This window comes from Acomys minous (assembly GCF_964271855.1).
Source record: "Acomys minous genome assembly, chromosome: 5".
Taxonomy (NCBI): domain Eukaryota; kingdom Metazoa; phylum Chordata; class Mammalia; order Rodentia; family Muridae; genus Acomys; species Acomys minous.
The window spans coordinates 14,005,143-14,077,019 of record NC_140494.1 but is presented as its reverse complement, the minus strand read 5'-3'; the positions used below and the strand labels follow the sequence as shown (position 1 = coordinate 14,077,019).

At 44.9% G+C, this 71,877-nt stretch overlaps 2 protein-coding genes across 13 annotated transcripts in view; one reads left to right on the top strand and one right to left on the bottom strand.

The window, feature by feature from the left end:
* FRMD4A (FERM domain containing 4A) overlaps window positions 1–27,255 on the top strand; it is a 586,135-nt gene extending 558,880 nt beyond the window's left edge. For 7 of the 11 annotated variants that reach the window (XM_084781777.1, XM_084781778.1, XM_084781775.1 and 4 more), the window contains 8 exons: window positions 4,047–4,169; window positions 8,201–8,429; window positions 10,630–10,686; window positions 13,752–13,992; window positions 14,728–14,892; window positions 16,285–17,159; window positions 18,660–18,756; window positions 24,066–27,255. In XM_084781777.1, the coding sequence (XP_084637903.1) occupies window positions 4,047–4,169; window positions 8,201–8,429; window positions 10,630–10,686; window positions 13,752–13,992; window positions 14,728–14,892; window positions 16,285–17,159; window positions 18,660–18,756; window positions 24,066–24,168 (1,890 nt within the window). In that variant the 3' untranslated portion in view covers window positions 24,169–27,255. Of the gene's footprint in view, window positions 1–4,046; window positions 4,170–8,200; window positions 8,430–10,629; window positions 10,687–13,751; window positions 13,993–14,727; window positions 14,893–16,284; window positions 17,160–18,659; window positions 18,757–20,615; window positions 20,688–24,065 lie in introns of all 11 variants that reach the window. The other 4 variants (XM_084781779.1, XM_084781776.1, XM_084781774.1 and 1 more) reach the window with 2 other exon arrangements.
* A 7,701-nt stretch (window positions 27,256–34,956) lies between these two features.
* Window positions 34,957–64,132, bottom strand: PRPF18 (pre-mRNA processing factor 18). 2 transcript variants are annotated; one of them, XM_084781797.1, is made up of 11 exons: window positions 63,949–64,132; window positions 61,871–61,948; window positions 61,730–61,756; window positions 59,285–59,389; window positions 55,739–55,852; window positions 53,029–53,175; window positions 51,195–51,263; window positions 49,771–49,911; window positions 49,572–49,643; window positions 47,359–47,514; window positions 34,957–36,275 (listed from the first exon to the last, which is right to left on the bottom strand). In XM_084781797.1, exons 1-11 carry the CDS (start codon window positions 64,012–64,014, stop codon window positions 36,195–36,197), a joined length of 1,056 nt encoding a protein of 351 aa, XP_084637923.1. In that variant the 5' UTR covers window positions 64,015–64,132; the 3' UTR covers window positions 34,957–36,194. The 2 variants fall into 2 exon arrangements, with proteins under 2 accessions (XP_084637923.1, XP_084637924.1); XM_084781798.1 differs by lacking the exon at window positions 61,730–61,756 and having other exon boundaries at window positions 35,679–36,275; window positions 63,949–64,131.
* Window positions 64,133–71,877: the final 7,745 nt, after the last annotated feature.

The following is a 71,877-nucleotide window of genomic DNA, read 5'->3' as shown; positions in this document are numbered from 1 at the left end:
CCTGAGGCTAAGTGGCAAGTCACTTTAACAGTCCCCAAACCATGCATGGCATACCACAGTGTATAGACATGTCCTCACATGACACTGCCTCATTCTCAATCCTACCACTGTCTTGCTTCCTGGGAGCATATGCCTGTTCATGCTGGGAAAGCTTTCACTTCTTCTAGGTTTGTCTCTGCATACAATGTAGCAGCACTGGAGGCCAACAAGAACACAAAGATGTCACTTGAAAGATACAGTAATCCCTTTAAGCCAGCTGATCTGCTGTTTCTTTAGCTCTTTCTTTTTGAAAATGGAATCTTCTCCTAGTTTGGTGGTGGTGGTAGTTTGTCGGGTTTTTGTTATTGTTGTTGCTTTCGCTTCTGTGCTACTGGGGGATTGAACCTATGGCCTCATGCATGCCAGGCTAGTGTTCTTCCATGGAGCTACATACCCAGCATAGTGACTCATTTAAGTTTCATGTAAAGCAACCTTGTGTTGGGCTGGAGAGATGGTTTAATGGATAAAGCACTTGCTTTGCAAGTGTGGAGACCTGAGTTGAATCCCAAGGACCTAGATAAAAGCCTGGTGGAGGTGAACATGCCTGTAATCTCTACAGTGTGATGGGAGGCAGTGGTCCAGCTAGCCTAGCAACTTGGTGACAAGAAACAAAAGAGACCTTGTCTCAAACAAGGCTGTAGGTGAAAGCTAACATGCAAGGATGGTCCTGTGACCGCCACATACGGCCACAAGTGTACACGGGCCACACCATTCCCACAGACAATGTCGCCTTCAGCCTGTTTTAGTGCTGGTCCCCATTTCGATAAGTATGTAAAGTCTCCCCCAATCCACTTTGACATCTATTGAAATATCCATTCATCTCTTCTTCTGTTTATCCCACGGCTTTGTTAGAAGTTTACTTCTTTTTTTTTTTTTTTTAAAGATTTATTTATTTTATTTATTGCATATGAGTGCTTTATCTGCAGAAGAGGGTACCAGATTACATTATAGATGGTTGTGAGCCACCATGTGGTTGCTGGGAATTGAACTCAGGACCTCTAGAAAAACAGGCAGCACTCTTAACCACTGAGCCATCTCTCCAGCCCCTAGAAGTTTACTTCTTAATGTAACACAGTCATGTGCCTGTGTGTATTGTGTGTGTGTACACACACACACACACACGTGCTCACATGAGCACAATGTGGGGTTGCTCTCCTGAGACAGGTTGTGCTCCACAGACCATGACCGTGGGTAAACAGGTCCGAATGGGAAGCATAAGGAAGGTCCCTAACTCAATCCAGGAGATGAATTTCCCCTCCCCTCCCCACCCCACAAATAATAATGCCTTGCAGGAAGAACGAAACAGTGGGCCTGAGAGTGAGATCATATTACATTTCAACTTGGCTTAATTACGTCTGGATTGATTTAAACCGGAGCTCGCTCAAGGCAGAAACCACATTAGCACAAATCCATTGCAAATCAGGAAAGCCATGGGCCTGGCTGGGGTGGGGGATGGGGGTGAGGGTGAGGGTTGGGGGAGCAGATGTGCTATGTGATACTGTAAATATTAGCATCATTTTTTTTTATAAAGCTTATACTTGAAGGAGAGAAAAGAAAATAGGAGCTTTGGTGTCTGCCTCTCATAATTTGTAAAGCCTTGTTTTGTGTTTAATAAAGAAGCCCCTAAAGCAAGCAAAGAATATACATCACGGCATGTAAGAAGTATGTCAAGGCGAGGCCAGCATGTGCCATAAAAGTTTCACAAACGCAGTATACGGAAAACAAAAGCTCCCACTTCCTCTAACTTTGAGAATAGAAAATATAGCTTAGGTAGAAACAACCCGAAAGCCAGCCCTTTGTCCACGTATGTTTATTTCCACCAGAGTCTCTTGACATGAGTGAGATTAAGGGACCTAGGAGCCTCCCTGCTAGCTCCTGCTCACAGATCTCCAGACTCAAGTAGCAGGAAAACACACTGTTTGACCCCTTGGGAAGAGAGCAGCCAGGGTGAGGTAGTGTGTGTGCAAGCTCTGGGTGTTGTACAGCAAGAGGGCCCACTGCTATGCGTTAAATTCCTTCCCCACCATGCGGCTCTGGTTACCTGTGAAATCAGATTAAATATCTGGAGAATCCAGACCTTGACCTGGGTTCTTTGAAGCAGACGGTGGAAAATCAGTAGCCTCGTTTTAAAAACATAAAGCAAAACCACAGACACGTTAAGAGTTACAAATCCATGGCAATATTAGCAGCCTCTCCTTCCTTTTATGAGGTTTGGAAAAGGATCCTGACAGTTGGCTACTTATATATATTAAAATAAGAATCATAACAGGTTGCTATTTGTAGAAGGCTTAAGAGGGGAGTAGGTACAAAGTCACAGAATAAACAGGCAACCATCTGACAGACACTTTTTAAAGAGGGAATACTACAGAGACAGTCATCAAACAGTGGGCCATCCTGCTCTAACAGTCTAAAATGCCTACATAAAGAACAAAGATCCCAGGAGTTATTTCCAGTGCTAGGAACACAGAGGCAAAGAGGCTCAGGAGGGGGCACTTGTACACACACACTCTACGTAGACACATACCCGTGTAATGAGCCTACCACAGGGTGGACAGAAGGACTCTGGGGGTCCCTTCCTGTGATTTCACTTTGCCTGCTGTGGGCACTCAGGCCAGGACTGCCCTGCTGAACGCACTGAGAGGTGCTGCCAGCCTTTCTGGTGTTGCAGAGTGACTTCTTGCAGTCGTGTCTGGCTCCCACCGTGTGGGGCAGCTGCAGACCTAAACGGAGCCTCATTCTGCCCAGATGTAACATACTCATTCAAGGCCTTCTAATGCAGTCAGTTCCTCAGCTCCTCAGATCGTCCATGCTGGCCCAGAGTCACTGTGGAATCTGTCATCTACTCACTGTTACTGTGGCCATAACACTTAGACCTCTCCCTCTCCCTCCCTCTCTCCCTCCCTCTCCCTGTCCCCCCATCCCTCCCTCTCTCTCTCCTCTGTGTATGTGTGTGTCTTCTGTTCTTGTCTAGTTTTGTGTATGTGTGTGTGTCTTCTGTTCTTGTCTAGTTGTGTGTGTGTGTCTTCTGTTCTTGTTTACTTTTTAACTAAAACTCTCACATGGAAGTTAGTGTCTTTTTAAGAGAGGGTCTCATTATATAGCCAAGGCTGGCCTTGGACTTGTGGTCCTGCCACTGAATATTGGGGGTATAGGCTGCCCCAGCGTACTCAGTCTTCTCGGTCAGCCTGCTGCTGTCGAGTATGGGGCCAGAGTTGCATGATGACCAGCGCATCCATTCCTTCCTAGTAGTGCAGGTCCCTGACATTCACCAAACGACAAGAAAACTCATTTGGAAAAAGATAAACAAAACAAACAAACAAAAAAAACCTTAAGTTTCCAAGTGGGAATAACGGATGCAAGTACAAAGGACAAATTGTGTTGATTGCCGCTTACCGGCTGTGTGGCCTTTCCTCACATGCAGAGGGCTCACAGGAAATGCTCGCTAGATGAGCAAATGAATGAAAGTGGACTACTGTAAAGTCCAAAAGAGAAGTTCTATTTTCTCCACAAAAATTTATTTGGGGAGGTTAAAAACCACCAAAACATAGGTCATCTATTCTGTAAAGAACAGAGTGCTGCCATTCTTTTTTTTTTTTTTTTTTTTTTTTTTGGTAGAGGTAAAATTTTATAATATGAACTCTTCCTCCTGTCCCCCACCAGCGCTGAGGATTGAACTCAGGGCTTCCTGTATACTGGACAAGCACACTGCCACCGAACTATGTCTGCAAATCTTTTTTAGGAGGATTGTTTTCCAGGGTCTTCTGAGACAGGGTTTCACTAGTTAGCCAACCTGGCTTTAAATTTGGGATCTTCTTACCCCAGCCTCCTGAGTAGCTGGGTTGTGGGTCCGTACCTTAGGGTCCAGCTATTTCATGAACTCTTATTTAGGCTTAGTGCTAACGGGCCTTCCATGTGCATCGGATCTGTGCACGGGACTGTGTGTCCTAGAGCAAAGACAGGCACACCATCCCCGATTTACATGCTCCAATGCTCCTCTGCACACACAGGAACTCACAGGCAAACTGCCAGTTGAGTATCCCTTGGACCCAGGAGAGGAGCCGCCTATTGTCCGGAGAAGAATTGGGACAGCCTTCAAGCTGGACGAACAGAAGATTCTGCCTAAAGGAGAGGTACGTTCCCCTGGCACTGGAGTCTTTCCCGGTACCCCGCTTTGCATTATCCTCCTTTGCCTCACTTCTGGGGCTACCAGGTCCTCTGTAATTCCTTCATTGTCTCCATATGCTTTCCTGTTCCCCCTTTCTTGGGTGATCCGGTTAGTGGCTACCTGGTTTTCCTTGATAGGCTGGGCTCGTTTGCCTCAGTGCACATAGCTGGGTCTCTGTTGGGGTTGCTTATTTGACACTGTAGACCATTTGTAAGCGGCCAATTAAGGTTGGGGAGAACATTCCAGTAACATCCAAATATATGTCTAACGGTCTTCCAGCCCTCAGTTACTCTTGGTCTTGCCTGATGCCTGATCTGTGGAAGAAAAGACAGCCCTCATTGGCTGGGGAACGACCCAAAGGGCCCACCCTCTACTATCTTAAGTCACATGGCTGCTAAAATCACTGCATGGACATGCATCCTATACTTGTTCCATCATGGTCTCAGTTGTCTGTATTCAGAAAAGCTGTATTTCAACATGATTTAAAAAAAAAATCTCTGGATGGAATTCTGATGAGAGCTGAGACTGGGGAAGTCATACTGGAGGCTGATCAGAGCTCAGCCAGGCATGGTGGCACACATCTTTAATTCCAGCACTTGAGAGGCAGAGGCAGGCAAATATTTGTGTTTCAGGCTAGCCTGGTCTACAGAGTGAGTTCCAGGACAGCGAGAGCTATATAGTGAGACACTATCTCAAAAAAATAAAAATAAAAAACCAAGTATCCAGCCCCCAAAAGACAGATTTACCTTTCAGGCCTCAAGGTCTCCCCAAATTTGTTCTTGCTAGAGTTACTCATTAATGTCCTAGTAAATAGAAGACTCAAGAACAGGTCAGAGCTCAAAGCCTGGCACAGTAGTTATTCCTGCTGCTGGGACAGAGTGTCCTGACAGAAGAGGAGGAAAAGGAGGGAGGCGGGAGGCTGGTTTGCCTTGCCTCACAGTTGGAGGATACAGTCACCACAGGGAAGGCATGGCAGCCAGTGCATGGGGTAGCTGGTCACACTGCATCTGCAGCCAGGAAGCAGGAGAGGTGAGCTTATCACACTTCCTCCCTCTTATGGAATGGGGTCATCTACATTAGGAAGGGTCTTCCCACAGCAGTTAACTTAGTCTAGAAAATCCCTTGTAGACATTTGACAATTAAGAGTAACCACCAAGGGCTGGAGAGATGGCTCAGAGGTTAAGAGCACTGTCTATCTTTCCAAAGGTCCTGAGTTCTGGTGGGCAGGAAGAATACTGTTTAAATAACAAATAAACAAATCTTTTTTAAAAAAGAAAGAGAGAGTGTACGTAACCACCAAGCCAGGCATGGTGGTGTACACCTTTAATCCCAGGCAGAAACAGGTGGATCTCTGTGAGTCTGAGACAAGCCTGGTCTACAGAGTCCAGGACAGGACAGCTAAGGCTACACAGAGAAACCCTGTCTTAGGGGGGGAAAAAAAGTAACCACCACAAAGGGAAAGGAAAGCACGGTACTTTTAGCCTTTTAAGCAACTTGGAGAAAGACATTTTCCTAAAGTAAGGCTAAAGGGAAGTGGAGGGCGTGCTCAGGCCCGTGCCTGAGGCCTGCAGTCACAGATCCCTGCTTGGCAGGCTGCTGGGCACACCAGAGAGTACCTCTTCCCTTCCATACGTTCATATTCTTAGTGCTGACCCCCCTCAGTCAAATAGGATGCAATGAACTAGAGGAATGGTGCACTGGAACTTAACACATCCCCGATGCTTAGCAAACAACTAACTGCTAGAAGCAGAGATGAGATGTCAGAGGAGCCCCATGTTGTCAGGTGTTATCACAACCTAAGCTTTCAAGAGTACCCCATGTTTAGTGAGTGCCTTTCCATGCCCAGGTGATTAGCCCAGTGTTGTATATCATAGCTTCCCACCCCCCCCCGCCCCCCACTGTTCAAGAAGGCCAACTCTAGGGCTCTGAAAGTTCCTTGCCCGCCCCTGTGCGTCTTTCTAAACTCCACAAAAGGAAGCAGATAGAAATCTGCAGCACTTCCTCCTGACGGGAAGACCTCACTTTTGTTCCATGCCGCTTCAGCTCTCCTGAATACCAGCTTTGCTTTCCTAGCCACGTGACTCTTTCCACAGACAAGGCAGCTAGTCTCAGCCTTGACTCAGTCGGAGTGTCAAAACTTGTTCCAGACACATGCAAATCTCAGGGCCAGCGTCCTGGACCAAAGCTGTCATAACGTCCCAGGAACAGCTGCTTCAGCGAGCCCAAATTCACAGACGGGGCTTTGTCCCTGTCTCAAGGCTCTGGGCAGGAATCCACGTTGATATCCTTCTTCCTCTGAGACAACACGTGTGGCCAGCACTGGAAAGATTTCGCAGGAGTTTATTGTCTTTCTAAGTGGCTCCTTTTAGCCCTTGCTTTTCCCTCCCACTCCTGGTTCCTGCCTCCTCTAGACTTGAAGTGCCCAGAAGTCAATGAAATCATGCAGAGAGTATTTTTCTTAGCAGACCCCAGCCCCCATCCTCCATCCCGATCCTGGCCTGCATCTTATTGAGCCACCATAATAGGAAGACATGTGGAATCCAGGAAACACAGCAGTCTCCTCCTCCTTAGTTTGGTCAATCCCTGCCAAACTTTAATGTAATCTCCTAGCGCATGATATGTGGTCTTCAGTGGCCTTGTGTGGGGACTAGGGAAAGAGAAGCCACTGTGTGCTCATCGGAAATTTATGTAGTGCAGGCTTTATTGGAATCTGTATCTCCTATGAGTTCCCAGAATGTGCCCAGGTTGCTAGCCCTTGCTCCTACCAGACAGTCAAACTCTGTAGGAACTTTTGATGCTTAGAGCTAGCCTCGATAAAGTGGTCGCACCAGGAAGTCAGTTTCCTTTCTTGTTACGATGACAAAAACAAACAAACAAAAAACACCGAAACAACACCACCTGAAAAAAAGAAACTTGAGTGACAAAGGTTTTATTCTGGCTCCTGCTTTCAAGGACTACCATTTCATCACTGAGGAGAGGCTAGGGCTTGTGTTGAGGCTTGTTAAATCTTGGCATCAGACAGGAACAGAGAGCTTGGGCAGGGGGGTGAGTTACCCCCCCCCAACTCCTCCCACCAGGACACATTCCCAGCCATCTGCTTCTTCTAGCTAGGACTTACTTCCTAAAGTAACTTCCAAAACCAGGGCCAGCAGCTGGTAGCCAAACACCAGGGATAGTTCACATCCGAGGCCTAAAAACCAGGAAGAGAAGAAACAAAGAAACTGAGAGCTGCTTGAGACTTAAGGCGCTTCCTCATTCATCCTCGACCCTATCACACATGCATGACCTGCCTCCACCCCTAGCATCACCTGGTGTGTGTACATCTATCTGCACAGGAAACATCTGGACAGTAGGCCAGCAGCAAATGCTCCTTCCAGGGTACTATCTTCTGGGTCTCTGCGGCCTATCTGGCATCTATAGCCTCATTTCTCCCAGGCCCAGAACTCAGGGGAGACTCGTCTTGGTTAAAGGGCCAAAGGAGGTGATAGAGACAGGAGAGAGGTACACAAGGAGGAGAGGAGGGGGAGGGGCAAAACTGGTCCTACTACCCACCCCCATACCATTTACCTCCTAGAGGGCCCCAGAAGGGCTTTTATGAGCACACAAGTGTGAAAAGATCAGTTAGGGCCTGCGGAAAGAGCTGCCAGAAGACACATAGGTGTGTGGGCATGCGTCCTAACATGCGACACACAAAGATGTATGACGAGACAGGGATATGTAGGATGATCAGGATATGTACACATATGAACAAAGCCCAGAGGACAGTGACAGAAGGCTGATCCAGAAATCATGTTGAGTCTTTTGCCCCAAGTAAAAAGAAAATGGCAGCAATGGGTTCTGAATTTCCTCGAAGGCTTGATCTTCGACAGACCTTGGTAGAGAAAGAAAAGTCCAGAAAAATCTGAGGACTAGGTCTGGGCTAGAGGTGGGCTAGATGGGGTCTCCTTGGGCAGCAGCCGCTCCAGAAGGTATAAGCCTGGATTTTCCCTCCCACAGGAAGCTGAGCTGGAACGCTTAGAACGAGAGTTTGCCATTCAGTCCCAGATCACCGAGGCTGCCCGCCGCCTAGCCAGTGACCCCAACGTCAGCAAGAAACTGAAGAAGCAAAGGAAAACCTCTTATCTGAACGCACTGAAGAAGCTGCAGGAGATTGAAAACGCAATCAATGAGAACCGCATCAAGTCAGGGAAGAAACCTACCCAGAGGGCGTCCCTGGTCATAGACGGTCAGTGCTACCCACAATCCCGCTCTGCCCCGCTCCCACACAATCCGTGCAGGATCTATATAGCCTTTTACCCACATACCTTATTGTCCATCCTAAAAGGGAACAGCTGTAAGCCCGGTTGTCCCATTCTAATAATCTGTGCGTGTGGACAGGGACCAGACACAGAACCTCAACGTCACTTAAGACATGTCTCTGGGGAAGCTGGGATGAGCCGGCCAACTCTCATCCTTGGATGTCACCAGGAACTAAGGAGGTTCCTGTGATAGCCCAGCCTGGCCTCAAGATAGCGGACGCTTTCTAGTCCTCTATCTTCCTTTCCTCAGACTGAAAGCCAAGTGTGATAGCTACAGCACTGGAGCGAGTCCTGCAGGCCATCACCCCGTCCCATTCTACTACCAGGGGCTTCTTATCCCAAGAACTGTGGCTTGAAGGATTGGACTGTCCATCATGGATTGTCTGGAGCATATGTTTGGCTCCCAGCTTGGGAGCTTTGGCGATGATGGTAAACTGGGAGAGATGGGCGCAAATCCACCAACGAGCATCGAGTCTCTCCCACTGTTACCATCTTTTCTTTTCTTTTTCTCTAAGTCACTGAAGTCTTGAGAATATGTTAGTATTCTCCCATAGGGTATGCATAGTTCTAAGAAGACAGAAACTGATGTAGGGTTTCTGGGGTGTGTGTGTGTGTGTGTGTGTGTGTGTGTGTGTGTGTGTGTGTGTGTGTTGTGTATTTCATAATGGGTGCTGGGGTTCAGTTTGGGGAAATGAAAGCCCTATCCAAGCAGAAGACCGGTGGCATGGATGTACTTAAGACCCTCGAACACTTAAAAGGATGACAGTGCTGACTGATGTTGTATGTATTATAAAATACAGAAATCTCCTAAAAATATGGGTATACTAAAGAAGCAGCAGAGGATTGGATACCAAGTTACCAAAGTCAGACCCTCTGTCTCCTTGGTTCATCTACCAAATAATGAAGAGAAGGTGACTTTGTAGTTGGGAGGGACAGGGCTGACCATAAAAGCCATCCTTTTGCTCTCAGAACTCAGAAGTATCCATCTTTCTGTATCTTATTCCATTGTCCTTTGCCATAAAAGTGGAACTTTACCCTACTTCCTGACAGGGCCACAGTGAGTCAGTCAGTCCTTTGTCATGGCCTCCTTAAGGGCCTCCTCGAAGGCATTTGAACTTCCCTGCTCTGTGGAAAAGAATCGTCAGCACTATGTCTGGGAAGAGAGGCCTGGGGAAGGTGTCTGGCTCACCAGGTGGCCTCAGGGAGCCCGTTTTGAGGCCTGCCAGAGTGAAGGCTATTCTCTTGGGTCTGCTGGCAGCACTAGCTTCTAAATCCTGACTAGCGCCAGCTCCCAATTCCTGCCATGCAAACCTCCAGCCATCTCTGTTAACTGCTCGAGAGTCCGTCTGTTTACCCGGCTTCACTGCCCCAGTGAAATAATGCTCTCATCGCACAGAGGCCCATCTGCATTAGGAGCAGCAAGCTCCTTAGCACCTCGGCATGTGTTTCATCTCAAGATGAAACCCTAAGCTCCAAAGCTGAAGACTTTGGACCTTTGCTAACATTTCCCAGTGAGCAGAGTCAATCCAGACAAGCCCCTCTTTCCTGGGAGTACCTCAGTTTCCCCAGTGGGAGGGAGGATTGTTTTCCTGTCTCCCTCTCAGGCATGTTCCTCGTTGAATGGTGACTATAAAAGTAAGCTTTAGAGAGACGGCGGCTGTATTTAACGTGTTTGTTTTCTCTCCTAATAACTGTAGCTCACTGTGAAACCATTTATTGCCATGCGAGCAAAACTAAGTTCGCCCTCCTAGTTTCGTATCTGTTGAATAGCAGCTGCTCACTTCTCTGGTTCGGCTGGCACTTGCGCTGAGTTTGCTCTAGGACAGTGGCGTGGCTTAACCAGGCCCCCCCACCTTTCCCTGACATGCTAAGCCACACAATCTGATGAATAAGAGCCTAAGCACACAAAGACTAGGGCCCATTGCAGAGCAGAGGTGGGGAGGATGGGCTACATTCGCCACCGGGACTGTCAGAGGGAGCACCCAACAGCATCTTTATGGGAGGGTGCTGCAAGGAATGGGGTGGGGCTGGGGGCGGGGAGGCAAGTGTTGGACTGTTCTTTGCTACGCACAGGGCTTTGTTTCCAGAATGAGCTAACCCTGTCAACTTTCCCTTTTTGTCCTCTAGATGGAAACATAGCCAGTGAAGACAGCTCTCTCTCCGATGCCCTTGTTCTCGAGGACGGTAGGCTTTTCCATTCCTTGCTCTTAAAAGTGGACTCTAGATTAAACCGGAGAGTGCTCTGCCTAGAGCCTGGGCGTGGCCTTACAGACAGGAGCGAGGCAGGCTGACACAGTGCCTGGACTCCTTGCAGGCTTTCCTTCCCCCCTCTGAGTTCACAGTGGTGCTGCATGGACACTTGTTTTCCAGCGCCACCCAATCTGCAGCCCTGTGTTCCAATAGCCTAGGAAAGGAACGTGTGCTTGCCCTGATAACCCGTGGGCGTGGGTGATATTCATGAAGTGGTATTTTTGTTTTCTAACAGCCAAAGCACACTTTTGGCTGGCGTGGTAGCTTTAACCCTGTAATGCCAGCACATGACAGGTGGAAACAGAGGCGGGAAGATCAAAAGTTCAAGGCCAAGCTGAGCTATATATATAGCAAGACCTTGTGTCGAAAACAAACAAGGGGCTGGGAGTACAGTTCAGTGCTAGAACACTTGTTGAGCATATGCAATGCCCCAAGTTCCACCCTCAGGACAAAACAAAAACAAAAACAAAAACAAAAAACCCAAACAACTCAGGCAGGGGGAACAATAAGTAGAGCTTTTCTAGGCAAATAGCCTGCATTGTTACATATCTTCTTTTGGGCAGCCCTGACTTACACAGAAAGAGGCAGACACTGATTTGAGGTACACAACTTACAAGCTCAGGACCTCCTGGAGAGTCTGAGCCACAGGAAGGGCTTGGCCTATCTTCTGCCCCTCTCCGACACAGCAGTGGGAATGTCCCTTTAGTGGCACGGACAACCTTGGAAACTGTCGGCTGATTTCCTGTTGAATTCCCAAACCTGGCAATGGCCAGGATTATTTTCTTGGCTGAGTCTTAGAGAAATGGTTGAAAGCCCCTCCCGCCCCACAGCCGAAGCAAGCATTCTAGACTTAGACTATTTCTGAACCTATTTCTATGGTCGCTACACCAAAACATTGGAAGATGAGGGCACTAATTATATGGAAATCTATTAGCTGGCAGTTAATTTTTTTTGCCCTCTAGGAAAACCTCAGGCAGCCAGTGGTAAATGGCTATTCCAACAGAAAACATAAAAGGCCTACCCGAGTCACAGTAATAATGATAATTGTTCTAATAATAACAATTGCTCTTGATGTGGGGAAGCCTGCAGAGCTCGTTACTCAGTTGTCTTGGCCTTGCTATTAGAAATCAGACTGTCGACTTTTACTGTCTGCTGCATTCAGTGGGTGGGGAAGGCGAGATGTTCCATGAGGAGACAGAAGCCTGTTTGGAATATGAGACACCCCACCCCACCCCCCAAGTCCCACCATTGCTCTCTAGCCCTCCCTCCAGTCTGCTGAGGAAGGGACAGGACGATGAAGTTCCTCCACGTAGTCGTTAGCTCACTTTGAGACATAATGCTTCTAGGCTTCCTGGGAGCTGTTATGGCCTCCTCTCATGCCCCGTGCATGCTCCCACTTTGGGCTCTCGCGTGCTAGGGACTCCTCTAGTCTGACTTGAAGGCCAAGCAGAAGTAGCCCAGAGCAGATCCATCTGGCCTTCAGATTTTGGTGCCTGAGAAGTAGGCCTTGAAAAACCAAAGAGTTGAAAGTGGTTATAAGACCCGTGAATGGCTGGTGAGATGTCCCTCTAGCCCAGCCCCCTCCTTCCCTGTGAGCACTGAGCATTCCTTTTCCTCAAAAGCCCCCCCATCCCAGCTTCCCAGCGCCAGATTTCTTCAGAAACCCCCCTAGTCTCTCCTGCTGGTTTCCCCAGGGTCAAAACTGCCAAAACAATAATAGTTCTAAAGCAGGATTTTCACCCTGACTCATCTATGCTTTAGAAAGGTTTCTTGTAGCTGTCCAGCCAAATCTCAACTCCTTGCCTGGAACTGAAGGGCCCATGCTATCTAGGCTCACTCAGAATTCCTCCCTCCCTCCTCCTGCCTTCTCCTCAGCTGAGTAGAGCCTCCTGCTTAAACCCCTCCCCCTCCTCACCCCTCCACACTTTCACTCAGCTCCCTTCCTTCTCTGCCCCATAGCTCATTTCCTTCCAGACAGCAGCTTTGGAGTTTGGTTTGGGATTGTTGTGTCGTATTTTGTTTAAAATTGGACCAGGTCCTAGGTAACACAGAACAGCACTGAATTCACTGTAAATTCAGTGGCTTTGAACTGCTGATCTGCCTGCCTCTATCGACCAAGTGCTGGAATTACAGGCAAGAGTCATCATGCCTGGTGAGATGCTGGCTTCTTTGGCTACTGGGGTTTGCTTTCTTTGGAAGTCACCCTGAGTACAGATGTGCTCAGTTGCACTCCAGAGGTGGCAGGGGTAGAGTGTAATTGGGACTGGGACCCTCTTCCTCTAAAACACCTTGGTCAGAGCTGAGGCTATAGCTCCGTGGAGAGCCTAGCATGCAAGAGGCCCTGAGCGCCATGATTCCGACATCATGGAATCAAATATGCCAGAACGGATTACAGAGGATTTGAGCAGCTTGTGAGGGAGGCATGGGTGGTAGAAAACCAGACCTGCCAGCACTTAATTATACTTCACAGATTGACTTCACATTCTTTTTTTTCTCCAACCAATATTTATTGAGTACCTACTGGGTGCCAGCTGTCCTTCTAACCCTGAGGACATAGTGATTAACAGAGCAGATAAAACCCTCAAGAAGGTTAACTCCTCTCCAAAGAAATGGGATGTGTTTAGTGTCTTTTCAAATATAAGTTATGGCATAGCTCCATGCTAGAGTATTTGCTTGGCACCGCACACACCAGAAAATAAAAAGGGAAATAAAAATAAATAATACATCTGCCTTCTGGTGATCACTTATTGGTACACTAAATCTAATTTAGACTCTATTCATACTTAACCAAAAGTGATAATATTGTAGTTAAGTCTGTAGTTTGGGCTCTGCCTTGACCTGGATTGACCCCTAGTGGGGGCAGGGTCACAGGGTCACAGGGTCACAGGGTCACTGGGCAAATTCAATGTGTAGCTCCAGAGCGCTGGTGTGGTGTGTTGGGGCAAAGGCTCCATCTCTGGGTTTGTGGAAACAATGACCTCCTCTTTCTTTCTACACAGAAGACTCTCAGGTTACCAGCACAATATCCCCTTTACAGTCTCCACACAAGGGACTCCCTCCTCGGCCACCATCCTCGCACAACAGGCCTCCTCCCCCGCAATCCCTGGAGGGACTCAGGCAGATGCACTATCACCGCACCGACTATGACAAGTCACCCTTAAAGCCCAAAATGTGGAGCGAGTCCTCTTTAGACGAGCCTTATGAGAAGGTGAAGAAACGCCCCTCCCACAGTCATTCCAGGTGAGCCGCGCATGCGCATCGGGACGCCCAAAAGAGGTCAAAGGCTCGCGCCACACACATCACAGGATTCCCAGAGGATTTCCTTCCTGGAACTTAAGAGTTCAGCCTTGCTCATAAAGCCCTCTACTGTCAACCTCATAGAAGTGCAGATTTGTCATCCAAAGAGTAAAAAAAGGAACCAAGGTTTTGGCTCGCAATCAACCTGTTGGCAGATGGCTTTAATGCCGTTAAAGTCCACAGGAATTAATTAGGAAATTGTAGCCAGCAGTATTCCGGAATGGCAAAGGGGAGCCCAGCCCAAGGATCCCCCAGGTGGTGTAGAACCCTACACTACCTTCCAACTGATTTCTGGAGCCCAGCAGCTGTAATGCGAGCTGCACATTATCAGCTCATTACTCGGTTAATATCAACATTGTACAGATGATTTGGAAGACATTTTAGGTCCACTTCTGTTTTCCTCATTTTCCTTAATTATACAGCTCCAAGAGGGGGTCCTAGCAGGTACTTTGTTTCTTGGAAAACAATACTTGGTAAAGATGAGACCGTCACAGAATATTCACCCAGTGCTTACTGCAGCGGTAGGGGGGACAAGGCCCCCTCCTGTGGCTGGAGGTGTGGGATAGTGTGAGTTGGAGTCCTCAGCAAGCTTTCCTTACCAAGCTAGTCAGCCCCTCCCACCGAGGAAAGGTGCCACATTGTATCACTGTGACCAGCGTGGCTTCTCTCTGCTTGCAGCAGCCACAAGCGCTTCCCCAGCTCCGGAAGCTGTACTGAGGCGGGAGTAAGCAGCTCCTTGCAGAACAGCCCCATCCGAGGCCTCCCACACTGGAACTCCCAGTCTAGCATGCCATCCACCCCAGACCTGCGCGTCCGAAGTCCCCACTATGTTCACTCTACGAGGTGAGTCTGCTCGGCCTTCAGGCCCCCCTGCCCTTCTGGGCCAGACCTTGGAACATTGAGACATCATTGGCTCCAGCCTAGCAAGAGTTAACAGGTGAGCTACAGGCGCTGTCCATATCCAGGGACGTCTGGGGAGCCAGAGAGCCCCAATCTCCTGGAGACAGCAGCTAACAAGGATCCTAGTGGGAGTGGAGGCAGGAAAATTAGCTCAGTTAACATGGGAGGTGCTGCAGCCATGTACACCCCAGGCTAATCTTTGTTCCCCGTTCCTCATAGATCTTTCTCATGAGGTCTAAATCTATTCTAAACTTATTTTAATGCCTCAAGGTATACATTATAATGATCAAAAGAAATGAACAGAAAAAATAGGCTTCCCTGAATCATATTCGTTTTTTAAAAAGAAGTAAAGTTGGGTCACAGAAATGGGTGGTAAGGGTTTTATAGTATATTTCTACCTGTATGTAGCAACCAAGAGTCACTATGAATTTGCATTAAAAAGTCCTAGCATTTGTGCCATTATCTATCTCTGGTTGATGCTGATGGATCAGAGGCAAAGTCCTGGCACTAAGGGAATGCATTTGTATGGGGTTCATGTTTAGGGGTCCTGTGTTCCATCACTCCTGCAGTTTAGACTCATCAGAGGAAACAGCCACTGGCGTTCACTTCTGAGTATTTGGTTCAATCATGAGAGAGCTTCTGTTAGGTTTTTATTACTTTTTGTTGTTTTGAGGTTTTTGTTTGTTTGTTCGGGGGGATTTGGGAGTTTTGTTTACCTTCAGCCAACATCTTAAAGGGATTAATGTAATACTTAGAATGTAGTAAATTGGTTCCCTATCTATAGCATCATTTCTGATTGTTTTGGGGGGGTGTTGTTTCTGTTTTTGTTTTTTGTTTTGTTTTGTTTTGTTGGTGTGTGGTTTTTGTTTTTAGAGACAGGGTTTCTCTGTGTAGCCTTGGCTGTCCTTGACTCACTTTGTAGACCAGGCTGGCCTTGAACTCAGAGATCCCCTTGCCTCTGCTTCCCTGAGTGTTGGGATTACAGGAGTATGCTACAGTGCCTGGCAAGAACCAATCTCAGGGAGGCAGGGGCAAGTGCTGGGATTAAAGGTGTGTGCCACCACACCCAGCCTGTAGCATCAGTTCTTAAGAAGCACAAACACTCTGGATATTGGTCAGCACTTTCCAGAGAAAATCCTGTGCATATCCTAGATGCACTTCCACTTCCCTGGCTCCACCTCCAGAGACTCTTAGCTCCCTTCCTTTCCCCAGACCTGGGTTTCCCGGACAACCTTTCCGGGCTCTCCCATTGGTAGAGCCCCCGAGCCTGGCCTATGGTTTTCATGGGACCCTTTGATCCAGAACCCGAAAACCAATCCTACATCTCCCCAACAGGTCAGTGGACATCAGCCCCACGAGACTGCATAGCCTCGCACTGCACTTTAGGCATAGGAGCTCCAGTTTGGAGTCCCAGGGCAAGCTCCTGGGCTCGGAGAACGACACCGGAAGCCCAGACTTCTACACCCCGAGGACTCGTAGCAGCAATGGCTCAGACCCCATGGATGACTGCTCGTCATGCACCAGTCACTCGAGCTCAGAGCACTATTACCCAGCACAGATGAACGCCAACTACTCAACGCTGGCTGAGGACTCGCCATCCAAGGCGCGGCAGCGGCAGAGGCAGAGGCAGCGGGCAGCAGGCGCACTGGGCTCCGCGAGCTCCGGCAGCATGCCCAACCTGGCGGCACGCAGCGGGGCTGTGGGAGCGGGCGGCGGTGTGTACCTGCACAGCCAGAGCCAGCCGAGCTCTCAGTACCGCATCAAGGAGTACCCACTGTATATCGAGGGCAGCGCCACACCCGTGGTGGTGCGCAGCCTGGAGAGCGACCAGGAGGGCCATTACAGCGTCAAAGCGCAATTCAAGACCTCCAACTCTTACACGGCTGGCGGCCTGTTCAAAGAGAGCTGGCGCGGTGGTGGCGAGGAGGGCGACGCAGGCCGCCTTACGCCATCACGCTCCCAGATCCTGCGGACTCCTTCGTTGGGGCGTGACGGCGCCCACGACAAAGGTTCTGGTCGTGCCACGGTCTCAGACGAGCTGCGCCAGTGGTACCAGCGGTCCACGGCCTCGCACAAGGAGCACAGCCGCCTGTCGCACACCAGCTCCACCTCCTCGGACAGCGGCTCTCAGTACAGCACCTCTTCCCAGAGCACCTTCGTGGCGCACAGTAGGGTCACCAGGATGCCCCAGATGTGCAAGGCCACGTCAGGTGAGCAGAGCGGCGGGATGGTGGTGACCTGGGTAACCTGGAGGTTGCCTAGACCTGGCAGCCAAGACAAAGAGTCATTATTCCGGAGACCTTGCTGTGGGATGTGGGAAGCCCATGGATCTTCACAGAACCATGGTGTAACCCTGAGCACACAGCGAGCATTCCTTTAGCCCTTCTAGTTAAGGAGAGAAAGCAGGGTTTATCCTGCCAAGGATGTACTGTTTTGTTTTGTTTTTTTTTCCTGGTGAAGAAATGTTCTAGTAGGTTAGAAACCCAAGTTATAAATTTGCCAAGAAAGGTTGGGTTGAAAGTACAGCCTGGGTCTTGAGACCCTGGAAAAAGAAATGTGGGACTCCAGGTCAAGAATTTTACTTAGAAGCTAGCATCTGGGGATAAATCTGAGAGTGGAGCCTGGAAGCAACAAGTGGCACCTTCTGCCCCCATGTGCCACCACCTTCTTAATTAGGGTACACAGACAAGTTCCAGAGACGAGACTACAACTGATCTAGGCAGTCCTGGGTGCACCACGGACTTCAAGTTCCTATAGCCTTCTTCCTGCTCTTATTTTTCTGTAAACAAAGCCAGTGCCTTCCCAGCAAGCTTCTGAAAATGGATACGTTATGTGTCCCCTCTGAAGGCCATGACGGTTGGAATCCTTTTAGATCCAGTAGTCAAGTCACAAATGGCAAAAGCAAAATTAGGAGAGTGGTTCATTGTCTCAAAATTGCTGCGTTTTATGGATTTGCTTTAATAAATAATAGCAGGTGGATATTACTAAGATTTTAGTAAATTATATCTTTGACAGAAGAAAAGGATTTCTTCCCACCCTAGAAAAAAAGTGCAAAGGAAGCATCTGAGTAGGATTGACTTGGTGCTCAATTCTAACTATATCTGTGTATTCCACCCACTCATATTTGAATGAGCTGCTAAAAGCACTGTTCATTTGCGGAGTGATTAAAGTAGTGACTGGTTAAACTGGGCATGGTGGCGCACACCTTTAATCCCAGCACTTGGGAGGCAGAGGCAGGTGGATCGCTGTGAGCTCGAGGCCAGCCTGGTCTACAAAGTGAGTCCAGGACAGCCAAGGCTACACAGAGAAACCCTGTCTCAGGAACAAAAAAAAAAAAAGTAGTGACTGGTGCATCTGAGACAACCGGGGGTTTTCTGGAGGCCATGCCCACCATACAGCATGACTCCCACATAGGGGCTATATCTAAAACCCCCTAAAGCAGCCCTCCCTGCTCAGTTCTCCATCACAGAAACACGGGGACGTCCTATCCTGTGGCCTCAGTCAGAATGGAGGGTACATAGTTAAGCAGGGAGTAACAAGGATATTTCCCCACTGACTCTGCCATGGGGTCACCAAGCCCCTGCCTGCAAGGTTATGTCCTGCATGTCTGGCGATGGTAACTCCTGCCACTGGGTTTGTCATTGAGTTACGCACTCCACACTGGGTCTGACCAGCCTTCTTCCTGCTTTTCCCACACCAACTCCATCTAGCTGCCTTACCTCAAAGCCAGAGAAGCTCAACGCCCTCAAGTGAAGTTGGAGCCACCCCACCAAGCAGTCCCCACCACATCCTGACCTGGCAGACTGGGTGAGTTGTCCCTTGAAGCTGATGACCTGGTTCTTCTGGGCTCTGACTTGTATAACCTAGGACGGACGTCATCAGCGCTGAGCTCCCTGTGTTGCTGTCCCCTTCTCCCCAGCTGGCCCACTGCCTTTGATGGGGATGGGTTCTGTGTGTTCTATTTAAAAGTAGGCAGTGGCCCCAGGGATGTAGGACATGGATTTCGATTCCGCACGGCATTTTGATTTCTCTGGGGCCAATGTGAAATGCCAAGCAAAAAATGTCAGGGGCGGAAGAGAGAACATCAAGCAGACAATACACAATTCTTGGTGTGGCTACTGTCTTAATATCGGGATGCACCCTGAGAAAAGGGGTGCCTATCTAGGCTAAGCAGTTGGTCTTCGTCAGCAAAGGGGATGCTGTGCTTTGAGGCCTTTAAGTAGTAGAGGCTGCGCACAGCAAAACGACTGTAACTGGAAATCAGCTCTCATTTGTAGCTTTAAGTGTGGAGTTAGGGCCAGTTAGGGTGTTCTGACCTGTCAAAGGGTCGAGCAGACACAAGCATCCTGCTGTGTTCTTATCACATGCTGTCACTTCCTACCCAGCTCCTCTCTTCTGTCACTGCCTCTTAGATGTTACATTCTGTCAACACCTGTTGGGTATTGGAAATGGGCCCCGTATCCAGCTTACCCACGGCTTTTGCTTTGTTGGGCACTGGTGAGCACGTCTGGGGAAAGCTGACAGCTGTTGAGCTGAACTGTAAGAACACCACAGCCCCACAGCTGGTCCCAGTGACTGCGCTCAGGCTCCCACGCTTGGCATCTTTACTCCGCCACAGCATGTGCAGTGATTCGACACCAGGCCTTTTCTGGAACCTTTGTTTTTGGTGGTGAAGTGGGGGAGATGACACTTACTGAGTACTTACATAAACACAGAGGCCGGCAGCTTCATCTACCATAACTGAGCTTCCTGGAATCCTGTTTGCCCTCTGACAAGGCAATGAGCTAGATCTTTTGGGTTCATAAGTGAGGCAGAGAACACAAGTCACACGCTCTACATTTTTCTGGTAGGTTCTAACATGTGGACAAACCTACTGAATCAGAAGCTCTGGGGCGGGCCCACTGGGTGTTTTTAAATGAACCCTCGGGTCGTTAGGGTTAATGATCGGACATCCACTGAACCCCACAGTTCCACTTTACTCTTGTCAAATTAAAACAGTCTGCAGCTATAGTGCTTCTCAGGTCCGCTCCTCACTGTGGCCGTGCCAGTGGTCACCTCTCTGTTTTCTTTATAACTCACTGACACCACTTGCCCAGGCCACTCCCTCTACCCCTCCAGCCTCTAAAGCCAGACAGCTTCTCTGCTGAGGCCTGAGTCTCCCAGGACTAATTCGTACAAGAGTGATACATCTTGCACCTCTAGTGGCTAAACCAGAGGCTTGGGAGCCGCTGTGGCCATGCCCAGGTTTATCTGATCGTCTGCATGACTGTCAGGTGGCTGATAAACCGGCTCTAAGTCCTCCCGTGCCTCCTCACTCACATTTGGCCCTTGGACTTGGCCAGGGAGGGCTCAAGACAAACTGGAAACAAAAAGGCACTGTCCTTCAAGTCCAGCGTTTTGCAGATTGAGAATTATTCAAGAATAATGTGATGAGGAAACAAGAAAATGGGTAAAAACTGCCACTATCTGCCTTCCTAACAGAACCCATGAGGTCTTGTCCCTTAGTGAAGGACAGCAAAGTTCTGCATGACTCTCACTGTGTCACAGACACGTGGGTATATGATCATCGGGTCTTTCCAGTGTGTTAATAGGCTACTAATCACGTGTCAATTCTTCTGTGTAACATGAACTCTCTTCTCTTCCTCCTTCCGCTTTCCTTTGTTCAGAGAAGCGACAGAAAACTCTCCCATCATGGATGGGTCTGAGTCTCCAACTCACCAAAGTACTGATGAATAGAGGTATTGTAAGGGAACGTTTTGTTCTTACTGCCCACGAGTGTGTGCTCCAGATGTCCTGCATATGTGCTGCCTCTGCCCATGTCATAGTTTCCAGGAGGAAATGTCTGAACGGTGTGGGAGCTGTTATTTTTATGTTTTATTTCTAGATACACGTGGAGCTGTATGTTTGGATGTGTGTTTTTACATCAGATGTAGGGTAGCCCCGTGCTCCTTCCCAATCTGCCTCACAGTATATATATTCAGACTTTCTAGGCTATAAGTACAGAAAATTGTAGAGGTTCATTTTTGTTTACTGGCTTTGCAAGTACTACCCATGAAAACAGCATCAGTGCTGTTTAAAATACCTGGGATATTGTAACTGCATCCATTTTTCAGCAATAGTTGTATGTTGCATCAAATGTCAGAGTCCGGCTTTTCAAAATGTGGTTTGTAAATTACCACCACCACCACCACCTGGGAGCTCAGAATGACTCCTGGAAGCCACCCTGGCTCTGCACGCTGAAATCAGCAAAGTGCTGCTATACCAATACAAAACAGTGAGACCCAAAAGTCTAAGGAACTAAGTACAGCACTGAAATTAAAAAGCGCATCATGAAAATAAGGGTACCATGCAGAAGTAACTTTTAGTTAAAAAACAAAAACCAAATTGAACTTTGAGTAAGAGACTGCCACATAAAAGTATTGAATGCTCTGCAAATTAAAATCAAAATGCTAAAAAGATTCAGAGGCGAGAGATTCCCTTTAGTTCTTATACAGACCTCATAAGCCTGGCTTTAAAGAACTGCAGTGGATCAGGGAGGCAGAGAAAGTATTCCAAGCGTGGATACAAGCAGGGCTGTTGGAGGCACAGCAGAGAGTCCCATTTTGCAGTATAAAGCGCAGTGCTTTCATCAGGGATACAGGAAAGGAGAAGACCATGGACAATTTTTACAGTTGGCCAAATGGGGACTTGGGGAAGCAGGGGAGAAAGGTGGACAGCTCATCCTCTGGTACCAGTAAAGGGCTGAGAGAGAATGGTGTCCCAAGAACATTTTCTGAATTGGAGTCATTTTTCTCCTCACATATGAAGGGATTAAAATGTGGCAAGAGTGGTGGGGAATGGTAGTGGACACCTAAGAAGAACACATAAAATGCTCATGTGGGAATGTGGTCGAGTCAGTTCAAAATGAACCAAAGTTACAACACGGAGCAGCAGCTCACCCAGGCCAGCTGGGCACAATATGCAATACAGAGGTCTTACCACCCTGGCTTTACGGCTGCTGACCCTCAGCACTATTCACCGACCCAAATATGTTCAGCTAGTTGGCGAGTGAAATCCCACTTCTCAATTCACAGTGTGCTATGGGGAAAAGGTATTGCTCAATATTTCATTATTATTCACTTTAAAAAAAACTGATTTAACCCCAGGCTATTTAAGATCCAGCATTCAAGAGATTCGAACATGCTCTGTGGCATTAAGCTGTGTGGGACGGTATTTTCTAAGATGTGCTCCATGGGCGTGAATAGGTGACGCTCTGGGGGACTATTCAGGTAGAAGACAGCAACTCATGACTTGAGAGTGCTTCACCTTCAGAAACACATGTTGGCTTGACTCCTTGTACTCAAGGCTGCAGTCAGGAAAATGCCCGCAGGAGACTCACATCACAACTGTACCAGAAACACATGAGTCTAGAGAGCTGTACTGGGATTTGCTGCATAGGAAAGCGAGATCAGTTCAAGGAGCTTCACCGAATAAGCATTTAGAAGCTGATACCCTGGAGAGCGGAGGCAAAGCTAAGGCCACAGCTCTCTAGATGTTTCCATGCACGGTGAGGAAACAAGCACCCTCATGCTTTCAAAGCTACCTGGCCACCTTGCACCATGAGGTGGCTGGAGATCTGACTGGCAGCACTCGGTCGGTCATGTGCTCCTCTGTAGGAGTCCGAGTGCTATGAAGACGCTGTCTGCCTAGGATCACTGCATGTCTCTAGCAGAGTCCAAGCACCTTTCCCATTAAAAAGGTTCCTAGTCCTTCTGACACCATTTTTAAAAGCCAGTGTTTTCAGACTGAGTATAACCATCCACTCATTTACTCCCAACATACAGATACATGCAATTACACTCATGACTGGCCTCATAACCAAGGGCCTCTCCTTTGCTTCTAAAGCTATGTATTTAATCAGAATTAACCTTATATACTTCCAGTGCTCCCAAGCACAAGACTGTTGTGGAAACCTACCAGAATACTCAGAGATGGCTTGAGGTTTTTCTAGCATTTGTGGACTTTGTTGGGTCAGATGGGGGATATTTACAAAACATTGAATACTCGGTGGTAAAAGAGTGGCTGGTTGTCTTCAGAGTGCACTGACACGGGAGGCTTTTAAGATACTCTTTAAAGTGGCCTAGCCATCTCCTCCTGGCACCCAGACATGGGAACTGAAGGGTAGCTCAGGGACAGCTAGAGGCCTCTTTAAGTGAGTAGGGCTGCAGACACTCAGCTGCATGAGCATTTGTTGATTCTTAGGCATTGCTCCCATCTGACCTACTAATAATACTGACCACCAGAAATCCCTGTTCTGTTTATTTTTCTATGTAGAGGGAAACGCATCTCTATTTTACATTATTTTTTGGTACTCAGCATTACGTGCAGGACTCTCATATGCTAAGCATGCTTTCTACAGTGGCCCAGCCCTGTGGCTTTTAAAACTATTTTTATAATATGTATGTTTTTTAAAAGCACTTTTATAAGCCAGGCATGGTGGTACACGCCTTCAATACCAGCACTCGGGAGGTAGAGGCAGGTGGATAGCTATGAGTTTGAGGCCAGCCTGGTCTACAGAGTGAGTTTAGGAAAGCCAAGGCCACACAGAGAAAACCTGTCTCAAAAAACCAAAAGTAGTTTTTATAAAAATCACAACAGTATTGATTTAAAAAACATTTAAAACTCAGTCATGAGGAACAGCTCACATTTTTGAATGTTCTTCCAGGACAGATGTGAACTTAATCTTGGGGTCTGATGTAAGGCAAGCCACTGGCTGTCATGCAGGAAGTCATCCTGAGGGATACAGCCCCAGGGGCTCCTCAGCTGTGGCTGCATCCGAGGACCACCTGTGGGACTGTGACAGTTCCCAATAGTAGTGCATTCCAGGCCAACAGCGTGTCCAGGCCCAGCATTTCTGAGGTTCCCACGTGACCCTGAAGACCACCACTTGCATTTCCCGAGGCCTCAGGAGATCCTTTTATGTGACTCTTACGGTCTCTGAACACCTTCCGTACACCAACTGCCATTGAGACTACGGTGTGGGCAGGGAAGACAGCTCATGTCACTGCACACGCACCCTGAATCGGGCCCATCTGTGCAGCTCTCCTCTAACTCTGTCATCTCTCTTGGACCCACAGGACCTACAGTGACAGCTGCTTCCTGGATTCTCCCCTCTATCCAGAGCTAGCTGATGTCCAATGGTACGGGCAGGAACAAGCCAAGCCTGGGACCCTCGTGTGAGCTGGCCAGGCCTGATCTGACCGCCGCAACGCCATTCTGAGTCACCTCACTGCCTCTCATTTGCCTTACCCAGACACACTGTCACCTGCACCAGCTTCGGCCCTCAGCACTTTTTTTTTCTCCTGTCTCCACATCCCCTTCACCCTCAAAAAACCTGACTGAGGAGACATTCCGGAAGGTTCCGATCCCACTGTGTGTCCCCTGGCTCTCTTGCCCAGAGAGCCAGACAACAATCCTCAATGGCACCTTGGTGGTTTCCCTTTGCCTGTGACAGCCCCAGGCCAGTTCCCGTGGAAGAGAAGCATGGTAGAGAACGGAAAAAAGAAAGACCTACCTGTGTACAGAGACTGTGAGGCTGTGTCCAGCTCCCACCCTAGGCCAGCCGAGTGCTTCAAGAGGAAGACGTCTTATGGGGAATATTCAGTTTACACCTGAACTATTCTGTAGTGAGACAGCCAGCAAGAGTACCTAAGGGGAAGCGTGCGAAGGGAAGACCAGAGCTCTGGAGACTCATCAGAGGCTCACCATCGGTTCTATGCTGCCAAAGATTAGACACAGTCAACAATAAACAGATAGGAGGGGCCAAGAGGAACACACTCTTCCTCAGTGAAATCTCTTTTTCAACTCTAAACTGCTTCTATGCAGCACAAGTGGAAGCCAACCATTTGTAAATCATGTCCTGTCATGACCTGTAGCAGTCCGCTCCTCCCGACCTAAGAGCCTGGAAACAAACCCAGCAGGACAGTGAAGACGAAGGCAGCTTGACTGGCCTGGCAGACTCAGACTCTGTCTGGACACGAAGGGAAGCAGAGGTTGGCAGGAGCAGGGTACTAGTAGGACTGCCCTATGCAGGGGCCTCAGCCAGTGCCCCCAAAGCTGCTTTTCCTTTTGGGATTGGAAGATAAAGGTGACCACTGCCAAAAGCAGTTCTCTCTCGTTAAAACAACCAGTAAAGTGTAACCTTTCCTTTTTGTACAAGGCGTTTCATCTTCTTTTTTATGGAAAACCAAGAGAAAAAAAAAAAAGCACATTGCAATCTAGTCCAGTGTTTTCCTGTTGTTGGCTCATTTATGTTTGTTAACATTTGTGTGACAAAGAACTCGGATAGACCTCTCCTGTGTGTCATTTAGTCAGAGAACCCGAGGATGCCCCTAAGTAGGAAGCTTTTTTACCTGTGTCTACCAGCCAGCAGGCAGAGCAGAGTTCAAACAGCTCAGCTCTCAAAGGGCCCAGCCCCCTCCAGCAGTGTCCATGACCCTGACTGACCACCTCTGTCCACAGATACCTAGAGGATAAAAGGCGCAAAAAAAAAAAAAAAGAAAGAAAGAAAAAAAAAAAAAGAAAAAAAGAAAAAGAAAAAAGAAAAAAAATAAAAATAAAAATAAAAAGCATGCCTGCAAGTTGCTCGTTTACATGTGTTTTGAGCTATGCTTAACACACAACCAAAAAGCCATCACTGTTCCGAGGCCTCAGAATTACCTTTATAATAACTAACCAGCAGTCTTAGTTGGGTTACTCAAGATGGCACAGAAGAGTCTCCGAGGAGGCGGTATGTGTTAGCGTAAGGGGGGCTTGCAGGGATCGCCTCTGTAATGACTTCCTGTGCGAAAGGTAACCAGGAGCCAGGGTGGGAAGACTTTTGTGGGAAACCAAATCTAAAAGTTAGCTGTGACATCAAAAGAAAAACCTTTTGTTTTTCGTGTATGTAAACCCAAGAACCACGTAGACTCTGCCAGAGCAGGAAGGTTAGAGAAGGGTAAGCCACCCTGCTGCTCACTCTGCAGTGGTTGGAAAGCTCTGGGACAAAGTAGGAGCATTTCCAGCAGGCAGGAACATCCATACCACACGGCCTGGGGCCACCTCCACCGTTTCCCATGGCCTATTCAAGGCTGGGTACCCCAGAGCTGAGCCTGGCTGGCTTCCAGAAGCAGTGTGCTCCCTGGACACTGCAGGGGAAACCCTGTACGACCGGTAGGGACTGGATATGATGGTACAAAAGGAACCTGGGGCTTGACTGAGACAGGGCTACCTTCTTTTATTTTATTTTTGATGATAGTAGCTATAATATACAGGTTTCCTTGGAGATTTTTTTTTTCCTTCCTTACCTAATAGGAAATGTGACACACTGTGTCAGTTTTCTTTCTTCCAAAAGGAGATGCCTGAATATTTAGACTGAACTATGGTACAACAGGAAAAGTCCAAAGGGAAACTAAGAACAAGACAAGGTTACACAGTTACAGGTTATAACATGGCAGTTCAAAAATTAGCTCTGAATTCCTTCGGATCAATGAGAGGCAGAAAGAATCTAGGTGCAATCGATTTGGGGAGCAGAGGGGAATGGAATGAGAGTCTGGGAGTAAGGACAGAGATTAAGTAAAACAGGTTTTACTGTTTAGCTGTGTTCAGTTGATACAATGTACATAACACGCATTAGTCCTTTGAGACTGACATGACAAGTGGTGTGGTGACGAACGCTCCAGGTATTGTGTTCAAGCCCCTGCAAACTCTTTACAGATCCATGGTTCTTTAAAAGAAGATGAACTATGAAGCCCCCAGTCTGATCCAAGGCCCCTATTGGATTCTTTGGATACATGTAAGAAATTGCCTGTTTCCGCCAGACTTTGTTGTGAGTCAGGTTGGTTTCTTTTGTTATATGCAGGTGAGTGTTGAAACTGTTAAAATCCCGATTTGTTTTCATTCAGTATTAGTTTAGTTTTAACTATATAGCAAACCTCATCCAGGTGCTATCAGACGACCAATTACTGCTTAGTTAACTAGGTGTAAAGTTTTACATATCCATTCATGTCAATAGTTTATTACAAGTTGTGTAAAATGGACTCTAGTTTAATAATGGGGGAAAGATTAGGTTGCTCCTGAAACTGACTGTAGAGCATGTAAAATGATTTTACTGGATTCTGTTCAACTGTAATCAATGAAAAAGATGTATGTTGTAGACAAAGTTGCAGAATTAAAAAAAGAAATCTGCTTTTAATTTATTCTTTTTGTATTAAGAATTTGTATAGTACCTTTACATTTTGCAGAACAGTGTTGTCAACACTTATTAAAGCATTTTCAAAATGAAAACACCCCAGTCGCCTCCTGGACACTGTTTATTTCTAAATGATAGATGCATAACACACTCCAGAAATCTACATGTGAGGTGCACCAAACTCTATTTTCTTTAACATCATAAGTCTACCCATGGTGTACATTTTAGTTTTGGTTTATTTCTTGAGACAGTCTCATTCTTCAGTCCATGTTAACCTAAAACTTACCATATGGCGCATGTAGCTTTGAATTCACAATCTTAACCTCCAGACCAAGTGTTGGCATGTACCACCACACACTCCCAACCATGCCTGGTATTATTGGCTTGCCAGATGAGAAAAAAGAGCTTGTTGGCTTGATAGAGGCTAGTTTTCTGGTATTAATTATCCACCCTCTAAATCATACCATCTAAGCAACATCTTACTGCATTTACAAAAGTTCCCCCAATTAAGGCATATGGTTACTGGCGTACATTAGCAGATTGCTGCAACTGTATCCCTGACCCCTAGCCTGACAGACATCTTGCCTATCAGGAAACTGGAAGTCTAGCCTCCAGGAACACCCTGGATGAAAAGCCCTTCCTGATCACTAGAGTAAGGCTAGAGCCTGCCAATAAGAGCAACAATGCACCAAGAAGTTGGACCTGTCCAAAAGTGAGCTAACACGACAGTGTTTACTACTTCCTGAACTCTGGCAACTGCCTGGGAAACTTCTTAGGAGAGTATCAGAGCACCCCAAAATAATCACTTAAAAAAGAAAGAGCCTCCTGTAAATATGCTATGCATAAAGATGCCAGAAATGAACTTCTGCCCTAAACTCCATCATATTTAAGCAACTGAAACCCAGAAAGATGGCACTGGATCATGCTTCTGCACATGCACACACACACACACAACCCTACCTCTTCCTCGCTCTTATATAATGTCAACAAGATAATTCTAGTTTCTATTTTGATTCCTAGAGAACACAAAGTAAACATCCTAATCCTATAGAAAATGTTAAAAAATATCCAGCCCTTGACTTCCCAGAATAACTGTTTTAAAAACCATACAAAACTATCCAAAGAAGTGTGCAAGTCCACTTGAGCGGCTTCAATCCAGGCTTTGCACACTTGGTACAGAATCCATGTCCTCAAAATCCTACGCGCTTGTGGATCAGAAAAAGCAGCACAGGGTGGATATTTAAAGGGCAAGGAACTCTACCAACATTAAACTGCGAGGAGATTAAGGCAAATCTCAGGGATGCTCTAACAATAAATATGCATACAGCTGCTCTCACTCAGACCCTGTTTAAGGAGCTGGCCTCTTTGAGATGGCAGGCAAAGGTGCAAGAGCCACTGAGGTATAACCTGCCTGGCTTACACCAAGCCATGTTCCCAGCAAAGTCATTCCTATTCAGCCAGGATCCAAAAGGCCTGTATTATAAAAGCATAGATAGTAACTGATAGTCTAGAGGTTCAAGTGCGTGTGCATGTGTGCAAAACAAACACACACCGGTGGTGGGATTTTTTTTTTACGTAGAAATGCATTTTAAGATTCTATCCCCATAAGCGAGTAGGCTCCTTTTGTTTCTCTCATGTGCATCTTCCCTAAGATGCACTCCTCTCAGCACTGTCCCTTCCAGTCCAGTCTAGTCATCACTGTGGGCGCTCCATGACGCCAAATGCAACAGTTACCTGTCTTTTGTCATTTTGTGCAACTTAGCAGCAGGCACTGGATGTAAGCGATGCTCCTTACTTGACTGAAACACCTTCTTCACATGGACCGTGTTCTCCTATCACAACTCAAAGCTCTCCTTATCTTCACCTCCCTGACCTTCAAGTGTCCCACGGCTCTGTTTTTAGACTCTTATTCTCGACAATTACTTTTTGGCTCTGTGTACTTTCACATCACTATTAATTATTAAGTCCCTGAGAGAAACAACGTGAGGGGAAGAGGCTTGATCTGACTCCGTTTTAGATAGACTTCAGTTCATCGTGGCAGGAAAAGCACAAGGGCAGGAGGACCCTGCAAGCAAAGGCATCCGGGCCACAAAACACAACACTCAAACAAGAGGCAGATGTAAAAAACTGCTTACACCAAGGCCCAAAGGTTCCATGACCTCCCAGCAGGGCACAACCATCTGGGGACCATAAGCCTCCTGGGAAACTTCAGATTCAAACCAGAACACACACATGCGACCACAAGGTTTACTATGTCACCTTTATTCTGATGACATCAGTGTTTCCCACCCATTCTGGACCTCTTCCCTCAACCTGTATTTTCTACTGCCTCCTCCACAGCCACATGCTTAACATGATGAATGTCCAGAACTGAACTCTTGACCTTCCCCTCCAAACATGCTCCACCAATGGCCTCCCTCGACTTACAGGCAGCTCCATCCTCCTAGGGCTCAGGTCAAAGACCCTGCAACCATCCCAGACTGCTCTTCCCACATCTGCAGTAAACAAAACAGATATGAATGTTCATCCTTGTGAGATTTATATTGCGTTGTGGGAAAGGGGGAGAATATAAAAATGAAATCATTTACCAGAGAGTGGCAGGAAGCACTGTTTCCACTGAGTCTGCTAAGGGAGAACCCTGGCAAGCTTGCAGATACAGTTCTTAAGATGGCTGCCAAAAGTCAATTGGTATGAGAAAAAGGTAAGGCCATTGTTACATAAGACAGGGCAAAGGGAGTCAGGACAGCAACCTCAAAGCTGTCAAGTGGATTCATGTGAGCCCCAGAATCAGAGACTCTGCTCAAAGGAATAGGATGCCGTCTTCTGCCTCCACAAATGTGCACAGGTGTGGACACTCCTACATGCGTGAGCTTACATTCACAGACACACAAATACAAATAAACAAACAAGTAACAAAATACTAGGATTTTAAAGAAAGTGCAAAAATTCACAATTCCGTCTTCTCTCAAATCCTATGCTCTTTGTTTTGTGTTTTGGTTTTTCAAGACAAGGTTTCTCTGTGTAGCCTTGGCTGTCCTGGACTTGCTCTGTAGACCAGGCTGGCCTTGAACTCACAGAGACCCACCTGCTTCTGCCTCCCAAGTGCTGGGATTAAGGAATGCTACTATGATGGTATCATTAAACAAGAGAAAAAAAGTTTCATTAAAACTGACATACTGGGCTGGGCTGGCTCAGTGGTTAAGAACATTTGCTGCGCCTACAAAGGAGCCAGCTTTAGTTCCCAGCGTTCACATGGCAGCTCACACCATCTGTAACTCTCCTTCTGAGGATCAGATTCTGTTTTGATTTCCACAGGTACTGTCCAAGTATGGTGTCTTTCAATACATGCTGTCAAAATACGAGCATAAGAATAAGACGTCTATAAATGTTTTTAAAAGATTGACATATGAGTTGGTTTCTATGGGGTCTCTAAAAGATAGCTGAAAAGCTTCTATCGATATTCAAGCTGGCTATAGGATTAGGTTCCTACCGTTAACAATTACTTAGCACAACACATCAGCCTCAGAGACATACAATCCCTGTGTCTATGAGAATGTATACACAACTGTAAATTAGCAAGAATGTGTACAAAATGTAACAGGAACACAACAGATGAAGTCAGTCTTGATTAGAGCAGTCCTAAAACGGTACGCGCAGCAAAGAGGTACTCAACTAGGTTAGTCATCAGGCAAGCTCAAATTAAACCCCAGTGTAACACTATGCTAAAACCAAGGTTACAGTAGGCACGGCGAATGTGAGCAGATACAGAGAAACTAAACTCTCCAACCCCAGAAGTAGGATGGGAACTGTTCGGAAGGTCTCCTAGAGCTGAATGTATGTTTACCATACGTTCACCTTGGTACAGTATCTACAGACATGTATACCCAGCAAGAAGGGCATGCGCAGGGTTCACGCGAAAGTGGAATGACTCACACGAACCATGACTGTGTAAGACAGTGAAGACCAGAGGCCGCAACTTCCACTGAACAAGCCAAACATGAAGGACGGCAAGCAAAGCCAAGTCAGGAAGACACACAAACCCAAGCAAATCAACTTACCCTAGACGTACTTAAGACGACTTCATAAGCTGCTAAATTTCACAGCAGCCATACGAGCCAAGTGCTACTGGTGTGTTAAAGAGAAGTAAACACCTTTTGCTCTAAATTCACTCAAGACGTCGTTTCCTTCCTTAACTCAGCTAACAATCCCTTATAATCAGTTCTCACAATGTATTAGCAGGCTGTCAACTGAGAGAGCGTCACACCCTGCCTATTTTTTTTTTTAAAGAAGACATGAAGGCTGGAGAAATGGCTCAGTTGCTAAAAGCACTTGTTGCACATTCATGAGGCCCTGAGTCTAACTGCCTAAAGTCCACAAGAAAGCCAGACGCAGGAAAGCCGGCGCTTACAGCGCTCCTACAAGAGGACGGGAGGTGGAGAAGATGACGCACAGAACCCTGTGTGCAGCTAGCATGGAGGATGCAGAGGCAAACCACAGATCCCATTTGTCTCAGACCAGGTGGAAGATGTGACATGTGCGTGCACACACTGCCACCGCCACCACCAAACAACAACAAAACAGAAAAAACAGAACAGGAACACATACTGCCTAAGACGCGGCCAGACAGTGCTTGTTCTAGTCCTCACACGTGTGGGCATACATGTGAGAACTGGATCTTAAAGCATACTCTGTGTTATAAGCGTCAGAAACACTCAAATCTACACCTTCAACTCCAGCTTCACAGGAGGACAGGAAGTGTCAGCCAAGCTCAAGCTACAATGCCCACAGGTCACAACGTTCTCTAAGTCTTCAAAGAAGAGCACTCTAAGTGCAAAGGCAATTTGGTTTGGACAGGTTGTAAAGCTGCAGCTGAAAGCCTGTGGGGATGACTTAGCTGCCGTGCAGGAAGCTCAGTGAGTAAAGCTGAGATCACCAAATAACACCCAAGAAGAAAATGGAAACTCCCAAGCCACTGCTCTCCTCTGCGTGAAGGTGTGCACAGAGCTTGGCCGCTGAGCAGGGAAGGCGGCTGGCAGTTATTTCAGAGCAGGGCTTCAGGAGAGGGAAGAAACTAACCAAGATGAGTGGCCTAGTTAAATACAGTCATAACTGGCAGGGCACAGATTAGTTCAAGCATGCTCTGTCAAGTATTCCGGTTTAAAATGTGGAAAACACACAAAGTCAGTTGTGTTTTTTGATTTTTTGGCAGGCGGTAGGTTGTATTTCTTACTGTTGCAGGTTTTTTTGTTTGGTTACAGGGTTCCTGTGTAGCCCTGGCTGTCCTGGACTTTCTTTGTAGCCCAGGCTGGCCTCGAACTCAGTGATCCGCCTTCTTCTGCCTCCCTGAGTGCTTGGAAACTACTTTGGCCAATGCATAAAGCATTTATTTTATTTGTTTTGCTTTATTTTGTTCGTCTTTTTGTTGTTGGTTGTTTGTTTTTATGAGCACAACTCCAGACTTTTGGCTGGGGTCAGCTCACATCGAGCTGCTGTTGCTATCCAGCCACACTGCACTCCCTAGTTTCTCCACACCACCAGAGCTTGTTTTTAAAATTTCAAAAAGACTCTGTTATTGTTAACCATTAATGTTCCCATGGTTAAAATTCAGCCAGTACAACTGCAGAGACTGTGATGAAAATCAGTTACCACAGCAGTTTCCCGAAGCGGCCCTCTGGAGACTTGTGCTGGCCTCAGCTCTCTGGACAGCTGGAAACTCTTCCATCAATACACCGTGAGAAAGTGCTTTTCGGCTCAAGACTCTCAATATGATGCCATACCATAAATTTCTAGAGGATAAAGTTATGCTTTCAGAGGCTTTGTGGGAGAAGACTGTGGCAGGGAGGAGGCACAACCCGTTAAGTTATCTGCTCAAGATGCTCAGAGCTCAGCTCAAGACTGCTTTCACTCAGGCCCCCTTCTGTGGTGAGAAGCATTAGTGGGGACTGTGTGCCAGGAAAGGAACTACACTCAAATGCCCAAATCCAAGCTTCCCAAAGACTGGGAAACGTCTTTCCCAAGCTGTTCAATTTCAGAATTCCTCTTCAACAGCAGTAACAAATGTTTGCATCCCTAAATGACTTCCTGGGGTCAAACTCCAGCATGCTTAGAGTCCTGAACTAGGTTAAAACGCACCAGAAGGAAGATCTATCTCCATGGTAACGAGTTGTCCCACTATCAGACCTACTGCCCAGTCCTTGTAGGGCCGGACAGACTCCCAATCCACTAGTCACCACTGCCCACCTCACTCTGCCCTCGCAGGACCTGACCCTTCTACAGTATCTAGACAATTCTCAGCCACCACTTTACTTCCCTGATCCCACCTCCAGCACTCTAACACTGCCATTCCAGACCGCCTGCTACTGTTAAACTGCAAAAACTCCATTCAGCTGCCAGAGACACTCCTAGGAAATGAGGCTCCAGTTACCTCTCACCTTACCACGTGGGAGAACAGTAGGCACACAGTAGAAACTGTACTCTGGAACACAACGTGGGGGTCTCTACCAGGTCAGCCACACACAGTACAATCCTCTGCAATGACCCATCAAACCTGATCTTCAGAGAAAACGACTGGTATGGGTCCGTGGCAGCCATACCACATTCAAAAGAGTATATGAGCTTTCAATGCTTTACTGTAAAAATGGGCTCTGTGTTGGATGGTTTTGTTCTGAGCACAGTCCACGACAAGCTGCTTAAGTTAGGAGCATCAAATACACTTTTTTTGTGTGTTGTTGTTTTGTTTTTCAAGACAGGAGTCTCTGTGAGCCTTGGCTATCCTAGACTTGCTTTGTAGACCAGGTTGGCCTCAAACTCAGAGATCTGCTTGCCTCTGCCTCCCCAAGTGCTGGGATTGCAGGCATTCACCACCGTGCCCAATGTATTAAATGCATTTTCAATGTACTGTATTTTCACATAAATGATCAGGACTAATCCTACAATGAATCAAGCAGCATCTGCACTTATTTCTAAAGAAAAAAAGATGTTTTTACTAAATCTGAATACAGAAAATCCCAGTTCTGTGGCTAGGAGAATAGAAAGAGCTATAGTCAATTAGAATTGTGACTGTATAAAAGGAAAGGTATGTCATTATTGTTTTTAAAAGTTTGAAACAAAATAAATTGTATATTCAGACATAAAATTTCCATGACTTGGATGAAAGATCATTTTTTTCTACACAGCCCAGGAGTTTCTATGTAGCTTCTTTAATTTCCTGAGAGAGCCACATATTAGAATATGTTTCTCTGCACCCAAACTCAGAATGGCTAAAGTCACAGTCTTGTAAAATATATACTCCCCCTGCAGAAATAAAGACCCAGCCCACACTGATCAAGTTTAGGAGTAGAGATGTCACATGATATAGTTTCTTCTTCATGTGTCATATTAACAACAGAAAGGAAGACAACATACAATTACTGACCATGCTGTGTGACCTGCTAGTGGATGAAGAGTAAGTGCTTTGGGCATTATCCAATAATATTTCTAAAGAAAGTCTTCATAACCAAACCACATGCCACAGGGAGGAATCTGTTGCAAATCTCATGAAAGTTTCTCCTTTGTCAAATAAATCCTCCTAAGTTCTAGCTTTATCATAAGAAAAGGTTTCCACAGTGGGGGGAAGGGAACACTGCCTCAGCCCAAGACAACCACGACCCTCAAGTGACTGCCAGAGACTGCCTTGGACTCCAAGTAGGCAAAAGTGACTTTCATTTTTTCTCAAGAGAGACCAGCATAAGCAACTGTGAGTTGGAGCCGCCTCCAGCGACCTTCAGCCGCCATTCTCTGAAAATGAAGACAGGAAAACCTTACAATGATTCCATCATTTACTACTATTGCTGTTAATACAATCATTATCGTTGTCATTACGCAAGTACATACTATCCCACTGTAGCCACAGGGCCCCATAAAGTCCCTTGGTCTACAGTAATAATGTCAAGCAATAATAACGACCTCTTGTTGTCTGCCAGACAGCGGGCTCAGCATCTTACTTACACAGTAACAGCGTGAGGTATGCACTCTTACCATCAGTCAGACAAGGAAGCCAGAGGCCGGCAAGATGGAGCCATTCGCTAAAGCTGTTCTGTTAGAGCACGGTCCTGATGTGGCCCTCTCCATCTTACCTCTCTGACACTACATCGACTGTGCAGGAAACAACCCATTTCCCACATTACTGCCTTGGTTCCGCCATCTCAGCAGCGCAGCAGCAGGGGGAATTCCAGGATCAAAGCTCCACTCTGTAAGACCTGAGCAAGTCCCCTTTTGGTGAGACCAGTGAAGGCTGAGTGTGGCAGGCTGAGGCCAGGAACTCCGCAACTCTTCAGCATCCTGGTCATGAGGGTGTCGCTCTCAGCTGGCTCCAAGGCCCATCTCTCGCCCTATCCTGGATGTGCTGATGTGCTGAACTTACACTGGTATAATATACCATCTTTGCTTTTCAACCTTCTATCTCCTAGTCATTCTCTCTGTCCAGAAAGGTGACAAACATACTCTGCTTAGAAATAAAAGCAAGTCTGAAACACAAGAAAAATAACTCTTAACAATAACATTTACATTCTATTTGCAAGATGGCAAAAGTCCAAAAACATTTAAGACTGTAAAGGAATATTCAATGGCCCCACATTTTTGTTGAGATTCGAAAAAAATATATATCTTCTATAAATACCACATAGGAAAATGTGCAAATCACAATAATTTACAAAAGTTTAAACCCACCCTCAAATGTTTCTAATTATCCAATGACACACTGTGGGTCTTGGGGACAACAGTCATTTCAAATCCCTTCTTATGGTGGTTGTTGGCTACACATTTAACTATGGATAGTATCTTTAGAACTTAACTTTTCAACTGATTAAAATGAAAGCAAGATGCAAAAATTAGTCTGCAGCCCAATACCATGTGAAAGTCAACATAGTTCTTAAAATCAGCAAGAGCCGTGTCAGGCAGGGGAATCTCCTGCGGAGCTCTTCCTTCGCTGCTGCGGTGAGGCCAGAGGGCCACATGCTGGTGCAGAGTCCTCCTGTTACGTACACACTGTACACAGATCTCATAGCGCATTGTACTCCACACATTTGGATGGATCTGTAGGAAAGTGCTTCTGGCAAATTGTCATTAATCTCTTCAACCCCTAGGAACACAAGATAAAGGTTTATTATGACACAGCTGAACTATTTCTAAGTGCCTTTCTCAGTTGTGCTTAGTTTGTCAATGTTGCCAGCAGCTCCACTCAGAAGGATGCTAACTAATGAAAAACATACATTCTACAGGGCTGTGACGTTAGCTCGGCCATTCTGAGTTGAGGTGGAGAGAGACCTGTTCAAAGATGTGGCTCTCTCAGAACCACATGTTCTGTGGTTTTCTGTATCCCCAAAGTTAAAGAAGTTTCCTATATCTCCATATAAAACCCTTGGGATACTTTGATCTCATCCACTCAATTCACGGAAATTTTACTTCTGTATATATTACATGCTTTTGTTTGAAACTTTTTTTTAAAGCAAAAGAAACTAGAAGGAGCAAAGAAACCCAGAAATAATACAATTTTCCACCCACACTTGAATACATGAATATGCACACACAAATGGCGTATTTAGAACAGTAAAATATACTAACTCTAGCCACCTATGATAATTCAGTCTTCTCAAAGAGGTTGCAAGAGAGACATGAACCTGAATGCCCAGGGCAGCCACTGAGCCTTTGGCTTGACCATCTAAAATTCTTAGCTGGCCATTAGACTTTATTTTTCTTAGCTTTCTCGCCCACCTCTCGGTTAAAAAATGCCTGCAGCTCTACTTGTATCCCTTACAAACACGCCAAGAACAAGGGCAGAAAGCTGCAACAAGCCACCATCGATCTGTCTCCAGAATAATCTAGAGAGGAATTTGCAATCAGAAAAGAATCCTTTAGTCACTTTCCACATCTCCCTGTTTACAAGGAATGTCTATCTGTTCAATGCCATAGGACACCTTTATAGCATTATTTGATTAGTTATTAAGGCAAGAGCAGAGAACAGTAGCGCTTAATTTCAAAGATCCTAGCCCATACCAATTGTTTTAAGATTTGTTAATCTTAAATTCACAAAATTAGAACCACCCAGTTCCCAAGACAGTAAGAAAATTAATGAGATTTAGGACTAGAATAACAACATAGGCTATTCTTACGTAGCATATTGCCTGGTATTTTAGGTAATGTTCTCCTCCAATTCATTTCCCCCCTCAAAATGACACAGCGCAGCGCCTTTAGACAAGAGGTCTGAGACCCAGCGGGAAGGACCCAGGGCTTCAGTTACACAGACCAGTAACAGAAGAAAACACCTGCAAATCCAGGGGAAAGCACAAAAAACAGCCCCGGACACCCCAAATTCCATTATTAGAACTCTTAAACTCTAATTAGCTAAATATTCAAACAACATATTTTTGCTTTTGTTTCCTGGACATAACTTTAGGCAGCATCTCCCAAGCAGCCCAGGCTCTGTGGAGCTCACAACACTCCTGCTTTAGCCATCCAGGAATTGGATGCTGCCAAGCCCAGACCAACGAAACCACCAAGGACAAAATCAGTTCGCTTCCTAGTGAAAACTGGCACCACAGTATAAAGTACTGTGAGCTGAGCTATGCTCGGGTTCCAGACCCAAACACTGTGCACAATGAGCTATCTAAGAACCGGGGTGTGGAGAGGCTGGCTTCCGGGTGATTTCTGTGATGCTGGGTACCCCCTGCACTGGGAAGGAAGAGCATGCAACCCACTTGCCCCTCATATTTCTCCTGCTAACCAGGCATCTGCTTTAGGGTAAAGAACTTCCCTTCCACACTCAACTTCCCCTGCTGCTGAGTTCTAACCACATGTGTATGAAATCAGAACTGTAGCTATGGAAACATACATGATGTCACTGATTTAACATCGCTAAGTGTCCTGAAGGAATAGGTGGAAGAGAGACACAGCTAGGAAAGATGACACTTCAGTCAGCAGCCAAGCATGTCATGAACCGTTCTAACAAGAAGTCAGCTTCAGGACGTTCCATAACTAGAACCGTAGGCCGCTGCTCCTCGGAAGACATTTATGAGGTGTCTTCATACTCAGAGTCTAAGACTTTAAAACACAGCTCAGCAGCCACAGTCACAGTCCTTACCTGGAACACAACTATAAATACTTGTGCTAGGATGATAGGTTAGCAAGGACTTTTTTACAATGTGTCATTCTCAGGACGTGTTTTATTGTTTTGTTTTGTTTTCCAAATGGCAGCACATCTTTTCTACTGAACCCTCTGGCTTTCCATCTCCCACTGCTGTGGGTGGTTAAGCAGGACAATGGCAGAACTCACAGTAACACAGCAAACAGCTGGGAGCTGCTGGTATTTTACCTGACTCTTAAAACGCAGGGTCTCATTCCAGAGCCAGAGCTGGGCTCAGTCTTGTAAACCTTTTGCCTCAGCCTCCAGAGTGCTGATGACTAACTCTGATGGGCACTAGCTAACTGACTTTAAACTTTATAAAAACACACATCTAACAACTGTTTAAGCAGTGCCTACCATATACCAAGTGCTGTGGTAAGCTGGAAATAAAGAACAACCAAGCCAGAGGGAAAACAACGAAAAGAAAACCCACCTAGCAATAGAGCCAGAAAAACAAGAAATGAGATAAATCCAACCACGGGTGATAAATGCTGTGAAAACAGTGAGCATGGGAGGATGTGTGTAGTTGGGGAAATTCACTAAGCAACATAAGCTATTTAAACTGCAATGGTGTGTGTGCTCAAGAGAATCCAAGGCACAAGGACAATCGCAAAGGAGACACTGCAAGAATTCACACAAGAGAGGTTGGTAGCTGTTCCCAAAGGGCAGCTAGAAAAGAATAGGTTCCAGATTTTTCAGGATACAGCTGTGGAGCTTGTTTTTTTTTTTTTTTTTTTTTTTCAAGACAGGGTTTTATCTGTGTAACCCTGGCTGTCCTAGACTCATTTTGTAGACCAGGCTGGCCTTGAATTTACGAAGATCCACCTGCCTCTGCCTCCCAAGTGCTGGGATTAAAGGTGGGCGCCACTGCACCTAGCTGAGCCATAGAGATTTGAAAGTAGACTGTCTATGAATTGTGACAGAAAGAGAAAAGGATAATCCTGGACATAAAATAATTGTAGTCCTTCCTACCCCCAGATCCGACCCCTGAGGCAACCATATTCACACCACTGAAGGGTCCTGGCCATACCTGTAAATGCCCTACGTCAGCCCTTGGCTGTTCTTGCAGATCATCCCTGACTTCTGACTGGGAAGTGGGGGGGACTTAATGGCTCAGGTCACGCCCACTGGCCCCACATATGCACAGACACTAAATATTTCTTCCCCATGTTCCTAAAGCATGGTTGCAAGTAAAAGATGTGTTCAGAGTTAATCTCATAAAGGCTCCACACATGTCCTCTATGCACAGCCACACAGGGTATTTTGATGGCCACTCCTTTTGAGGTTTGTTCCCTTTTAAATCATCTCTTCCATTTTGTCCTGAGGTACTCTAGTCCCTGTTCCATTTTGGACCTTCATGTATTGCTACCATCAGAGCGGCCCTCACCTTCAGCCTTGAGATGGCCTTCACCTTCTCTAGGCTGCACTTCAACTCTTGCATTCTGTGGTGTGCTTCCCTCACTTTAAGCCACGTTCAGACAGTGTAGTACACTAACACGGTAAGACAGCCAGGATCAAACCCAACCAGGTGCGTCTTGCCATGCAATAACTTGCCACCTGAAAATTCAAAGCTACAGCATGAACACCCCTGACCTGCACATGTGTCATGTGTAATTTGAGTGCTAACATATGAAGAATACTCACTAGTAACTGCACTGTTATGTACACAATATATGAGTCAAACTGCGATCACTCTCTGAAGGAATGAAAGGTGATGCGACACTAATTTTAGCAATTCGTGATGACTACAATAGAAATATACAAAATGTTCTACACGGCTGGCCCATGCTACTGCAGATCAAATAGCCAATGCCTGAGATAAAATGCTGGGACACTGGGAAAGTCGTGAATTTAAGATTACTGAAAACTTGCCAGAGGGTCTTGAGAACATCTGTCCTTGTGCAATAGCAAAAGCTTAGGAAAAATTCTTTGGGATGAACATTTGTGTGACAGGTGCACATATCAGTTATTCCACACAGAGCAGAAAGGGAGCAAACAATAGGAAGCAAAGCAAAAACTTACACTGAGAAGTTGATGGCAGGTCCAAGGGCTTTACCAAGCGCTGGCAGAGCTCGGGGCCAACAAGAGGACAGCACAAGACCCTAGAGCTCGCAAGCCTGAGACTGGCCAGACACACTCACTCGGAACAAGGCATGAGACAAGAAGGGATGAGACAGAGATGAACTGCTCAGAGACAGCCACCTGGGAAAGCAATGGCCGAGGCTGAGGAGAGCAGCAGGAACTCTGTAGAATAGCAGCACCTGGAACTTGCCCCACTGCAAAAACAACCTGAGTCCTCCATTCCTGCCCTCTGGGAAGCCACAGGAAGAAGGAGCCAGTCAGTGTTCAAAGTCAAGGTAGGAGGGTACCTGGAGGGTGGGGGGAAGCCCAGTCCTGCCAGTCACTTCCCTCCTTAGCCTCCTCTGTCTGTCTTCTCAGACAAGACTGTCCAGAAGGTCTCTAGAAATGATCACATTATAGTCTCTAGATAATCAAGTTTCTATAATTTGTGTAAAAGAAGCTTTCCCAAAATCAGGGCCAAAGGCTTCCTCTGCATTTGGCAGAATGAGCCCCCTGGAGTTACTACCCAACAAGAAGACTTAACTTAGGTGAGCTAATACACTAGATAGCTTTTGTTTGATCTGCCTGGTAAGGAAACTCCCTGTGGTGTATTTAATTTTGTGAGGAACAGAACACTTCAAACAACTTCCACAGTTGCAGTCTACAGAGGTTTGCATAAAAGACAGAAGATGAAATCATGTTTCAGCAAACAGTCTCTTGAAATGCCTTCCACTACATTTTATAAAACACATTATATACTGGTATTTCAAATAAAAATAAGGATCATTTGACAGATTCTAAGTTTTCATTTATACAATGCTCAGTAACAGACAAAACTAGGGACTCAAGTCAACAGTAGTGTGGACTCGGGTGGAGAGATGGCGCTGCGGTTAAGAGCATAGGCTACTCTTGCAGAGGACCCAAGTGTGGTTCCCAGCACTGCATGACAACTCACAACTAGAGTTCAGACATAAAATGTAAGTGAATAAATCTTTTAAAAAGAAGAATAGCACTGACTGATAGGATGAGGGGACATAAATACAAGGCAGGCGTGAAGGAATCTGCTGAGGGCCACTAGGAATATGCTGGACCCAGATCTTAATTTTTAACATGGCACATGTTATCCAGAACTAAGGCCATATACTTCAAATGCCAAAGCTTTTCTTGAGTGTATTTTAAAAGAAGTAACTATTAAACGATTTTCACAGATCTCCTTAACAAATATCTCATGTAGAAGAGGTCTATACGTCAACACCTTACTCTCAGCAGCGTCTGTGGAATGCAGCCACGGCTGCTGCTGAGGGTCTCGGGAAGCACAGGCCCACCAGATGCACCTCCGTTATCTAGCAGCCATCCTAAAGGGCTAGACAAAGAACAGAGTCGCCATCCAATCAGGAAGCATTTATAGAGCACTTGTAACAGGCAGTGTTCTGGAATCTGAGAGAGCAACAGTCAACCACGTTCTTACCCAGCACTAAGCCATCCTGTGTAATTATGTGACCTGACATACTTTCCTGGTGCCCATACATCCCACCACACTAAATTCTACGCACTGTAGTCACTAGTTCATTGTCTCGTCTGCTGCTCAGACTGTGTACTTAAGCAAGACGGTTGCTGGGTGCAACTTTTCTTATTGTCATCCCTACTAATAGAAACCATCCTTTGAGTTAGTATGTCAAGAACTTCCGGAATGTCTATTTCTTTTCTATGTGAACACAGTCCATTATTCATTCTAGTATTTTCTCAGAAAACCTGATAAGCTTATTTTGTCATAATTATCATTACCTCTGGAATGGTACAGTGATACATTTTTCTGAAAGTATCTCTTGACCTCAGAGACTAATTTTTGGCAGGCTTCACCAAAAATTAGCAATACGCCTTGAGGTCACCAAAGACTATACTCAACCTGCTGTCATACTGCTCAGCCTGTATTTAACCTGCCTTTGAGAGGACACATAACCAGCCTTTCTGCATCATGGATGTCCCATGCAGTCAGCTTTCACAGCCTAAGCCACATTCACAGCTTTCATCTTAAGTTACAGACTCTTGCATGGCCCTGACCTGAAGGTCTGTGTGTGTTTCTGCTGTGGTAATCGTTGCTGAAATGAGCGAACAGGAGGGAAACAACCTTAAGACAAACATCCACCGGACATGTTGAAAACAGCCTGTGGATGTCTGTGGTGTCGGAGTCAGCTGGGGTCAGAGAGTGGCTTCTTCCCTTGAAAACTGTTAAAGAGCACTACAGAGAAGCCCTCATCCCTTCCCGGGCCACGTTTCCTGTGCTGTCCCAGCCCTTTGTTACAGGAAGCATGGATTCAGAGGCAGCACGCAAAGGAACAGAGGCAGGCAGGTCATACACACAAGCCACACCACACACAGCCCAGCTACCATCATCTACAGACAGCCTCAAGACACAGGGAGCTAAGGGGGGAATTCAAATTTGGGCTTGTTCTGGGTTAAATTAATCCAAAGGAAAGTGCTTTGTTTTCATTGCTCAATCTGTCACCCACACATTTTGGTGCCTCTCAGGTTGTCTTTAATGTGCTAACAATGCATGACACATGACGGTATGCATGGTATGCACAGTAGTTCCCAGAGGAGCCGAGAAGAAAGGCCTTCTTGGAATAATGGTAGTACTGTCTTAGAGGTTCTAAGCCAGGGGGATAAAAGGTAAGAAGGAAGAAGCCTGCTGGCTGACACAGGCATTTTCTCCCCACTTTCTAAACAAAGCAGTTCTCAACCTATGGGCAACCTATTTGGCAAACCTCTAGCTCCAAAATTATTTACATTACAATTCATAACAGTAGCAAAATTAGTTATGAAGGAACAAGAAAAATACTTTTATGGTTGGGGTCAGCACAGCATGAGGAACTGTATTAAAGGGTCGAGGCATCAGGAGGTTGAGAACCGCTAGTCTAGAGCCTTTCAACCTGAGAGCCGAACAATCCTTCCTTCAGTTTGTTACTCGGGTATCTCTGTTTGATAGGAACAAAATGTTTGACTAACACATCACCCAAGGCAGTCAGAAAACGGTGACTAAAGAGTCACTAACATGGGGATGGAGAGATGGCTCAGCAGTTAAGAGCACTGTCTGCTCTCCCAGAGGTCCTGAGTTCAATTCCCAGCAACCACATGGCGGCTCACAACCATCTATAATGTGATCTGATGCCCTCTTCTGGAGTACAGATGTACATGCAGATAGAGCACTCATAATATTAAAAAAAAAAAAAAAAGAGTCACTAACATGTCACTAGCACCTGCCCCAGGAGAGACATCGATCCCTTCTTAGCATTCTAAGGCTTCCCTCATTCAACAGGCTGAACGCAAACTCCACATCCTCTCCACAGTATTAGTTGGTCTAAGATTCACAATATACACTCACCAAATCTTGTAACCACCACAGATGTAATAGGAATTTTTTCTGACTTTGAATCAGGGTCTTCACTGTTTAGCCCAGGCTAGCCTTAAACCCAGGATACAGTTCTGACTCATCTCAAAACTCGCAATCCTCCTTAGCCTCCCAAGTGATGCAATTACTGGCATATGCCATCAAACCTGGCTGAAAAAGGAGTATTAAAAAAGAAAACATGTATAGCTTAGTCTGAAGTGCTTGCTGCCAGCATGAGAAGCAGTTCCATCCCTGGAAGGCATGTAAAAAGTCAGGCACAGTGCTGTGTGTCTGTAATAGGGAAAGGCTGGCCAGCTAAGCTAGCCTGCTCAAGCACCATGTGAGAGCCCTCGTCTCAATAAACAAATAGGTGGGGGCTGGAGGGATGGGTCAGTGGTTAAGGGCACCGGCTGCTCTTACAGAGGACCAAGCTTAGGTTCCCAAGACCCACAGTGGCTCACAATTGTCCATCATTTCAGTTCCAGGGGATCAAAGACCCTCTTCTGGCCTCCATGGGTACAAAGCACACATGTGCTACACATACACATATGTGGGCAAAACATTCATACACGTAACAGAAACATTTCATTTTTTTTAAAGGAATGTAGACAGCTGTCCTGAGAAATAAATCTGAGGTTAGCTTCCAGCCTCCAAACACAAATGCAGATCTCAGCATCTGTGCCTTCCATACATATCAACACCCATCCACACAGGCGCTCACGCACACACAGAATTTTCTTAAGGAATGTCTACATTAATGTCTGTATCAAACTATAGTTGTTTGTTTGTTTGAAGTATTCTTTTATGTACAAAGGCTTTGTTTGTATGCATGCCTGCACACCAGAAGAGGCCATTAGATCCCACTGTAGATGGTTGTGAGGCACCATGTGGTTTCTGAAAATTGTACTCAGGCCCTCTGGAAGAGCAGCCAGTTGAATAAGAATAAGAATAAGAATAAGAATAAGAATTATTATTATTAATCTATTTATTCACTTCACGTCCTGGTCATAGCCCCATCCCTCCTCATCTCCCAGTCCCACCTTCCCTCCCACTTTTCCATCCCCCTCCCTTATTCCTCAGAAAAAGGAAGCCCCACTTCCAATCCACCCCAGCTCATCAAGTTGTATTGGTTTACTTTTAACTGCTGAGCCATCTCTCCAGCCTTTCCCCTTTTAATATGCAAATTTTATTTATATAACAATTTTATTTAAATGCCATGATTAACAACCTAGACGTTTACCCAGTGAAGATTTTACCACAAGAATCAAAGAATATTGTTACAAAGGAAGATTGGAGGGAGGACAGGCTCCAAAATAAACTAGAAATCCTCTTAAATAAATTATATATATATATACACACACACACACACACATATGTACATATATATGTGTGTGTATATATATATAAAGACAATGTGTCTAGGAGGAAACCACACCATTGTCTACAACAAGAAATGCTGTCATTAAAATTACCTAGTTGTGTGAACTTTTAAGTACTATAATTAGCTAAAGTATAAATGAGCATGATTAGCAAATCCTTGGAAATTATTTTCAATTTGTCAAAAGAAAAAAACCCCACTCCTTTCTAACTCTAAGTGCTTGCCTTTAGGACAGTCATTTGTGGCTATTAAGAGTGAACATGGAGCTGGTGAGATGTCTGACAGGCAAAGGCACTTGCAGCCAAGCCTAATGGTCGGAGCTGGGTCCCTGAGGTCCACACAAAGGTCGAAGAGACCAATATACTCGGACTTTTACATGAGCACCACACATGCCACCCCTCGCACACAATAAGAACATTAAGGTAATTCTAAAAATTGAAAAATAGAAATGGCTTTGAATTTACCCAAGTGTAATTGAACTCTATAAACTGCACAATTCACACCAGGGAGTCCGGTTGAAATGTTTTAAATGCTAATATATGTGAATATAAAGTATGCCACACAAATTAACATTCAGCTCTTGGAACTAAATACAAACGAAGATAAGTCATGAATATGGTAATGACTGTTCTCCAGCACAGTGTCTGAACAACACACTTTTATGCTTTTAAGAAAATTTAAAGTAAATTTCCAAAGCTCATCTTCAAGTTTAAGAACTGTCACCCGGCAAGTTGTTACACACAATCTGGGATTTCTGACAATCTGACAAAGCTAGATTATAGCATTTTTTCAAATTCACATCAAGTTTTTAGAAAAGTTTAGCCCAGTACAAACAAGTTTGTATGAGGTGTGTGTAATTTCAAAATAATAACTACAAATACTCAGACTTAGTCACATAATTAGGAAGACATTTTCACACGCTACTTAAAAATCATCACATACACTGGAGTCAAGACTTCACTTTCCAACCCTTCTTAGGGTGGTGTACACTAAGTCCATATTCTAAGTCACATTATTATAAAGCACTCCAAATTGGCTGTCTTAACTAAACCCCATATTTCTTTATGCACTGAATCTGTAATATATGAATTTTTGTTTGGTTTTAAAGCAAGCTGGATATGGTTCTTATGGATAATTCCAGCACTCAGAAGATGGAGGCACTGAGTTTGAAGCTAGCCTGGACTACACAAGAAGAACGTGTCTCAGAACAAAGCAAATCCCAGTAGTTTTGCTTTAGCGTTAAGAAAACTATCCCTTCTATCATGTATGGAAGTCATGGTGTCTTAAAGACAAGTGCTCCTCAGCCGTGAATTTTCCTACATCCACCTATGCTGGGCCCTACTCACTGCACACTCACCTCGCCTCGTCTGGGGTTTGTTCTCCACACGTCACTACCTCCAGTCAGTGGTTAGCATGGCTTGAGGGTCCTTTCATAGGACCACCCAGCTCAACAGGTGCCTCCATCGCCTACATCACCAGCTTCATCACCTTAGGCAGACATTGTACCTCACGTTATCAGCGTGGTCAGAGTACATTCCCAGGGAGGTCAAATGCACACATTTTCATTACAGAGAATCGTTCCAGCTCTTTCGATAATCAGTTACTGACCAGCTCTCTCTTCTGCGCCTGCTCCCTGAGTTTTATGTTTATCTGAGACACGAGCTCCTTCTTTATTCCAAGCTGGCTGCTGGCTCAGAATGTGATTCTCCTACGTCCACCTACTACACAGCAGAGTTACGGGTACATGTCACCATGTCTAGCACAGCAGAGTTACGGGTACATGTCACCAGGTCTAGCTTGTGTTGTTCAATTCATACTCAGCTTAATAACTAAATTGCATCACAGTTACATACGCGCCTGGGTCGTGGGGTAGTGTGCATAGGGCTCAGTGTCGCTCAATTTCCGGTGTCCACCAGAGGTTGTTGAGTGCACTCCCCACAGAGAAGGAGACGAGCATGGTCCCTTGCTCACATGCTAAAGCTTTAAGTTTGCAGAGGTAAGGAATGCTAGAGCAGGGCCCTCAAGGTGGTCTGGTAAAGCAATTACTGTATAAGCCTGATGCCCTTGAGCACACACAAATGTAGTAAGAGAGCGCTAACTCCACAGACTTGTCCTCTGACCTCTTATGTGTATGCCAGGACACGCACGCACACACACACCATTAAAGAGAGAGAGAGAGACTGTGAGAACAAACCTTGCCCCGTAGAGCTGCTTACCTGGATGTATTTCCGTTGGGTTTCATCATTTAAAACATGTGCGACATGCTTTGAAAAAATCTTTTCCCTGCCTGTTCTGGCGTGGATGCCAACCATAGTGACGCCAATAGGCCAGGGGGCATTTCCAATAGCCATCTGGAGGTAAGCATCGTTCGCCTGAAAGGAAAGTTTAAGAAATCAGAAAGGCAAGAAATGCACTGGTTCAAATCTTTACTTCAAGTGTTACAGCCTTCCTAACATACTTTTTATCTACCTCTTGATGAAACTATTGTGTTCCATTGCTCAAATCAAGAATTAAGGTATGAGGCGACTTACAGCCTTGCCCAGAAACACCAACACCTGTAAAAACAGAAGCCAACACTAAGCATGTAAGACAGACAGCCCTGTCCAGCCTTTGTGCCCTGGAAAGCAATACATTTCAGACTGGAAGAGCAGGCACAACCTGACATGCTAACAGAAACAATTTTAGCTCTAGTCTTTGCTGGATGGGGCTGGAAGCAGAGAGAAGCTAGCTAGCTTTCAGTGTCCAACCTGCAACATATCTACTCCTCACACAGCAACATGGGGCTGTGGATGCAAGCGGGGGCAGAGCGGGGATGGTGCTCTATCTGCTGGGACAAGCACACGGGGTCCACACAGATGGACAAACAGACTGGGCACTGGCTGACAGGTCAACAGCTAAAGCACATGAAGATGAGAACTTTTCACTCTGACCCTCAAGGCTCCCACCTGCCAAGAGCCTTAAAATAAAAGTTACGAAAAGTCAAGACAGAAACAAGTGACGACAAATGGCTTGACTGACAATCAAGTGTGGCTACTGTGAGAAACAAACAAAATACAAGTAACTTCTAAAAGACCCCCAAGGAACTTCCAGCAGGCTGCATAGATATCTCAATTTCAAAACTCTAGCTGTATGACCTGCACAAGCCGTACGATTAACTTAGAGATCACTGTCCCCCTAAAGAGAAGCATCTACTTGCTCTGCAACACGTCTTACAAAGTTTAATTTTAAAGGGAATTCTGTGTGTTTTTCATCACTGGCTCTCATGTAACTTCAACTAATAACACTTTCTATTTTCCACATCTCTAAAAATCCCAAAGAAAATTTCCCAGCGCATTGTTAAAATTTACTGGTACTCTCTGTCACCTATACAAAGCGAGCTCCCACCTGGCTTTGATAAACAATAAGGCAGTTTAGAGTGCTACCTGCCATGACGCAGACTGTAGCCATGCACTGCCATGCAGTCATCCTCATTAAATACCATCAAACTGGGAGGTGGAGATATGACCAAAGCATCTATAACTCTCAAAGAACTAAAATAAAGTTAAAAAGACTCATGCAACTAACAGGAACTAAGCATGGTTTGTTTGTTTGTTTGTTTGTTTCAAAAAATTTCCTGCTGAAAAAACAGGCTTCAATAAAAATAAAATTACCTCAAACAGCCAATGCTCTAGTCAAGTCACCCAGCAGTCACCAGAGAGTGCCAGCTGTCCCTTCTCCCCTGCTCTAGTCTCTGTTCTGCCCCTGGGGTTCAAAGAAAGCTCCACTCTAGGATTCTAGGGAGCCTCGGCCATTAGCAGCCCCTCCTCACTGCTGTACCTTCAGGATCCAGAACCCCTCCCTCTTCCACCTACTGATGTCCCCCAGTGCCCATTCCCCTCGCCCCATGGGTCTGCATCTTAGGGTGCTTTCCCAACACCTCTCCCAGAGCCCATCCAAGAGCCAAGACTGGGATGCATGAGAGCAGTCCTTCCCAGCAAGCGGCCTGCTATGTGTAGGGTACCTTAACGAAGACATGAGTCCTGGCAGCCTTCCACTTCCCAGAGAAACAACTGCACAGCACAGGTAAGTCCCACTCAATCAGCAGTACAGTAGGTCAGCTATCCTATGTATTAAATGGGCTTCTGTAGCAGTCTGAAGAGCCTTGTTTGTACGGGAGGATCCATCCCATGCCATAATCAACTATTTATACAGTCTGAAATTCAGCCCATCCACAAAATGACCACACCATATACAGCACATGCTCTGAAGAACCTTTAACCCATTTTTAAAGTGGCTAAGAAAGCACAGCTGAGGTCTGAAGTCTGTTATCAGCGCTGACAGAACAGGCTTCGTTCCTTCTAGCTGCCTCACACTTAGCCTTAAATGCGCGTCCCATTCCATCAGCATTCCGTTACAAACATAATCAATAACACACAGTGTAACAACTTACCTTCACATACTCTCTCTGTAACATGAACTTAATAATATCTGTTATTGATTCCTTAATATCAGCAGGAAGATTCTGAAAAAGAAAAAAATCAAAACTAGGTTTGAAAGCTACTGTATGTAGTGAAAACTACTTATTCTAAATCTATATTTTCTGATTTAAAAACACTGTGAGTTAATAAAATGTTTTCTAGAAACCTCACCCTTTTCCGGAGCTTCCTGAAGAGCGGTCTGAGGTAGGACTCCGTCTGTTTCTGGGTAGCACTGTTCAGTTTGCCCTGCACACTGCGTTTCACATAATCCTCTCTGGCATTCAATTCTTTAGCCCAAACGCCAAGAAGAAACTGTTGGAAAAAAAGTTAAGGTGCAATGCCGCCACCCAGTGGTTTGGGTGGACAAGCTCCCTAACACAGCATGGGATGCAGTCATCCCCACAGCACGCTTGGTTATATTCTCAACAAGATTTAATTGAGCCGGGTCTGGTGGCACAGGCCTTTAATCCCAGCACTCGGAGGCAGAGGCAGCTGCATCACTATGAGTTCAAGGCCAGCCTGGCCTACAAAGTGAGTCCAGGACAGCCAAGGCTACACAGAGAGACCCTGCCTCAAAAGAAAAAAAAAAAAAGTAAGATTTAATTAACAGACAAGTTCTCTTTGTTTTAACATGTGCTTCAATGTCAAAAACACGCCAAGTTTATGTACCACTACACTGTGAAGACAGTCCGTTTCCTCAAGAAAAATGGCTGGACTGAAATAAACTGCTGCATATTGACTTGTACCTATTACACACAACTCCACTGACCTAGGTTCGTCACCTCTGCACTCTGACATCCCATCAGTGTCTGAAGTGTGTGGCAGACTGCACGGGCTGTCTGCTTAGGGGGGACACACTCCTCTCTGCGCCAGCATGAGGCCAGACCGTCAGAGGAGAGGCAGCCCTGTGCCGCTGCCCACACTGTCCAGTTCTATAATTTAGCCCAAATATATTTTAGAACTTCAACAACAAAATGTATTCAAAACGTAAATACTTTAAAATTCTAAATAACAAATTAAGTCATATGAAATATAAGTACAAATAAAAGTATTCCTTGCATTAAATCTCCCACTTGGAATACAAATATTTAAATGAAATTGGGATTTGACCATGATCTCCCTAGATGACTAAAGAGAAATGCTGACAGCAAATACAGAACCAATGAATCAGCCCAAAATAAGCCAATTACACACTTAAGTGGGCCTCACTGAAGGGTTAGGACTCTTCACTTTTTGCAATGTCCTTCCCAAGCTTCCTTCCGTCCTCTCCTCTCACCACTCTCCCATAACAGCGCTGGGTCATGTCTGTGCCAATTCTCTCTCGGGGATGCACAGAGATCAGGAACCATCTTCAAACACTGTGCTCACGCTGCTGCTGCAATCACTTTCTATGGCTTTTAGGAAAAGTCCCACAAAGAAGGTAGCCGTCCGTATTATTTCACTCCTAACTACCACATACACAGTGAGAGGGCCCCATGGCTCAGCCGATCAGGCCAGGTGCTTACAAGACAAATACAAATGTCCAAAATATTTCAAGAATAGAAGTCTGTTTCTTCATGTCCACAACACTCTCCTTCCTTCCCTAAGGCACATACCTTCAGGAACTTGGTGATGATGTCCATGTCCTTATGGTCGTCACCCTTCCCTAAGGACTCCCCCAGTGCCTGAGGAGAGAGAACAGTACTTCTGTTCACTAACACAGAGCAATTTTAAAAGGTGTTGGAGAGCATGTGTACGGCCAACAACAGGTTAAAAACGACATTATCACACGTATTGGTCAATTTGTATTTAAAATTTGCTGAAATTTCTAGACAAGTCAGAAAAAACTGCATGTTTATATTCAGAGAATTGCTACCTTTTATGAGTTAAAAGAGAGTCAGCAAATGGCAGTGGCTTAGAGGGTAAAGTCCAAGGACCTGAGTTTAATTCCCCAAACCCAAGCAAAGGTGGAGAGAATCAAGTCCACAAAGCCATACTCTGAGCGCCACACACATGCAGTGACAGATGATGACTCCATCAAACATCATGCATAACACACACACACACACACACACACACCACAGAGAGAACACAGAGAGAGAGAGAGAGACAGAGAGACAGAGACAGACAGAGAGAGGGGATCTTAAAACATTTCAAGATTTTATTCATTTTGCATTTAGCTATGGATCTGTGTTTGGATATGTGCACAAGAAAGCAAATGCTCAAAGGGACCAGAGTTAGAATTGTGAGACGTTTGCTGGGACCCAAACTTGCGTGAGCAGTGGATGTAGCTGAGCCACCTTGCCGGCACCAATTTTATAAGTTTAGTATAAAATATCAATGACTCTTAACAGATCTCGGCATTTCTCCTAGGTGGATAAAATGGCCTAAAGTCAGATTATGCTGATGGTGACAACACCCTATGGATATATTTTAAGCCACTCAATTGTACAGTACACAAATATCTTTAAATTGTTTTTAAAAATAGGGAAGGAAGGGAGGAAGAACAGAGGGAGGGAGGAAGGGAGGGAGGAAGGGAGGAGGGGAGGGAGGGGAGCAGAGAACAAGTCTGACTGACAAGTGATTGCTCACTCCAGCTATTTAGTAAAAGCTCCAAAACACTTTGAATGAGTGACGGGAGGGAGAAGGGTAAAATGACAGCCTCAACCACGACCGCATTCTAGAGATTCCTGCAGCTCTACAGAAACAGAAATAACAGCTTGTATTGTATTAAACAGTGAAAGCAAGCAAACCAAGAGACCGTTAAATTGCGTTTGTTACCTGCTAGATACTTACAAGATACAATATTGTTTCTTCATGAAGATTACACACATCATTCCACATGCACCACAGGACAGAATCAGGAGGCTACATACTGTCCAGCGATGGCATAAGGCCACAAGCCCTCATGTGCCGGTGCAGTTATACACTGGGACAGCCATGCCAGAGAGTGGCTCAGCAATCCTCAGACAGATTAAATATTACATATAAGCCCAGCAACACTGTTTCACTCTGCAGCTAAGGAGGAGCTGAGAGCAACCAAGCTGCCCACTATTACAAGGAACCAAAAGTAAAATACACAAATGCCATAATATATAGCCAAGCCAAAGAAGAAAATCAAGGGTAGATCTTAAAAACAGTATGAAATGGGGGGAAAGCAATAAAATAAAGACGACCACACACAGCACTGCTTTACATGCACATAAAACTGCAAGCCTTACAAGACCACTACCAGCAAATAAAAGGATGCACATCAAAAATGGCAGTGATGACTTTTGAAGGTAGGAAATACAGAGATGTGAGTGAATGAGAAAAAGAGGAATGGAAGACATAATAACTAGGTGCCGTCTGTGACAAGGAAGGAGGTCCTGTACAGGAACACTGCCCAGCTTGTCAACCTCTCCTAAGGAGGGAGGGATGCCTGGAACAGGCTGGGCTGCAGAAGAGTACCTCTAACTCCTCAATGGTGGTGTTTTCCTCATGAACCTTCAGGTCATTCTGTGTGTCTTCCTCTCCAGGCTCCTGGCCACCCACAATTTCATTCAAGTACTGCTGGTCAATCTTGTCCAAAGCTGCTTTCAGATCATTCCTTAAGCCCTACGGTGAAGACAAGAAGCGCAGCTGTTAGGATGCTCTACTGTGTGAGATCTGTGATCATTCCTTCATACCAAGCACACGCCAGGCTGAGCTGCAGGTCAGGTAGCAGAGTGCTTGCCTGGCATGCTCAGAGTGCCCCAGTACCCTGTAAGATGTCATGGAAGTACACGCCTGCAGCCCCAGTCCTTGGGAGGTAGAGGCAGGAAGACCAGCCTGGACTACATGAACTTGTCTTGACCTTCCTTTCCCAAGCCCTCCCCAAAAAAGTACATTTCATGTTAAGGGCTTGTATAAGCTGGGAACTGAAACAATCAAGTCAGGATACTAACACTAGCATCATTCAAAAGTTAATTCTTATAAGTATACATGAATGTATCCACACCGTCTAGTCTAATGCTAAAGAGAAGAAAACAGACATGAGCTAGTTACAAATCTAAAAATCCTCATCAGTGCCATATTCTTCTAATAGCGAAGTTTAGTGGAAGTGACCAGGTCTCATTAGAGGTCACCAGCCCATTTTTCCCAGGTCACATGCATGTCTAATGCTCTGAACTCCTGTATGCCAACAGAATAAACCTGGTGTCTCTTTAAGCCAGGTTCTGAAACTTTGTTTCTGCTAAAGTAGCACCTGGAGACGCCTTGTGTAATGGTGGAGCGCAAAGGTGACCCAGCTCAGACCTGCGCTGCACGTGCGTTCTTCGGCAACTTACCTTTATGCCTTGGCTGCCTCACCTGCAAAACAGAATAATTCCACCCACTACAAGAAGCAGTTGTTGTGTTGTGTTTTGTTTTGTTTTGTTCTTTTAACATTTACTATGTGCTACAACGGATCCCAAACTCTTGCAAAATCTGAAGTTCCTTCCATGTGTTGATCCTCTCACCAACACTGGAGAGAAATCTTCAACTCAAACATGTTTAATTTAGCAAACACTGTCTATTTGCTCTATGTAATGTGTAGGACCAGGTTCCCAAGGGTTGCCCCATTTAACTCTTAAAACACCCCAGTGAGCAGGAGGTCCCACAGAGTCAACTCTACAAGCAAGGACCAGAGTAGATTAAAAGACTTGCCATTGGTCATACAAGCAATCATTCCAATTCAGAATAGAAGCTAGACCCTTTAGTCCTGCGCTCTTTCCTCAGAACCTTTACATGGAAGGCCTAGGCCACAAATGCAAAAACAGAACAGCCCTGACCACAAGGTGGGATAAAGATGCTCACAACTCTGCCATTAGTGAAATACACTAAGTGCGCAGCAGAGGTCTATTATGGGATCCTGAGAAAGGGCTTACCTCCAGCACATATAAGGGACTTCCAAGTCACTGAAAAAGACAAGCAATCCAAATAAGGTGAACAGGACTCTGACAAGCCTGTGATGGCTAATCCTGCTCATGGGATTTATGGAGACAAGCCACTGGGTATAGCTGTAACTATTGAGACAGGGTTAACTGAGGCTGGACACCGGCACTAAGTGAGGGGACTCTGTCCCACGGCTTGTGGTCCCAGATGGAACAAAGAGGAGAAGGAGGGGGATGGTGGCTCACAAGCATCTATACTGGGATCTAATGCCCTCTTCTGGCATGCAGGTGTACATGCAGATAGAGCACTCATGTAAAAAAATAAATAAATAAATCTTAAAAAAAAAAAAAAGAGGAGAAGGAGCTGAACACCAGCACAACCTCTCTGTGCCTGTGTGTGCAACGTGACCAACGGCCTCGTGCCTTCCCTGCTCAAATGGACTGTATCCCGTCAAAGTGTCACCAAACTAAACCGTTAGTTGCTTTTGTGATATACTTTGTCACAGTGATGAAACAATACAGACACTGTACAAAGAAAGGTGAGTAGGAAAGATGCTCATTCATCTTCCATCATTGGGGACATGAATAAAATCATGAGATTTTACACATGAAGAGAATAGTTGAAATTCAAAAGTCTAACAATCCCACAGGCTGATCTTTAGAAATGCCCAGCGCTTCTTACAAAGCACGTGTTTACTCCTATCATTTAGTAATGCTGCTTATAGATATTTCGCTGAGAAGACGTGCTGACTTAGGAGAGTAAGGGCATATGAGTGTTTATGATAGCTTCATTCTCTCCAAAACGAGAAACAAACTGTGGTACACTCATATAACTAAATATAACTGAGCAATAACAAGAAAGCTATCCACAACAGCATGGGTGGTGCTCTAAAAACCATCATGCTGAGCAGAAGGAACAGACGCTGTGTCTACCATATGAAATACAAAAGTGCTAAATACCCAAACAGCAAGTAGGACTTAATTCAGTGTCTTCAATCAGAAAGGTGGCTGCCCAGGAAGAGGGAAGTGACAAGGACAATGGGTGATGAAAATATTCTTTATCCTTATATAAGTGCTGCTAATATGCTCACATGCATTTGTCAAAACAGATGAATATTAGGCTCGAGACACATACTTCCTTTAAAAGCACAAAAGGCTTACTTCAGCAGTTTCCCATACTCACTACAACAACGCAGTCAGTCAAATCCCACGCTTCTCCAGCTTACATGGCACCACCCTAGGTTTTTAGCTCTGGCCTGACTTCTTACCTTGTTAACTTCTGGTGTAAGAATCTCTATTTTTCTTAGACGCTGGAATGCATCGTAGTCAGTTTCTCCAAACAGTCTAATTGGTTCTCCTCTCTCCCTCAGTCTTCTGATGACCTAGGAAGAGAATGAAACCCCTGGGAGACTTCAAAGAGGAAAAAACCCTAAACCTCTCAAAACAATTTGCATACTTATGTTAAACGGAAACCTAAGTTTAATAAATATCACTTAATTACCCAAATAAATGTTTCTAAGTGAAAAATAAAATCCTTCAAACTTAAAAAAGAATGCATGTGGGTGGGCAGTGAGGTGTGAAATGCGTGCGGAGGCCAGAGAACAACTTACAGGAGCCAGTTCTCTGTCCTCCACGTGGGTCCACGAGGCTCTGCAGGCAGCACAGTCACCACTGGGTCATTACCTCACAGCCCCACAACCCTTCAAGTCACTTTCAGTCATCTACCGCAGTTACCATACGTGTTTGTGAATGAAGGGGGAAACACTTTACATAAAACACTATTTTTACTCAAATATCTCATTACCTTTTTTCTGAATAATTCCTATCAAGTAGCTTGACATATGAATCTATAGTGTAAAGCAAACCCTTAACATAAACCATCTAGTTCTAGACACACAGACATGGATGCACACACACTTGTCCAAACGTAACACAAGGGACACACTTTTGGCCCTCATCTCATTAATTATGACTGGTTAGCCCTTTTTTAAAAGGCCTGTGTTAATACATACTTTAATGACCATTTTTAAATATTGATTTTTAAAAAAAGAGGGAGAGAAAACTGTGTTTGCTCTTCCAGGACTCCACAGGATAGACGTGCGATTTGATGATGACATTTTAAACAACTAACAGTTTAGGTCCTCTGGAGACCTGTCTCACACGGGAGAATCAATCTGTGCAATAGGTCACAGCAGAAAAGCACTGTGATGGAAGGAGCACAGGACCAGAGTGAGGAGTGGACACCACAACACCATAGCCAAACCCGAACCGTGCCTCAGAGTTCACACACAGGGCTTTCAGAGTGTGGGAACTATCTCAGTTCTTAACTTGTGTTGACAGCTACATGGGTTTTTGTTCTGTAATTAGTCATTAAGCTGCAGTTTGCATTTTCTATGCTTTGAGTACATATTTCATTTAAAAATGAGAAACAAAATAGGTAACCAAGAAAATAAAGGTTTATCCAAATTTTAAAAAACATAAATAATTAAATAATAAATAACTAGCACTAAGAACTTCCAATGTCTTACTAACTTTCCCATGCAGCTTCAGGAGTCAGTGAGCACTCCCTGAAGGCCCTCACCCTGAGCACATGACTCACAGAACTGGAATGGAACCTGCCTATGCACTCATCTTTCAGAAGTACCAAAAACAAAAACAGAAAAGCAAGAGAGCCAGTCTTCTGATGGCGTGTCTTTCCATTTAGTCCTACCCACAACCAGACACATTACAAACACAGACATACCTATGAGGCATCACAAGAATAAAAGACCCCTGACTCAATCAAAAACTAAAAGAACCAGAGAGAGAGAGAGAGAGAGAGACAGAGAGACAGAGAGACAGAACTTGGACTTTTTACTTTAAAACAGTTTCCAACTGGAGACTATTCTCAACAAACCAAGTAACTATAAATTATGGAATTTAAATAGGGAACTACCATACCTGGGATTATATAATGGGAGTTATGGCTAACGGCAAGGCAATGAACTATCTGTCCTCAAAAATATATAAAAATGCTATTGCTCTAATTTATTAAATAAACGTGGGGGCGAGAAGTGGCTCAGTGGAAGAGGGTGTTTGTCACCAAACCTAATACCTGAGTCCATCTCTGGGCCCACATGGTGAAAGGAAACCAACAGCTGAAAGCTTATGGTCCTTCACATGTGAGCTCTACCACCCGCAATATCCCTAGTTCCCCAAATGCATTTTTAGTGGCTGGAACAAAGCATAAAAGTCTGTAATTTCATTTGAGTGAAACAAAGAAAAAGCACACTTGTATAATTATGTCCATGTGAGACCCGAGAGTTGACTGGGAATAGGAAAGTAGAGGGCACAGAACACAACATGTATGGAAGCCATGTTTATTTTATACATTTTTAAACATACAGTTTAAATTGTTCATATCACATCCTATTGGGACTCTAGATGAGAAAAGTATGGGAGAATAGCAAAGTAGAAGGATCCAGAGGGTCCTAGAAACCTACAAGAAGAACATTATGACAGGCAGATTTGGGCCCAGGGGTCCCGCTCAAACTATGGCTCCAGCCAAGGACAATACAGGCCGTAAACTTCAAACCCCTACCCAGATCTAGCCAATGGACAGAACACTCTCCACAGTTGAGTGGAAAGTGGGGTCTGACTTTCACACGAACTCTGGTGCCTCATATTTGACCACGTCCCGTGGAGAGGGAGACCTCGTGGCACTCAGAGGAAGAATAGCAGGTTACCAAGAAGAGACTTGATACCCTATGAGCATATACAGGGGGAGGAGGCCCCCCCTCAGTCACAGTCATAGGGGAGGGGAATAAGGGGAAAATGGGAGGGAGGGAGGAATAGGAGGATACAAGGGAGGGGATAACCACTGAGATGTAATAAGAATTAATAAAATTAAATTAAAAAATAAAAAATAAATTGTTCGTATCACATGAATATGTTAGTTTGTTAAGTAAAATAGTCCAAATAGACCAGGCTGCAGTCTATTTCAGATCAGACTATAAACTAACATACCATGTAAATGTCTACAAAGCTATTTGATAATATGTACTTTAAACAAATCTTAAAAACATACAAAGTTAAGGCTGCAGAGATGACTCAGAGGTTAAACGTGCTGGCTGGTCTTCCGGAGGACCCTGTTCAATTCCCACATTCATGCGGTGGCTCATAACCATCTGTAGGGGATCTGATGGTCCCTCTGACCCCCATAGGCACCAGGCACACACACAAGCACATGTACATACATGCAGGCAAAACACTCACACTCACACACACAAAAGATAATAGTTTTAAAAAGTACATAAGCATTTCTGTATTGTGCATGTATGTATACAAACATATACACTAAGTGTTTGTGCTACAAAACATGTTCCTAGGAACTTTCCAAGATCATAATCATAATCACATGTGCAATAATGTCTCCTGGGGTGTCATATCATCATTCATAAGGAAATGCTCAATCAATCTAAAGACAATGGAAAAGGAGCAGTTTAAGGGCATGGTAGCAAAAGCTCAGCTCCTGGGAAGAGGCAGGAAGACAAGGACTATGAAGCAGACTATGACACACAGCAAATTTCAGTCCAGCTATACAAACTCTGGAAGGGCAGCCAGTGCTCTTAACCCCTGAGCCATTTCTCTAGTGACTGCTTTGCTTTAAAGTAAGAATTCCATCAAAAGAAGCAGAGACTTAGAAGTTCATGGAAAAACTGTCTGACTGCACATGATTTTTAAGTCAAATTATCTTATTTTGGAAATAACATGACAAATGCAAGTATAGTGCAAATTTTTCTTTCTGGTTGCAAAATACTCAAACACAACCTTACCTCTTGCCTAGACAGAGTCATGGGTAGTTTTTCCTCTGCTAGTTCAAGTTCCAACACTGGATTTGACGACGTTAGTGGCTTCTGGTCATCCTCTGTTGGCTGTATCTATATTTATAGCCCAAAGAAATGAAATTCAAACTTAGCAACATATTTCTATTCACCACCCATCACCTTAGCCATCCACATAAAGAACAGTGTTTGTGCTGAAGGTACAGCTGGCCGCTCCTCTGAGCACAGGCTGCAGAGTGACTGTGCATGCTGTCAGGAGCTGATCAAACATCCACCTCAGGAGCAGGACATGTGGAAAGCATGCACATGGCAGAGCGCATTCTTGCTATAAAGGGGCAGCATCACCGCAATGGTTTCTGAAATAAAAAACTCAACAGTGCTCAAATCTGAACTCCATTTCTCCACAGATGCTAAAAACAGCCCACTTCTCTCTCAAAACAATCAATTTACCTCTCCTCTGTGAGGAAAATGTCTTCAGGGTGACAACTGCTGTTCACCTTTAGAAAGACTGAAGAAATGCTTCCTGACAGAGCCTGGGAGGCATCAGGCTAAGATCTCTTCCTATTCTGCATCTTCAGACATATTATTGCAATCTTGGATAAACCACTGCTTGGATATAGAAAATGCTCAGGCTGTGCACAGCTGAACTACAAAGTCAGCTACCAACCTTGAGGAAGGGATGAAGACTGGACTCCCACTCAGGAAGGATGGGCATTCTTGCTCACATGACCCTACATGGGAAAGTGATGTCTTCTTCATCTATTTTTTTCCGTATCTGAGCAGAGGTCTCAGGCATAGACTAAGAAAACTGAGTCCAGCAATTTCTAAGGCCCGCTGTGTAGGCTGCAAATACCCTGAAGTGTGCTTCCCACTCAAGCACAAGGTAAGTTTAAAATTCAGAAGCAGGAACAGATTCAAAGAAGCATAAAGATCGGCTTTCAAGACACTACCACCCCCATTAAGAAAATCTGTACAATAAAATTCATGCAATTCAGAGGCCTATAGCTTATGGTTGAAGGTAAAATGAAACAGAGATGAAAACTAATGCTTTGAATACTTAACACAGGAAAACCCAGCACCAAGCCTTAAAAATAGCGGCTAGCGCCTATGGAGGTATAAAAGCAACACATACTATACTGTCACCACTCCAAGGAGAAAGGGTTGTCAAGGAGCAAAAAAAAAGTTACTGTTCCTTTTAATCCCATAAGCAGGTACCTCTTTTAATGAGAAGAGCTGATGTTTTTAGTTACATAATGGCAGCTGACAGCTCTGGGGCAAAGATCTAACACATTCTGTCGTCAGAGTCAAGACGTCAGCACTATCTCCACAGAGTCAGTCACCTCGCCTCACCCCCCGCCCTGCACCTAAGGAACACAAAAACTAAGACCCTGCTCATGTCACTAAAAGGGTCTCCACTCAGCAAAGTGTATGATAAGGATCCTTACTCCAGGCCAAGCCTGGGCACGATGCTGGGCAAGCAAAACATGAGGACTCTTCTTTCTACACATGTACTCCACGGCTATTTATATAAAGTGTCTTAAACTAGAAGCAAATTAAGGTGGTAACGTGAAAGGAAACCATGAAAGTATAATTACAAACTTCCAAACATCCACCTTTAAAAATACTCCTTCAATACTTGCCTTTTCCAAGTTAAAAAATAAAGACAACACATACACACAAAGCATTTACATTCTTCATGCTTTCTCTAGAAATGCTCTGGCCACACAAATTAATTTCCAGAACATTCTCCATTCCATGCACTGAAGTATTATCAAATGTACGATTCAGAATATTTTGACAGAACCTGTTAGCTGTGAGCTGAGTAGCAGATTATGTCTGCTTTTAAAACAACTTTGCAACTCTCCCAAACCCTGTCACCTAGGCAACATGAGAGACCATTTCAGTTGTGCATCTAAAGCACACAGTGAAGCCTTTCAGACAGCTCATCTGTTTCAAAATTCTTCCTCTAGCCAATGGATTACACTGTATCACACATGCTGCCTGTGTTTAAGACAGACGAAAGCATACAGAGGACATGTGCTCTACTTCAAGCAGCAGCACTGGGCCCACGAGGACTATCAGCAACACTAACGTGAAGCCAGCTGCTTAAAGTACCCAGGAGGAAGCAGAGCGATTCCACTGCTAACACAATCAAGGCTGAATGAATAAGGTGTTTTGAACTCTTTCAAAACACATTGCTGTATTGGGAGAAGTAGGGGAGAGAGTGGTAGAGATGAAGATAAGGCCTGGTCAGAACTGGGACTTAATTAAAATTAAAAATGAAAACAAAAAACCAAGCTTTGATCTCAAGCCAGTTCATGCTGTCCACTGAAAGCCAAACCATTACAAGCCAAAAGTCATGCACGTATTTTCCTGAATTCAAGATCTGGTTTTTTTTTTTAAAAAAAAATCCAAATCAAAACCAAAAACTCATACCTCTCCAGAAGGCTTCTCATTTATAGGCTAATGTATAACATTGATAAATTGAACAGAGATCAATAATTTTGTTATTTAACAAAAGCTGAATAATTTTAAACTCAGAAGTGTATGGCTTAGCATAAAAGCTCAAACTTCTACCTTGTAGCCGCATCTTTCAAAATATGCTTCCTCTTCTTTTTTTGCAAGTTCACTCCGCTTGAAGTATTTTTTATTTTCCTATCAAAGGAAAAAAAAACCCAGTAAGTTACTAATGTATCCTTGGCAGAACTTCATGCCTCAGTCATCAAGAACTCTTCGAAACCTTCTGAAAACACTTTTCAGTGTTCCAAGGACCTAACGCTTTTGGTCCTGAAGATAGTCACTCCGAGTCCCTGCATGGCGGCCCCTCCTCCAAAATGGCCCTGTGTTCTGATATGTGAAAAAAACATTCTTTGTCTGCAACATGAGTTCTCACAGCAAAGAGAATATTACCTCCAGCATTTTCAAAAGGTTTTGGTCAGTTTCCTAACATCAAATATAATTTGCACAGACAAGCACATAGAGATACTCTGTTGTTGTTGTTGTTGTTTTCCTCCTAACCAAAGATAAATTATAGCATACAGAGCCAGCTCCGGAGACTTGGTCAGTAGGAGCCCTCCACAGGAACGTGTGAGGGCTCATCACGAGAGCCTCAGCCATCTTCAATTCTGCATTCTGTTACTTGTAGCTCCTTCTTTGCATCAAACAAAAATCTGATTCCGACTAGTCTTACGATGACCAGTATTTCATAAAAGACTAGAAACGATCAGAAGACAGCACCTTTACACTTTGCTCAAGTGTCTCATGCCAGCAGAGCGGCTGGCTCACATGCCAAACGTCCACTGAACTTTTTAAGAAGTTGCCCATCTGCTTTCCAACTGGTTACACGGCTTTAAGTTCCCAACGAGACACAGAAAATGATGACCATTAAAAGCTCCACACTGTTGTCCCAGCAGCTGGGAGGCAGCAATTCAAGGCCAACCTTGATGATACAGCAAGGCTACAAAGCAAGAACCGAAAGAAAGGGAGAGAGGGCCAAGGAGAGCGGGAATGAAAACCACCTGTGCTCCATCAAAAGCGGCTGCTGATTTCAACACGGCTGAACCGAGCAACACTAATCAGGCAGCAGCTGAAGGAAAAATATACTTATTAAAGAAAGTGGTGCTATATATAAAGGGGTCAAGAAAAGTAAAACAAAACACTAATCGGATTTAAATTTGTAAACAGTTTTAACACTTCACAAAAATCTGTGTGAGTATCTAAAAATCACATTTAAAAAGTGTTTAACAAAAATTATCAAGAAGATGCAAATTAGAACCACACAGATACCTCTCGACTGAAAAGGCTGACAAGATAAATTGCTGGCAGGAATACAAACAAGCCTAATCTCTGCCCTACGCAAGGATGTGGAACATGGTAGAGCTATGTTTTTAAAAGTGGCGTTTTCTACAACCAGGCATACCTGCACTCTGTAACCTAGCAGCTCCGGCGAGATATAAAAACAAAGCTTCCCAGAAGGCTCAGACTCTGCTCAACCAAATCTTAGAAACAGCTCAAATACTCAGCACCAGGAGAACGGGTAACTGGGGCTACTCCGACAACAGAAAACAGTTTCAGAAAATAATAATAATAATAATAATAATAATAATAATAATAATACAGCAGCAAAATGAGTAATACCCAAAACATTCTGATCAAGTGAAGCTCCATATAAAAATGTACATCCTATTTATGAGAAATTCTGGAGCAGACAAAACCGAGGTGGAAAGGATTCCGAACAGTAGTGCTTCAACGGGTAATCCAGGGAGGGACTGATTGGAAAGCGGACGGCGCTATTTTATCTTCTCGTAGAGACTAGGTCACGCAGGTGTTTGCATTTGTCAAAAATCAGTGTATAGATCCACGCGGTCCTTCGCACATAAATTTTTACACACACACACACACGAGGAGAAACAAATAAACACTGAGCTGTATGACGTATGCCAACTCGCTTAGGGGTAAAGCTTATTAACTCTCGGCAACATGATTAGGAATGCATAATAAGCAGTAAGTTGTCTTATTACTCTACTGTAGCTAGTATTGGTCATGAGAGCAAACGCTCAAGTGGCCCAGACTAGGTAGAGTTGAAATCCATCCACCATCTGTCCAAGCGCAGGACACCATCCTCAACCCAAACTCCCCGGCCACAGGACCCTCACCACCAGCAGGTTCCTGTCCTCCACCAGCTGCCGCTTCCGCAGAATCTCTGACTTCAGGATGTCCATGTCGCCGGCAGCGTCTCGGCGGTAACCTCACCCCGCCAGGCGGGACGAACCCACCGGGAGCCCAAGTATCTGAGGACAACAACTGCCGAGGCCGCTTCCGGCGGAAGTCCGGATGAACGAGAGGAAGGAAGGGAGCGTCCTCGGTACTAACGCTGGCAAAGCCGCTGAGTATTTTCTCCCCCTAGCGGTAACCTCCGGTTTCTTGCGATTTTGGTAGGCAGGTAGAAAAGAACAAAAGCCAGGCGTCCACAACCGTTTGTCTCCTTTTAAATGGTTATAGTGTCCGTTTGACCCTGCTTGTTTTCTCCTAAAACCTCATTGTAGGACATCTCAATTGTGTTAAGGCAATATCTTTACTAGAAGTTTGCTTCTCAGTATCTCAATTTAGTAGCTTGCCAAGAAGGTTAACACACTAGAAAATGAGAAAAACATGAATAATACAAGTTTCAAAATGGCAGTATTCATTAATAGCCTGCTCAATGTCCTGTAAGTGTATGCTGTTTTCTGGTTTGCATTCATCAATGAATATTTTCAATGACGATTGGAGATATAATTATTCTTTCTTATAACCTAATCCAAGAAAAATATGTTGACATTTTATTTCGATTTGTTTTTGTTTTGATTGTAATGGAGGGACTCACTATGTTGCCTGGACTGGTCTCAAACTCCTTATGTCAAAGTAATCCTGTTCCAACCTCAGAATGTACCACACCATAGTTGATTTTTTTTCAAATCCTAGAACCATTTAAAGTGTATTTAATTTTGGTTCCATGCTATGAAAGCATTTTTATTTTTAGTAGTCATAATCCAACAATATTTTATGTTACTTTTTTCTATTCTAAAAGGAAAGAATTAACACTCAGTTCAAACTTGACTATAGGTAAAATGGTTTATCAAAATAAAACATGATAAGATTGCTCATTTTCAATTTAGGAAGTTTCATAGTGTGCGTGTGTGTGTGTGTGTGTGAGAGAGAGAGAGAGAGAGAGAGAGAGAGAGAGAGAGAGAGAGAGAGAGAGGGAGGGAGAGAGAGAGAGAGAGAGAGAGAGAGAGTAATAAGGTTATATTTCATCTAAAAGCTATCTGAGGGCCAGCAAGATGGCTAAAAAGCTAAAGACAGTTGGTACCAAACCTGAGGACATGAGTTTAGTCCCTGGAACCCACATGATGGAAGGAAAGAGCTGACTCCCAAAGGTATCCTCTAAGCATGCCCACACATGCCCACATATGTATACACACACACACACACACACACACACACACACACACATACAAACACATACATGCATGCAAATACCTAATAAAGGAATAAATGGGATAATTTTTAAAAGTAAACGATGCCTAGCTTCTGCCAGAAATAAGCCAGCCCTGGGGGATGATTCACACTGCACTCCAAGATGCCTTGCTGGGTTTTAGAGCTTATGAAAACTCCAGGTACTTCACAAAGTCAGTGTCCTTGGGTGAAACATGCTAAGATGCTTGCGTGAATAACTGTTTCCAGGGTCAAACCACTTATCAGCATTCCTTCATTTTTAGGAACTAGAGATTGTGACCCCCCCCCCAAACCTGAAGTGTTAACATGGCTGATACTAAGTGTGAGTTCACAGAGAACACGAAGGCTTCGCTGACTAGACGGGACACCGGCACTATAGACTCAGAAGGTGCTAGCTCCTCTGCACTTTCCAGCTTTGGTTTTTATTATGTTTATGTAAACGTGCATTAAATCGTGATGAGAGTCTCAGACCAAGGAGTGACCAACGTGAGTACATGGAGGGGCAAACTGATGAGCCATTTAAACCACAGCATAGACAAGGGAGGCAAAGCTTGACCAGCAGAGCTTAAAAACAATCCAAAACGTTTTTCTCCTATCTAGAAAAGATGTACACCATCCCATCACACATGCCGCTCAAGAGTGAGACACTGCCTCACTGCCTACGAGTTAAGGAATGGCTAAATTATACGTCTTAGACACAGCTGAATAGCATGAAACTACATTTCAGGAAATGCTCGTGATAGCAGCGTGCACAATCGGCTTTCTTTCACAAGTGGAGTACTGAGTGTGGAAGCATAGCATATAAGATCAACAAACGGCTCAGCAGGTGCACGCTTGTGCACGGGCCTTACGACCGGGACCGAACTCTAAATCCTACAGGGTGACAGAAGAGAACCAACTTGAGAGAGTCGTGCTCTGGCCATGACACACACACACACACACACACACACACACACACACACACGCATGCACGCATGCACGCACACACCACAGCACACACTTGACCCCTCACAAACACACAAATATTTTAAAATGTAAGTAAATAGAACATTTAATCTCTGTTGTATAATGAAAACACAGAAACAAAGAAGCTATCAGAAGGAAATATGCCGAAATGACGTTGTTACATAGGCAATAGATCCACTGGTGAGCACCAGCGTCTTCTTTAGACCAGAATTTGGTAAATATTTCATAATTTGGGCAAAATCCATTACTGGCTATTTCCTGTTTTATTTATCACTGAAACTGTTAATAGATTTCACCTACCTACTTTCACAATTAAGCATATTTTTTTTTGAGACAGAGTTTCTCTGTGTCTGGCTTGACTGCCCTGGACTCACTTTGTAGACCAGGCTGGCTTGAACTCACAGTGATCCACTTGCCTCTGCCTCCCAAGTGCTTGAATTAAAGGCTTGCACCACCACTCCCGGCTGAACAGAATAAGTTTTTAAGCAACCCCTACGCTAGAAAGCAAGGGGCTGAGGGAAATGATGTCTCTAAGGTCTCAGGATTATTCACCTGCATGGTCCAGTGTCTGACATGACCTCTCCACTCCTTTAAGTGCTACCGTCCAAACCAATTCCCAAAGCATAGCTCCTACTCATGAAGAAGTTATCAGTGAGCTTGGAAGGCACAGGGTAGACAGACCCCAACAGCTTAAATATTGTTAGATTATATGATTTGGTGGTGTATATGGGCCATGGTATCCACAGAATTTAAAACTAGCCATCTCCTGAAAGATGATGTAATATAAATCAATACATCGTTGATAAGATTATCTCTTAGGAGGAGTAATGCATCCTAGAGGAAAATTATCTGTCAGTTCTGGAGACTGGAGGGGAATCCCAAATGTCATCAGGATAACCTAATTTGTTTTATTGTAATCCTCCTAATGGACAAAACATAACTTCTGAGAAAGAAGAGGCAAACAAGACGCACAGTGGGGCTCAATCTTTAGCCTCTGAATAACCTGCTGCTTGTTTTTGTTTGTTTGTTTAAATCATAAACTGCCGGCTTCCACATCCTAGAATTTCCAAGTGAGGCAGATGCTGCTGACCCATGGAGAACATTGAGAACTAGTGGTCTAGTATTTCATAATCTTGCTCTAGGAAAGTGGTAAATCAGAAACACAGTCTGTGTCAAATCTTGAGAAAGAAGGGCGGGGGGACAGAAAGAAGTATGTGTCTGTGTGTCTACATATGTGCAGCATTGTCATGGGTATCATGCTGGGGTGCCTGTCTTGTCTCCAGTGAGATTTCTGAGGGTCGGATGGGAGGTGGGCAGGCTCCCTTTGGGTCCAGCCACAATAGCATAGATGTTTTCAAATGTAACTATGGGCAGGTGCAAAATCCAGTCCAGGTCGGAGACCCTTCTCCCTTCTTTAGGAAACAGACGTTGGAATTGCATCAGTCTCCCCAAGATGCAGGGAATGCGAGACATGTGAATTTGAGGGTGGTTGGTAGCCAATTCTGTGGCACGCTAGAGCCAGACTGGTCAATACTGACCTGCAGAGGTTGTTAAAGAATTTTCTGAATCAGTCATTAAGCATTGTTCTTATTAAACATGAAATGAATTTATCTATAACTAAGTATTAAGAGGGAAGGTAACAAGTACCCAGAACCTATTGCTTACTCGTGATTTTACTATTTGTGCTGTTGGGTTTATGGCATCTGTATCTTTGAGGTGGGGATGTCACATAATAGTGTAGTCCTGTAGCGCTGAGAGATGGCTCAGACGTTAAGGGCCCTGATTGCTCATTCAGAAATTCTGGGTTCGATTCCCAGCACCCATATGTCTCACACACTATCTAATGGCGTCTTCCGGTCTGCAGATCTACATGCAGGCAGAACAATGAATACATAATAAATACATCTTTTTTACAAAATAATGTGGTGCTGCACATGTCTTACCAACTCCTTGCTTGACCATGATGCTTGATCGTCATGTTAGTGGTCTACAAACACCCATAGAGACTGGACTACCCTGTGTTCTCCGCAAGAACAGAACCACCAGGATATGTGTAGATACATCAATTTTCTTCCGATTACAAGCAGGTTGTATCCCAAAAAAAATCCACTGTATTAGTTGTTTTTCTCATTCCTACAACCAACGACCTGACAAGAAGCAATTTATGGAACAAAAGGGTTTTATCTTAGCTTATGCTCTGAGGGGACACAGCTTGCCACAGTATGGAAAGCACAGCAGCAAAAGCCTGGAATAGCTGACCACACGGCATGTGCGGTTAGGCAGGAGTGTTAGTGTGTGGCTCGTTCTCTCCTAGCATTCAGCACCCCAGCCCGTGGGATGGCTCTGCCCACATCTCACCCCTTCATCTAACCTGTTGTGCAAACAACCTGGTAGATGCACCCAGAGACGTGTTTTCATGGTGATTATAAAACCAGTAAAGTTGACAATGAAGAGCGAGCATCACAGTCACCAAGACTATCATAATTTGAAAATACATTTACTACACCTAACCTCACACACCTGCTTAGCAACATGCACGCGCGCGCACGCACACACACACACACACACACACACACACACACACACACCATACAAAAACACATACACATAGTAAGTACACTGTGGAAGGCAGATCACCACCCAGAATCTCAAAATAGTATCTTACCATGTAAAACATCTGAGTATCTTACTTACTTACCATATAAGTATCTAACCTGGGGAGAAGATCAAAGTCCCACGTATGAGGCTGGAGAAATGGCTAAGCCCTTCCAGAGGTCCTGAATCCAATTCCCAGTAAACACATGGTGGTTCACAATCACCTATACTGGAATCTGATGCCCTCTTCTGGCATGCAGGTGAACATGCAGACAGAGCATATGCACATAAAAAAGTTTTAATCCCAAGTATGATTTCTACTGCATGTATATTGCCTTTTGCACAATTATCAAAATGCTTGTCTAACCATAGACATTACAAAAGAGTATCACATGACTATGGCAGCCTGACGGTCTCCTGTCCATATTCAGGCTGGAACTAGGAAAGCTGGCCTGCAAGTCAGCCTGAAGTTTTGAGAGTTTGGGTGGGGCAATAAAGGGTACACTCACTAAGCCCTGAAGTCCAAAACATAAAGAGCCAGGAGCTCCAGTGTCCAAGGGCGTACGATGTTCATGAAGAGTCCCCAGACACGGCCACAGCATGTGTTACTTTGAGCATCTTGTAGGTCAGGGAAGCTGTATGTATGCCACAGAAATGGGGAAATACTATAAGGCAATGCCTACAAGTCAGCATTTTTTGGTTGTGTAAACTTTTACAAATTGTGGATATGTCTCAAAAAGTAAGGTTAGGGTGATAGAGAAAAATACCCAGCATTGACCTCTGATCTCCACACACAAGATGTCCCCTTACACCCATATATGCAAAAATATGGCTCTAATATTAATAATACAATTGGGCAACTCTTCATTGTGGGGGGGAAGGCTCTGGTCCTTACTCAATAGATCAGTGGCATCTTCTTCCCTTCTCAGGACAAACTGAAGTGTTTTGGCCGTTGCTAAGCATTGCCCGAGGAGCCCATCTCTCTGCAGCGGAGAACCATCACTACAAAATAAGTTAAGACACATGGAGTCTGCAGTCATCACTTATAAACAGGACAAAAAACTTAAGGAAATATTCTTCAGAACATTTTAAGGCCACTGTCTGATGCATTAGTCCCTCACGCCATTGACAGGTAACGGTAGCTCTGACGTACATCTTCATTGTTTCAGGTTTGTCTTATTCATTAATCCAAGCGAAGACATCACCCAGCATCCACGTGAAGACAGGCCTTGTTCATCAGTTATAACCATATGTTAGTTAGCTCAGGACACAAGAGTTCTGGGAAAATCATCAGAAACATTCTGTGAGAATCAATTGGATGTATGGAATTTGAGTACTGCATGCTTTGTTGTTATTCATAAATTGTGTCTTCCACATACTTAAACATTGTATGTATAAATGTGCATACTTCTGCGCAAAGAACAAGTATTAAACATTTACCATCATAACACTAGACATTGTCCGCCTTCTCCTAATGGCGTGCTTACTGAGAATCAGCCATTTACAAGCAATATGAAGAAATGCTTTGACCAAGAGACACAGGAAATTAATAAACAAGCATTCCAGTTTTTAGGTCAGTCATGTTTGTGAGGAGTGTTAGTATTATTCTAGGGCCTAGCCAAAGGCTGGTAACAGAACTGAATTTAAGAATGTTTAAGAATGCTGGAAGTGGGCTGGAGAGATGGCTCAGCAGTTAAGGGGACTGACTGCTCTTCCAGAGGACCCGGGTTCAAATCCTAGCACCCACATGGCCGCTCACACCTGTTGGTAACTCCAAGACCTGACAATCTCATATAGACAGATGAACCTGTAGGCAAAACATCAATGCACATACAATAAAGGTTTTAAAAATTTTAAAAAAAGAATGCTGGGAGAGTCTACAAATATCCTTGCAAAGCCCTCACTGAGACACCTGCTAAAGGACCCCACTGCATTTTTTCTCGAATGTTCAAGGTGTGAGGGGCAGCCACTCGACCACTGCTCACCCGTTCCTCCCCGACACTTCTTGTCCACCACGGTCTCGTAGTCCCCTCATCCGGAGCTCTTACAATGCTCTCCTGGCAGCATGCCTGCCGTCGGTTAAATAGGGAGCTCCACAGGGGAAATGCCCCTGCTTAGGAAGAAGAAAGGAGCAGTGGCCAGGGCTTCTACAGGACTGGAGGGAATCTCCTGAAACCTACTGGTCGTAAATGTGAAAATCTAGAAGAGGTGGGTGATTTCCTTCCAGAAAGTGTTACGTTCTGAAACTGATGGAAAAAATCCAACACAGCAAAAGAAAGAGTGATTGAGGGGACCCCATCTTAAAAAGTACCACATCTACATTTTTTACTATTGAGATTGGCATGCTCTTCAACAGGTCACCTTAACATTATGTAAGCCATAATTAATTCATAAAATATCATAACAGACATGTTACACATCTGTATAAACATGGTTTTTGAGAAATAACTACAGTTTTAAAAACTCAATGAGCATAGAGGAGTTTTTAAAATATATTATTTAAAACCTGTTTAATGTCTAACAGAAAAAGATAGATTTTCATTTCTACTTCTGCATTCAATTGAATGTAATGTCTTATTTTGGTTAAGTGTCTCAAGAAAATAAAACCTCACAAAAATACGTTGTTGGAAAAAGCAAGAGTGTCTTAAGTAGGTCCTTGTGACTGCTCTCTCTGATAACACTCCCCAAATTAAGCAGCAATAGTTTTTCAAAAGTTAAGCACCAGGCTGCGGAGAAAACTCCATCTATAAAGCGCTTGGTGTGCCTGAAGGAAGGCCTGGACTCAACCCCTAGAGCAACCCTTTCTTTCTGAGAGCTGGGCGTGTCGGGGGAGGGGCACCCTGTACTCTCGATGCTGTGTGGGGGAGGGGCACCCTGTACTCTCGATGCTGTGTGGGGGAGGGGCACCCTGTACTCTCGATGCTGTGTGGGGGAGGGGCACCCTGTACTCTCGATGCTGAAGAAGCCGAGACTGAGGCTCTGCTGGGGTTCACAGGTCAGCCAGCCGAGTTTCCTTGGTTATTCCCGTG

Coding starts and splice junctions, on each gene's coding strand:
- PRPF18 (XM_084781797.1), bottom strand. CDS start 64,014: ATGGACATCCTGAAGTCAGAGATTCTGCGGAAGCGGCAGCTGGTGGAG. Junction 61,949..63,948: donor AGGACAGGAACCTGCTGGTG/GTGAGGGTCCTG, acceptor TTCCTTTGATAG/GAAAATAAAAAATACTTCAA. Junction 61,757..61,870: donor TTGAAAGATGCGGCTACAAG/GTAGAAGTTTGA, acceptor GTTATACATTAG/CCTATAAATGAGAAGCCTTC.